At 41.7% G+C, this 60,948-nt stretch overlaps 2 protein-coding genes and 1 non-coding gene across 3 annotated transcripts; 2 read left to right on the forward strand and 1 right to left on the reverse strand.

Moving 5' to 3' along the window:
- The first annotated feature begins 34,605 nt into the window (after positions 1-34,605).
- LOC118584921 lies at positions 34,606-34,709 on the forward strand. Its single transcript, XR_004945089.1, has one exon. It is a non-coding gene; the product is annotated as a U6 spliceosomal RNA (small nuclear RNA).
- A 13,737-nt stretch (positions 34,710-48,446) lies between these two features.
- LOC118583731 (histone H2A type 1-B) lies at positions 48,447-48,839 on the reverse strand. The gene has a single exon (XM_036187330.1). It carries the CDS (start codon positions 48,837-48,839, stop codon positions 48,447-48,449), a length of 393 nt encoding a protein of 130 aa, XP_036043223.1.
- A 264-nt stretch (positions 48,840-49,103) lies between these two features.
- Positions 49,104-60,648, forward strand: LOC118583735 (histone H2B type 1-C/E/F/G/I). Its single transcript, XM_036187334.1, has 2 exons — positions 49,104-49,536; positions 60,588-60,648. The coding sequence occupies exon 1, from the start codon at positions 49,142-49,144 to the stop codon at positions 49,520-49,522; it is 381 nt and encodes a 126-aa protein (XP_036043227.1). The 5' UTR covers positions 49,104-49,141; the 3' UTR covers positions 49,523-49,536; positions 60,588-60,648.
- Positions 60,649-60,948: the final 300 nt, after the last annotated feature.

The following is a 60,948-nucleotide window of genomic DNA, read 5'->3' on the forward strand; positions in this document are numbered from 1 at the left end:
ATCTTTATTTTCTGAAGACATGCCTTGCAAGATGTTCAAAGAGTGGGTTCAGCTGTTCAACCAAGGGAAAGTCTAAGCGGAGGATGCAAGCCAACAACAATGATTATTTCCGGGAAGTGTGGTTGAAATTGTCTTCAGAGATAATAAGGCCTCGCACCGCGGAGATAAGATGCAATGCTGGTGATAGTGTAATTCCTTGTTTTGTGATAGGATAGGCTCTAACACCACATGATCAGTTTCACTGCTCCAAACCACCACACACAGACAATGCTAATAAAGAGACCACGGAAGTTCAACACACTATCACTAAGGTGTTTGTAAAATCCTGTAGTATTATCTTTAATGCTAAATTTGATATAAAAGTGATTTCGATTATCAGCATTTCTCTGATATAATGTAAAATTTCAATTTCATGTATTAACAAATGCAGTCTTTGGTATTCACTAAAGCTCTTAACTAGAGTAGGGAGACTGTACGGTGTTTCCTATTGAATGATAGGGATTTAACCCCTTTGCATACTCCTGCAAATGGTAGGATTTTACAGGACACTTTGATGTTGTTCTCCAGCATCTTGGTTTCTTTATATCTCTTTGTCTTCAAGATGGGGGGGCACTTAAACTCCCCGAATTTTGAGACAAATCAAATCCTCTGTTTCTTCCCCTTATGATACATTTTCTGAGACTAAAACTATTTGCTTAACAGAGAAGGCAATGACCTTTGCTTGACGATCAATGAAGTGATTTTGATACTTTTGGGCAATGAGATGCAACAGTATCAAAGGTTTCACTCTTTTCCTTTAATCTGCCAGCCAAGTTAACAATATCGGAATCACACATGTTTGGGTGAATCTTCATTCTTGTATTTCAACTACAACCCCCCAAATTTTCTCCAGATGATTCTGACTAATGACTCTCCTTATGTCTCAAAATATGAATGTTTTAGTTTTTTCATAGCATGCTCTTAACCAGCCAAGTCTGAGAGCCACTGCAACTCTGACTGGAATGAACTGAGGCAAAGTTGTTTCCTGTCATGTGAGTATTTCCGTGGAAATCTGGTTTGCCTGTTCTGGTTTGCTTTCTGTTATAATAAACACTATGACCAAAAGCAGCTTGGGGAGGAAAGGGTTTATTTCAGATTACAGGTTATAGTCTATCCTCCAGGGAAGCCAAGAAGGAAATCAAGGCTGGAGCCTGAGCATGAACCAACTGAAGAGAGCTGCTTCCTGGCTCATGTTCCACTACCTATCGAACAGCTTGGTCCCGATTGCCTAGGGATGGCACTACCTGAAGAGGGATGGGCCCTCCTGTATCAATTAGAAGTCAAGAAAATAGCCCACAGACATCCCCCCTGGGCCAATCTGGTGGGAGCAATTCCCTTTTCCCAGGTGTGTCAAGTTGCCAACCGAGATGATCTGTGACACCTGCCAAACCTGGGACTAGACAAACCTGCAGGATGTGAGCACGTGCTAGGGAGATGGGGCAGCTTCATGCAGCTGGACAGTTGGTAAACAACTGGTAAAGGGAAAATTTAGTTAGTCTTGACAGGAACAGTCTCTGTAGGGGATCAGTCTTCAGACTATAACATCTGGTTTGGGCATCATGGGGGAGAAAGCAATGGTAGATGTTTTATGTATACTCTGTTAATACTTGGACCAGATGAAAGCTTTGCCATCCTTCTGAGCCTCACCAGAGGAAGGCTTTGCCACAACCTTGGGGCTAATGTATCATTTTTTTCTTCTTTCTTTTTTCTTTTTTCTTCCTTCCTTCCTTCCTTCCTTCCTTCCTTCCTTCCTTCCTTCCTTCCTTCCTTCTTTTTTTTCATAACCACATCTATGTCAAACAACACACATTTACTCAGGACTGCACTCACAATCAACACTCCTGTCTCAGCCTCCTATGTATTAGAGTGACAGGCATAACCCACGATTCCTGTCTGACTTTTATAATCATCTCTAGGAATTCGGGAGTGTTTGAGATGTCGGACACTGTGATCATTTCCATTGGACCAATTAGCAAATGTGGTAAGAGGAACAATGTGATTTGTAGAAAAGGTGAAAGATATTGGAGGCATGTTCTTGGTTCCTTTTGCTCTGTAATTCTGAGTTCTTTGCCATTTTAATATGATGCTATATATGATCTATCATGGCTAATGTATTAAAGGCAGACTTTATGGATGAGATGTATTATAATAAACAGAGTACTTATTTATTATCTTAGGCATCACTTTTCATTTAAGTACAAAAGAATAAAGCTTTGGGTTGTATACTGAAAGCTATGCCTTGTAGTAGTGTTTGGAACTGTAAAAATCATAAGTAATCTTTGTGCCCATACGAATGAGGGTGTTTTGATGAACAAGGATATGTTATCTGATGGAATAATACATAGCTGCAAAACTGTCTGAGGAAGATGTCTAAGAACAAATTTGGACAGAATTACTGGAAATACATTCAAGTAATAAGATAAATCCAAAATAATATTCATGCTGTAAAACTCTCTAATAAAGAAGGCAAAGTAAGGAAGATACTTTTTGTTCATCTGTATAGAATAAATAAAGGGAAGATAAAGTAAAAATTGAGTCATTACTTACTTATATGAGGTAGAAGAGAAATACATAGAAAGGGTTATAGGAAGAGAGGACACATTGTTTCATACAACACTATATTGCAACTGTAACGATGTCTGTTATCCGGACACAACAAGTTCTTAAACAAGAGATTAAGACCAGCAGGTGTCAATAGAATACAAACACTGACAGACCAGTGAAGTCACATTAAGTGGAGCCCATGAGAGGCCACCCAACACCTCTTGGCCATGGGCAGGTGGAAGACACCCACAGGCCACCTGGTGCCATTGTGGTTGTAGTGCCCTGGAACTCCCAAGTTGGGTAACTGCCGCCCAGCTTGCCGATCCTGACCTTGATGTCCTAGCTATGCAGATTCCCTGCTGGTCTCCACCCTCTTGAATGCTCACCAGAGGTTCTTTGTCTGTGTATCCTGCATTTGGTGTAAACAGTTTAGATGCAAGAATGTAGAACATTCAGTAGCGAACTTCTGCCCTCTGGGGTTCTTTCATTGTGCTGTAAGCCTGTATTTAAGGTTTCTTCCCTTCTTCCATAAACGGCACTCGGTATCCTCTGGCAAGAATGACCCGCTGTCTTTTGTCTTTTGTCTTTCTTTTGATCCACAGCCCCTCACTCGGACATGGTAAATGGGTGGTGGTAGCCTGGGCGCTACCGCAACAAATGGAGGTTCTACCAGGATCCGAGAAAGAAGGGAAGAGCTGATGGACACCCGGGTAAGTCTGGCACCAGCAATTTAAAGAATAAAAAAGAGAAAAGAAGGGTGAATTGAAATGGGTGTAGCTAGCTCACAGTCAGTTAATTGGACTACTGAAGCAGGAAGGCACCAAAGTTTAGAAAGGGCAAGACAGCTAAAGATTTAAAATTAAAAAGGAAATCTTTCCAATAGAGAAGAGGGAGGGAAAGGAAATTTCCCATTAGAAAAGGGAGAAATTTTTAATCAAGTAAAAAGGATTTTCCAAGTAAAAAGGGGAAACATTTTTGAAACTAGGCCTAAAGATTTTGGGGCCTTGTAGAGGAAGATGAAGGAAAGAGAAAAGCCTCTTCCCAGTGGCGATGGAGGAAGAAAGGGCTCTTTCTGATGTAGAAGTTTCAGGATAGCTAGAGCTCTGAGCTCTTTCTGCCTGCCAGCACAGAGCGGCAGCACCTGAATTGCAGGTAGGCCCCATTGCTGCTGGCTGAACAAGCAAGCAATCCGAGAGCTTAAAATTTTGTTGTCAATTTATCCCTCAGAGTGGCAATAATTCAATATTTAGGATCCCTTCATGGGAAATGTTTTTCTGTTTTTCCCTTATGGTGGGAATAACTCATTATTAGATAGTCCCTTCATGGGAGTAAGAGGAAGTTTAAATGGAATGCATGTGCGTGTGGTGGACAAAGGCATGTGATGGCACTTGAGATGGCCAGCTAGGCAGGTACACACCATTGGAGGTGGAGCTGCGGTGGAGCTCGGCCCAGGCAGGCACTGGCACTAGAGCCAGAGCACCTGGCAGAGTCAAAGCCGAAGCCCGTGCCAAGCGAGCAGAGGTCCAAAGAGGGACAGGCACTAAAAGTTTAAATAGGCCCAACTTCTGGTGAAAAAGGTATAGGTAGCTTTTCCCTATCATTACTTAGGTCATGAATTGTTACACACAGGCATACATCTGCTGTGGATATCACTCTGTGTAAATAAAATTCTGATTGGCCAATGGCCAGGCAGGAAGTATAGTCAGGACAGGAGAGAAGAGAATTCTGAGAGGTGAAAGGCTGGGGCAGAGATTCTGCCAGCCGCCACCAGGACAAGGAAGATGTAAGGTAATGGTGAGCCACAAGCCACATGGCAAAGTATAGATGAAAAGAAATGGGTTAATTTAAGATAGAAGAAGTAGATAACAAGAATCCTGCCATGGCCATACAGTTTGTAAGCAATATAAGTTGCTGTGTGTTTACTTGGTTGGTTCTGAGCATCTATGGGCCTGGCAGGTGAGAGAGATTTGTCCTGACTGTGGGCCAGGCAGGAAAATTCTAACTACAAATGGTTCCCAACGTGTTGGCAAGAGTTTCCACCTAAAACCTGATGAAAAAGATTCTAAAATGGAGCTAAAAACAGCTTCCTACTTGTCTCTCTCAAGTTAGCAGCAGCCTGCCAGTTTGAGCTACTATGGCGGTTTCCTGGCATGTGTGTCTGACCTGCAGTGTGGCAGGAATGAGGAGTCTACAAGCGGCACTTTACTCTGCTGCATGGTGGATTTAGTCATTGGAAGTTAAAATATATATATATATTTCTGGGCTACATGCTGCTTTGATAGAACTGCTTCTGATAGTTGATGGTACACATGGCTCCAGACCCAGAGCTGGCAATAAACTGTACCACCTCCGTGTTGGGAAGCTGAGGTGGGCGGAGCCAGCAGCCACAGTGGTGTTTCAGTCTTATAAAGATGGATATTACAGAGACTCTGGTTTATTTTGTCTTTGGGATTTTTAACTGTAGAAAAAGATTTGATCATAAAAGCTGTTGAGTTAAATATGTAAATTTTAAAGGTAGCTTGACTTCAAAATGTGGATATAAGGATATATTGCTTTGGAAAAGAGTCTCTGCTTTTGTTTCCACAGAAAGCCAGAGGCTATGGATTTGTTCCAGATTAAGATACATCAGGTTTGATCAGCCAAGACCACCCAAAAGTTCTCTGATGACACCATGGTCCAGATGATCCAACATCCACAATGGTTTCAAGGCAACTGGCTCAGAGGTTTACCCTCATGGACTACTCCATATCCCTAAAATTTTCTTTGTGTCCCCATAAGATACAACGCCCCCCTCCAGCAGGAAGTAGTAAGAAAAACTACGCCCAAATTACCAAAATTATCAAGCTGGCTTTGGAGATGGAATTGGCTCACTCCTTCTCTAAACCCAGACATATTGCTAAAAGAAAAGGTTAAGAGATTTTTGTGTCCTAAATCAGAAGAGCCCTCTGGTGTGGGACAGAGAAAAACCAATATTTTTATTTAAATCAGGTTGATCAGGTTGATTATAAATTTGATCTCTTTCTAAAGAAGAAAAGGGGATGTGATATAGATATAATATGATGAAAGGGTAGATTAATGAACTTACTTTTAAAGAGCAACAACTTGTTTAAAATGTTTTACATTGGTATAGATTTTAGTCTATTGATACAAACTTAAAGTTAATTTTGTTATACTGAATATAAATTTCTACTGTCGTTTGAGATGTTACATTTATGCAACTCATTTAGATTGTAATTGATAATTAAGAAATACAGATCAATTAGTCTTCTAGGATAGTCAAACTTATAGTCATGTTAAGTTTTCTAGGTATACATAGATATATTTCAGATAGACAAGTAATCTTCAAATATTTCAAAGGTCTACAGAATATGGCATTTAAAATATTTTTAAAATTTAGACTTTCTGGACAGTGAGACATGTCTGCTCCTGGCAGCACCAATTTACTTCAGAGATGAGGATGGGCATTGAAGACACTTCATATCTTATCTTCACCTTGGCAAAAATAGCCATTTGGGCAAGAAACTGTTCTTGCCTGGACTACTTGATCGAGTGGACATGCAGGACCCAGAGAAAGGTGACCACTAAACTTTGTTTGACAAAATGGTCCTTCAGGTACCTGCTTCGCAGGGGAAACTGCCAGAAATTCTACAGGACACTGAGAGAAGTGACCGAGAGACTCTAGCCCTGTTGGCTGAAGACAAATGCCCCAACTTTACAAAGGAACATTAGGTGACTGTCCAGGCTGCCAGGTGTCTCTGTCTACCCTGCAAGACTCCCAAAAGTTACTTGCATCCTTCTCCCGGTTCTCAGATAATATATCCTTCTGAGGTCTTTGATGTGGCTGAAGACTAGATAGGTATAATTTTCCTTAGTTATGATAAAAGATAAGTTAGATATAAAACCTTAGACTCATAAATATAGGTTAGATCAAATATTTTGTTTAATTTTTCCAAAACAAATAGACTAGATATTGTAACTATAATTCTTGCTTGATAATTGTTTTGTTATATGTAATTTTACTATGTAAAAGTTAAATCCTTCCTTAAAAAAAAAAAAAAAAAGAAAAGAAAAGAAAAGGGGAAGTGCTGTGGATATTGCTTGTATAAATAAAATTCTGATTGGCCAGTGGCCAGGCAGGAAGTATAGTTGGGACAAGAGAGAAGAGAATTCTGGGATGTGAAAGGCTGGGACAGAGATTCTGCCAGCCGCCACCAGGACAAGGAAGATATAAAGTAATGGTGAGCCACAAGCCACGTGGCAAAGTATAGATTAATAGAAATGGGTTAATTTAAGATAGAAGAAGTAGATGATAACAAGAAGCCTGCCACGGCCATACAGTTTGTAAGCAATATAAGTTGCTGTGTGTTTACTTGGTTGGTTCTGAGCATCTATGGGCCTGGCAGGTGAGAGAGATTTGTCCTGACTGTGGGCCAGGCAGGAAAACTCTAACTATATACGTCCTCAAAAGATTACTCTGCGTACAGATCAGCTACACACACTTAATGATTTCCAAACCTTTCTAGGAGATATTCAATGGCTTCGGTCCACTTTGAAGATTCCAACAGGTCAGCATTCTATTGGGTATGATAAATTTAATTCAGTAGTTATACACATTTTGATTGGCTTTAAATGTTATATAAATTTATAAACTCAAGTTCCATTTGCTTTTGGGATACCATCTTACAAGGACTCCAATTTGCAGTAAGGCTCATTAAGTAAGGGAATGGCTCAATTGCGTTTAGCCTACTGGCTATGGGTGGGTTAGGACTTCTGTTGGTCTTTTCTGTGTTGCACAGATTGCAAGTAACAGTGGTGAGCAACTAGTTGGTCGGGAAATGGTAGAGGAAGAGAAGCAAAGAGGCTCATGTGCTGTGGAGAGAAGGGAACTGAGGAAGTGAAAGAGATGAGGAGCAGGCTGATGTGGGCAGCCTGATTGCCATCTGGGGCCATGGTGATGGCTAAGTCTGGGCTGCTGCCCAGGACCATGTCTGAGTCCGTAGTCCTACCATAGCCAGAGTCTGTGTTGATGTCTATGGCCCGTGTTGCCAACCAAGGCCAGAGGGTTGCCCAGGGTCTGGTATGCCACCTGGGGCCATGTGGGTGTCTAAGAGCCATTCTGCCTCTGTGGCCATGCAAATCTGGGTGGCCTGTGCTGCTCCCCTCCAAGGCAAACCATGTGTGTTGAAATGCGAGGGCTGCAGAGCTGGCCCCATCCTTCACTGATCCTGGAAGATCTGGTTCTGAGTCCCTCACATGGGAGAGCTGGCTCTGAATAATCCTGGCCCAGGGAGAGCTGGCTCCGCCCCTCATGGGAGAGCTGTCCTCATCCCTCACAACAGGTGTGGGTAAACTGACCACAGGTGAGATGAACCCCTTAGAGTAGGTGCAGGAGGGTAGGCTATGGCCCTTGCCTGAGCAAGTGGTCCCAGCGGAGGCCTGGACTAACTCAGGTACCAGCCAGGCCCAAATCCAATGTTTTGAGTTGGCCCACCCCAACATGTACCTGTCATCTATGACCTGCTGAAGTGTGGTGCATGAAGGTGCTGGTCCTGTGGAACCAAGGCTGCAGGATCTCCATGATGTGGGGCAACCCCAGGATACCCGAGCCTTTGGGTAAGGGTCTAGTATTGATGGTGTACCAGAAGCCAGAGAGGCCTTGGAGCAGACCCACAAGTCATTGCAATGAACATTTGCAAGTAAAGCTGTTTGGACAAGAGGGCGTACTACTTGACACAGCACCTCAGCTCCCAGTGCCACTAAGATGAATGAAGAGATGATGGAGAGGTGGGAACGATGGAGGAGCAAAGTGAGTTTTTTGTTTGATTGTTTTTTTTTCTATTTAATATTTTTATTAAAATTTTTTTTCTTGGGGGTGTTGCTGTAAGAGTGAAGGAAGGGTCTGGAGGGACTGGGAAGTGAGTAAGATTTGTGTGTATGACGTGAAATTCCTAAAGAATTAATAAAAAGCTGCCTTAAGAAAATGAAGACCTTGGTAACAGGGGGGTTAAGAAAGATAAAGGTAAACTTAAATGATGGAGAAAAACTAGTGATTGAACACAGTAAGTCCAAAGTCACGAAGATACAGCTCCCTATGCAGTGAGCTAGTGGAAGTACTTTTTCAGGAATACAGGTTCGTAGCTGGACAGCTTCTCTACAGCCACTGCCAAGCCCTGTTAGTCTGACAACCCATTTATAAAATGAACACACAGACTCTTGTATTATTTAAACTGTTTGGCCATTAGCTCAGGCCTACCATTGTCTAGCTCTTATTCTTATATTTAGCCCATTTCTATTAATCTATACTTTGCCACATGGCTCGTGGCTTACCAGTACCTTACATTTTTCTTCTCATGGCGGCGGCTGGCTGGTCTTTCCCCATCCAGCCTTCCACTTCCCACAATTCTCTTCTCTGCTTGTCCCACCTATACTTCCTGCCTGGCTACTGGCCAATCAGCATTTTATTTATACAGAATGATATCCACAGCACAGGTTATTGTTTTTAAAAAAGATGTCTCTACATTAGACTTGGACAAACATATAAAGTATTCTATGAGACTAGAGTTTATATTACAGTATTACTAGAGCTCACTTAAAAGTGTAACTACATTTATAGAAACAGAATAGAAGTCTGCCTGTGAATGTGGGCAGGTCAGTATATACACACACGTCTATATATGTGTCTTCTCTGTCAGCTGATAACACATAGAAGTAATTCACTCCTTATGGCAATCACAACACTGATGTGGCTTTTATACACTATTTACCAACAAAAGGAACTAGCATTCCTTCCTGAGGTTTGCTGGATTCCATGGCTGGGGTGTGGTGGAGTATAGAATGGACCTGGAGTATGGTGTAAGGTGAGAAAATGAGACTGGGAAAAAAAAAGAAAAGAAAAGAAAAATGGAAGCTTCTTTACAAATGAAGATCAGGGAGTCTCAGGAACTCCTAATGGCCAGAGCTAGCACTATTTGACAAGAATAAGAATATGAATAAAAATAATAAGAATTTGATTTTAACCCATAGGATTATATATATGTATATATACACACACATATATACATATTTATATATACATGTATATAATTATGTATATTTAAAAATAAATAGAGCTGTTGAAAAGTTTCATATGGTTTAAGTCTAAGAAATAGATATAGAGGGAAAGAAGGAGACTATCATACAATCACTCCTATGTTCCTATAGTTGCAATCTATGATGTATGTGGAAGAACAGGATTTCCAGAGTTTTGCATCTCTTCCCAGAAACATCTATTCACTATGAAGAAAAAGATAATGTATCCACAGTGAAGAGTTCCAATAGAAATCACACTGATCTAGTAAGGTAAATTTCACAAAGTAAAAAGATGTATCTGTGCCTTTCTCTCCTCATATCAAGAAGTGTGCTTCACCATTTGGGCAATGTTTCCTGGAAAAAATATATCTTCAAGTTTGCTTTCTGTTGCTGTGATAAACACTACTCTGTTGTTGTGAACAGACACCATGACCAAGGCAACTCTTATAAAACAAAGTATTTAATTGGGGGCTTGCTTACGGTTTCAGAGGTTCAGTAAATTATCATCACGGCAGAAGGCATGGCAGGCATGGTGCTAGAGAAGGAGAGAGAGAGAGAGACTGGCATGGGATTGAGAGAGAGAAAGGGTGGGCTTGGCATGGACTTTTAAAACCTTAAAACCCACCCCAAGAGAGACACACTTTCTCCAACAAGGTCACAGGTCCTAATCCTCCTAATCCTATCAGAGTTCCAAGCCCTGGTCACTAAGCATTCAAATATGTGAGCCTAAGGGGGTTATTCTTACTCAAATCATTATAGGGAGGAAAAGGTTCTTTAAATCCTCCTTGTTCTAGTCCATCACTGAGGAAAGTCATGTCCTGAATTCAAGGCAGGAACCTGAAGGTACCATGTAGGAAAGCTCCTCATTGGCTTGTTCCCACTAGCTCACATTCAGCCAGCATTCTTATTCAACCCAGAACCATTTCCCCAGGGATGGCATTCCCTGTAGTGGACTGGACCTCTCACATCCATCAACCATCGAGAAGATCTCTCACAGTCATGGTCACAGGCCAACATGCACTGGAGACCCTACATCTTATGACTCTGTGTTATGCCAATTCAACAATAAAAACCAGCCGGGATGATACATACAGTCACTCCAGTGGAAACATCAGACAAATGTAAATCAAAGGACAGTCTTCAAGGAGTGATCAAGATTAGGGATGTGAGTCAGTGATGACATGTTTAGTTAACACACACAGGGGACTGTGTTCAGTCCCCAACTGATATCAGAGCCAACAAAGGACGCTAGTGGGAAAATCTGTGGAACCTGGGAAAATATCTGAAGTTTAGTTAACAGTGTGTCGATGTCCATTTCCTGTTTTTCATAAATATATACAGTTATGTAAACTACCAACAACTACTGAAAGCCAGTTGAGGGAAATAAGAAAAATTTTGAATGCTTTTTGCAACTTTTCTACAAATTTAAAAATAATTCAGAATAACACTTACTTTGCCAGGTGGGGAAAATAATAAAAATACGATATAGGTTCCTGAGGGTGGTAGAATTTTCATTCTTGTGTCTAAATCCGCATGTGTTTTCTAAGTTTCTGTTGTAAGGGTGTTCATTTTATGAGCAAACATTGTGTGTACTTCAAAATGTGATTAAGGTTTTGTTTTGTTTCCATGCTAATTTCCTCAAATATTCAGATACTCTTCCTCTTTCTCATAACCTGGACTTTGGAAAACCATTTCAATAATTCACTTATTTTTATCTTTCTTAATTTATTATGTATCTGTATCCTTGAGCAATATAATTCTATTGTCTTTTTAAAAAATTACTTGAAATAATAGCACAGGTTGGTATTTTGGCCCTTGATTTTGTTTTTTTTTTCCCATTTCTTTTCCCCTCAACAAGCATTTTCCTTTAGTGTTTTGTTTATATTTGGACTGTTGCTGTTTTGTTGTTTTTGTTTTTGTTTTGTTTTGTTTTTCTGAGCTAGAAGTTTGTTCTATCAACAGGGAATTCATGATCTTCCTGATCTAGTATCTGAAGGGCTACGATTACAGGTGAGTCACACAGACCGGTTTGCCTCTTTCCTAACTTTGTAGAAACTGCTCCATATAATAAAAGTAGCCCAGCATGTCCACTCAGAGTCTCATGCATGCGCTCATGGTTCTACAATGCAGATAATTTGTTTGTAGCCTTGGATTCCTGAGCTATCATCGGCAGTGCTGCTGATACCAGTAAATCAGATATAGGCAATCGCACCAGGCAATCACACTTAGAAACTCTGCTGAGTCCTTCTCGCTTCTGAATGAATGCCCAAGTGCCAGGACCAGAAGTATGAAAGGAGTCTTGAAGGTTTTCAGCTCCCCGCGTTCTAGCTGTAGCCCTGAATATCAGGGCACGGTGATAAACTAACTCCTCTCTCCTCTATCTGAATTTCTGACATGCCAGCTCTGTAGGAGACTGTTCTCCACTGACAGAACCGGGAAAGACACAGCTCAAGGGAGGAGATCGGTCTGTGCTCACGGCTTTAGAACTTTCAGTTCTGCGTCCATGGGTGCGAGTTTCTGCTGGTACAGAATATCCCGGTGGCAGGAGTGTGTGGTGGAGTACGCTTCTTGCCAACGGTAGCTGGGAAATAGAGAAAGGGGGAGTAGGTACAAAAGCCATCTTTCTGGAGCACACTCCTACCTACCAGTTTCCTCTAGGTGAGTCCCACCTTCAAGTTTCGGCACTTTGCCGTCATTCCATCATATTACCAACACAGCAGGGTACTAACTCATTACTGAGGTCAGAGGCCTCGGGGGTCCAGTCACTTTCCAGAAGACCACCAGCATGCAAGCCCCCAGTACATGAGTGCGTGGCCTGTCCTTTCAAATTTAAACTCTGAGTGGGCAGAGTAAAGTGGTTTCTAAAGCTGATACATTTTGGACATCATTATTATACAGCATAAGTCACCTGAACAGTAATGGTTTACATCTACTGTCGTTTAGTAGCTGACTAGTTATTCTTTTTAGGAACCCATTTTGTAAATAACCTTCGAAAAGAAACACATTTTGTATCAAATATGTTCACACATACACGACCTATTTAAGACAAAGATTTGAAGTAGTAATAGATACCCTTTTAAAATTTATTATACAGTACCTTTTCCTTCTCCACTCTTCCTTCTTTTTTTTTTAAGGTTTATTGTGTGTATGACTGATTTGCCTGCACGTACATCTGTGTGCCACATGCCTGCAGTGCCTGTAGAGGCCAGAAGAGGGCATTCCTTGAACTTGATTTACAGGCAGTTGTGAGCCATGCAATGTTGGTGTTGGGAATTCATCCTGCATCCTCCACAAGAGCAGCAAGTGCTGTAAATCAAGGGGTCATCTCTACAGCCCGAGGATTACATTTTAAGTTTAAAAAAAAAGCTTGAGGGTTGGGGATTTAGCTCAGGGATAGAGTGCTTGCCTAGCAAGCTCAAGCCTCTGGGTTCGATCCTCAGCTCCGGGGAGGGAGGGGCGCACGCCTTTAATCCCAGCACTCGGGATTACTACACAGAGAAAGCCTGTCTCGAAAAACCAAAAATAAATAAATAAAATAAAAGTAAAATTAAAAAAAAAAAAAAAGCCGGGCGGTGGTGGCACACACCTGTAATCCCAGCACTCGGGAGGCAGAGGCAGAGGCAGAGGCAGAGGCAGAGGCAGAGGCAGAGGCAGAGGCAGAGGCAGGTGGATCTCTGTGAGTTCAAGGCCAGCCTGGTCTACAGAGCTTGTGCAGGACAGGCTCCAAAGCTACAGAGAAACCCTGTCTCGAAAAACAGAAACAAAAACAAAACAAACAAACAAACAAACAAAAGCTTGATAGAGGTTATTGAGTTAGTATGGGATATCAGGAAGTAATTCTTTGGAATCTGCAGGCAAGTTAGCATTTTTGAAAAAAGTATAGGTGGGCAATGTTCTGTATATGGGAATAAATATTTTAGTATGTGCTTTCTTGGGATAGGAGATCTTAAGACTAGAAGACATGTGTTCATGGACATTTTGTTCTTAAAAGCAGTACACATATTTCTTAATTCTGGAAATAAACAAGGGTGTTCTCCGTATGGAAAGATGGTCTGAATGAAACAATGCTTTCATAGCTGCTAACTGCTTTTCATTAATCTTAATATTGGTTCTACAACCATTTTTCTAATTAATGCCATTTCTCTATTCAAAGGTCTTGCTGGTGCCTTTAGTAAAGGGATTTCAATGAGAAAGAAGAGAATACTTGTGGATTTCTTGTTCTTCAGCGTCTCTATCTTCTAGTTAGCTTTCTAACACCATAACCAAATATCTGAGGAAATGATATGGAAATATAGGATACTATAGATATGATAGGATGAAAGAGTAGATTATTGAATCTGCTTTTAAAGAGCAACAACTTGTTTAAAATGTTTTACATTGGTATAGATTTTAGTTTATTGATACAAATTTAAAGTTAATTTTGTTATATTGTATGTATATTTCTACTCTTATTTAAGGTATTATGTTTATGTAACTCATTTAAATTGTAATGGATAATTAGGAAATACAGATTAATAATTAGTCTTCTATGATAGTCAAACTTATAGTCATGTTAAGTTTTCTAGGTATACAGCGATATAATTCAATTAGGTAGATAATCTTCAAACACTTTAAAGACCTACAGAATATGGCATTTAAAATGTTTTAAAAATGTAGACTTTCCTGGACAATGAGACACGTCTGTTCCTGGAAGCACCAATTTACTTCAGAGAGAAAGATGGGCATTGAAGACACTTCATATGGAGTTTATCTTCTTCTTGGCAAAAATAGCCATTTGGGCAAGAAACTGTTCTTGCCTGGACTGCTTGACAAAATGTTGTATGGACTGGACATGCAGGGCCCATAGAAAGGTGACCACTGAATTTGCAAGGCAAAATGGTCCTTCAGATTCCTGCTTCACAGAAGAAACTGCCAGACATTCTACAGGACACAGAGAGAAGTGACTAAAATACTCTAGGCCTGTAGGCTGAAGATGAATGCCCCAACACTGCAGGTGAACTTTGGGTGACTGTCCAGGTAGTTAGCTGTCTCTGTCATTCTAGATTTTGGAAGTTGCTTATAATGCTCTTCCTGTTTAGCTAGGTAATATTGTATCCTTCTGAGGTCTTTGATGTAGTTGAAGACTAGATAGTTATAATTTTCCTTGGTTATAATAAAAGATAAATTAGATGTAAAACTTCTCACTCAAAAATATAGGATAGATAGAATATTTTCCTTAATTTTGCCAAATGCAAATAGACTAGATATTATAACTATAATTCTTGCTTGATTACTGATTTGTTATATGTAATTTTACTATGTTAAAGTTAAACCCTTCCTTTTTGATTAGACAGAAAAGGGGAGGTGCTATGGGATGTTCTGTATGCTGTGAATGTATTGCTCTGATTAGTTGATAAATAAAAAGTTGCTTGGTCAGTAGCCAGGCAAGAAGTATAGGTGGAATGAGCAGACAAGGAGAGTTCTGGGAAGAGAAAGTCTGAGTCCAGGGAGCAGCATGTAATGACACACAGGTAAAGCCATAGAATACCTGGCAACATATAGATTAACAGAAATGGGCTAAGTTTAAGTGCAAGAGCTAGTTAGTAGTAAGCCTGAGCTAATGGCCAAGCAGTTTTGATCAATAAAAGCCTCTATGTGTTTACTTGCATCTGAGCGGCTGAGGACCGGGTGGGACACAGGAAAACTTCAGCTACAAGGAAATCAACATATAAGGAAGAGAGATTTGCTTTGACTGTTTTGGTGTGGACATGGTTGGCAGCAGTCATTGTTTTAGGGACTATGGTGAAGTGGTACTTAATGGTGGAAGATTGCTTATCTCATGGCTGCTGAGATGCAAAGAGAGAATGAGAGAGACAGTGTCTGGGGTCCTGGTGTATACTCCAGAAATTTAGGTCCTTTCACTAGGCTCTGCTTCCTACAGGCTCTACCTTTTCCCATTGGTGTTACAGGATGGGGGCTAAGTCTTCAACCCATTGGCTTTGGAGGACTTTCAAAATACACATTCTAGTAATATCATTCTGATTATTATTTGTTCTATTTTCTACACTCTGTATTATATGACTCTGCTGGTTTGTAAATCTAAGCATTATCTATTAAGCAAGGTCACTGATTGATAACGGCCAGTGGTTTAGCATAAGTGGTCACACAGATAAACTCTTGCATAGTATCTATTACTCATAACAAACTTCCCAACAAACATGTGAGTGTCTGTGTTGTCCTGTGGCTATGACAAAAGCCACAAAAAAGCCAAAAAAGAGGATTCATTTTGGTTCACAGACCCCAGGTGGAGTCCATCAGAGGAGGAGGAAGAATAGCTGCAGGAACTTGAGGTTGCTGGTCATGCTGTGTCCACAGTCAAGGAGTAGAAAGAGGTGAATGGTGCTGAACTCTGGTTCCTGGCAGGAACCCATCCTATGCGATGGTATCATCCACACTGAGGTTGGGTCTTCTTGTCTCAGTTAACTTCATCTGGAAAACCTCTCTCAGTCATGCTAAGATGGTGATTCTAAATTCCATCAAGCTGACAAGCAAGAGTAATCATCATAGCAGGTTAAAATTACAATAAAATTTTATCATCATATGGAGCTTTCATATGGTAGGAACTAGGGGGTGATGAATGCATGGTTTCGTGGTGTGATTTCTCATGAGGTATGAGGTGGACCTTCAGACATCCCAATGGGCTGGAGAATGGGCTCTGATGAATCGTGAAGCCGGCAAGTGTGTGGTGGCTGTTTGGCAGAAGGCTCTGTATTGTAGCTCATGTGACCGGAACAGGGCTGCATAGCAACTCCTGTCATGGTTTCCCCAGACTGAGTGATCCAGGAGAGCAAAAAGCACAGGTCCACTGCTCTGTACTTCTGACAGGTCAGGCATGTACTTACAGTTGTTCATGCTGTGGAATATTTGTTTAATGATGCAAAGATGTGTTGCGTTTTTTTCATGTTGAATTTGTTTAACTCTGTTTAGCTGTGTTACTTTGCCTGTCTAAAACACTAGATTGGCCTAATCAAGAGCTGAATGGTCAACAGTTAGGAAAGAAAGGATAGGTGGGGCTGCAAGGCAGGGAGAATAAATAGAAGGAGAAAAAGAGAAGAGGGAGGAGTGGGAAGAGGAGGAGAGAGGGTGCCAGGGGCCAGCTGCAGAGTGAGAAGGAAAGAAGGTTATATAGAGTAGAGAAAGGCAAAAGCCCAGAGGCAAAAGGTAGACAGGATAATTTAAGAAAAGCTGACTAGAAATAAGCCAAGCTAAGGCTGGGCATTCATAAGAAAGAATAGGTCTCTGTGTCTTTATTTGGGCTCTGGTGTTGGGCCCCCAAAGAACAAAGAGTAAAAAAAAACCAACCAACCAACCAACCAACCAAACAAACAAAAAAAACACATGACTATACACTAGTGAATCACAGTCTTCCTTGTTGAAAAAGTTACTGGGAACCAGTCACCACCTGTGATCTCTCCTCTTTCTAGATGAGGCCAGGAAGTAAGGCGGGAAAAGTTATGGCATCATCGGTGGGGAGAGGGACCCCTCACTCAGGAGTCTGGTTGAAGGCTATCATCAGCTGAAAGTCAAGAATTGCAACACAATTACCAGTTGAGAAGGTTGCTAATGTGGAGACAATGTTTCTTTCGCACACAGACATTTCCAAGGCCCCAAGCACATATGGCCTTTATTTCTTGTTTCTTAGCTGTATGCCTTCATTTTTCTAGGAATCTTACCAGAAACCCCATTTACAGTAAAAGACACGTTGCAACCCCTTGCGCAACCTTTATGATATATGGCTCTAGATTATCAGCCTATAATTCTATCCAAGACACTCCCACCCTGACCTACCCTGTAATCAGATTTATTGAAAAGGGGGAAAGAGGCGGAAGAGAGGGAGAACCGGAGAAACTGGCTAAACAATGAAACCCTAAAGCTTCCTGAAAACAGTTGTTGGTGGACGATGAAGTGGGACTCTCCTTGAGAAGCCCACACCTATGATCCTGGGTCTACCTCATTCTTTTCTTCAACTCTTCTAATATTTGTGTGTGTGTGTGTGTGTGTGTGTGTGTGTGTGTGTGTGTGTGTGTGTGTGTGTGTGTGTGTGTGTGTGTGTATGCATTCACATTTGTGTGCACCTGTGTGTCCAGGCCAGAGGACTTTGTCTTTCTGTCGAAGGGCACCTTGTTTTTGAGATAGGGTCTCTAGTTGGCCTCCAGCTGGCCAAGTAGGTGAGCTCCAGGTATCTGCTGCCTATCTCTACCTCCCCAGCTCTGTATTAGAAGCACCTGTTTCCATGTATCTTTTACATGGATTCTGGGGATTGAGTTCAGGCCTGCAGTTTTTCAAAGCAAGCCGTTTTCCGACTGAGCTTGCTTCCCAGTCCCCTCTCTTCTTAATAAAATGCAACTCTGCTTCAAACTTGCATGTCCTGAAATTCTTTTTTTGAGAGAGAGACAGACAGACAGACAGACAGACATACACACACACACACACACACACACACACACACACACACACACGAGAGAGAGAGAGAGAGAGACAGAGAGAGACAGAGACAGAGACAGAGACAGAGACAGACAGAGACAGCCTGCAATTCCTTTTGCATTGAAGGAGCCAGTGTGTGATAAAGGTCCCTGAAAAGGAAGTTCCCAGGTGACTGAGGTAGTTCAGGGCTGTGTCTCCTTGTAGCACTCACCAACACTTTGCATTTCCCCCTGTGGTTTCTCTTGCTTGAACTTCATGGGTTTTATTTTAGAGGGTTCTCTAGAGGAACAGAATGGAATATATAATGGGATTTATTAGAGTGGATTACAGGCTGTGGTCAGCTAGTGCAGCAACAGCTGTCTCCCAACGGGAGGTCCAAGAATCCAATAGTTGTCAGTCCCCAAGACTGGATATCTCAGCTGGTCTTCAGTATAAGTCTGAATCCCAAAGAAGTAGGCTCTAATACTAGTGAATGGAATGCATCAGTGGTAGGTTATATAGCCAGTGAGTGCAAGGGCAAGTAGACAAAGGAAAAAAAAAAAAAAAGAAAGAAAGAAAGAGAAGAAAAAAGAGCAAAAGCTCCCCACCCCCATTCCTTTATCTAGGCTGCCATGAGAAAATGTGGCCTGATTTAGGGTGGGTTTCCCAATCAAGAAAATCCCCTCATAGATATGCCTGGCTTCTTGGGCTTTTAGTTACTTCCAGATGTAGTCATGTTGACAACCAAGAACAGCCATCACAGGATTGTAACAGTCACCTCAGCCCTCTGTAATTACATCAGCAACAACATGAAGGTGAAGAGCTGCAAGTTAGACAGTGAGACGCACTTGTAGCTTACTGGAGAGTAGATGCCACGTGCCAGAAACTGTTCTAAGAACAGGACAAAAGCTCTCTATGCTTTACCGGAAGCTCATGACCTATTACTACCATATCCACAGAAGACAAGCCTGAATCTAAGATGTAATGTACCTTGTAGGTCTGCAGCTAAGAGACCTGCCTTTGCTCTCTGCCCTTTTGGAAAAATTCCTCCAGTGACTAATTCTACTGCCTTTGGAAAGGACTGTTCTCCCAAGTGTGAGAGAATGGCATTTTAATCTTTATTTTATTTTTATACACTCCTCTGTGTTTTGGGAGTAGGGTAGAAATACAGAGGCAAAATAAGAGATAGCAAGCGATTTGTAGGAGTGTAAATAGTAGTCTTGTGGTATTCTAAGGGGGTTGGTTTCAAGCCTGCCACAGATGCTACAGTCCATGGATACTCAAATCCTTGATCTAAAATACAATAAGTAGTACTGCATACATGTGACCTATGTGAATCATCCACATACTTTAAATTACCTCTAGACACTTAGACTCTATGTCAGTGTCAAACCATGTGAACAACTGTTGTACTGCATCTTCTTTTGTTTTTTTTGAGACAGGGTTTCTCTGTGTAGCTTTGCGCCTTTCCTGGAACTCACTCTGTAGCCCAGGCTGTCCTTGAACTCACAGAGATCAGCCTGGCTCTGCCTCCTGAGTGCTGGGATTAAAGGCGTGCGCCACCACTGCCTGGCTACACTGCATCTTAAAGACAATAATGACAGGATTTGTGGTTACTTTAACTCGTGGGATAAGGAAGAATGAGTGAACTGATTTCATAAAGAATCTCCACAGTCTCCATCAGGGTACTCTCTTTCTATGGCAGGGAGTTCAATGTTTGGGCTCACCCCCATTTTCCCTTTAACTCTCTTCTTGTTCTCTGTATCCTCACCTCTTTGTCCTCACGGCAGTGCTCCCTCCCTTTGTCCTCACAGGCAGTGCTCCCACCCTTTGTCCTCACGGCGGTGCTCCAACCCTTTGTCTGTCTTCATATGTGGTTCTCCCACCCCTTTGGCTTCAACTACAGGTCTCCCATCCCTTTGCCCTCATATTCAGTGCTCCCAACCAGAACATACTTCCTCCATTTCCTTTGTGGAGAAAGTTTGGAGTCTTCAACTCTCTCAGTTAGGGTTACTATTGTATGATGAAGCACCATGACCAAAAGCAAGTAGGGAGGACAGAATTTATTTGGCTTACATTTGCACATCCATCCATTGTAGTTCATCATCAAAGGAAGCCACAACAGGAACTTAAACAGGGCAGGAACCTGGAGGCAGGAGCTGATGCAGAAGCCATGGAGGAGTGCTGCTTATTGGCTTGCTCCCCATAGCTTGCTCAGCCTGCTTTCTTACAGAACCCAGGACCACCAGCCCAGGGATGGCACCACCCACAGTAGGCTGGGCTCTCCCCTATTAATTGTCAATTAAGAAAATGGCAAACCACTGTATCTTTTGGAGGCCTTTTCTCAGCTGAGGTTCCCTCCTTGAGTCAAGTTGATATAAAACTAGCCAGCAAATCAGCATGCTTGAATTTACAGGACCACAGACCATCCAAAGGTTCTCCACCAACAAAGCAGGAAACTGCTGAGGGCAGTCCTGATGAAGGAGCCACTTGCTGTGGCTCCAGCGGCACAGGAGACACTGAGGTGTGCAGGACCAGGCAAGGCCTTCAGCACCATCTTCTTCCAGTTCTGTTGGAAAGGAGTTCATCATTGTATCCAATCCCACCATTAGTGAGTATATTCAGTGGCTCAGGAAATATTTCAGAAAATTTATGTAGAGGGAACCAGGTGGAGGTAATTAGGCCATCAGATGATGAAGGAGTAGAGAGGCATCCCAAGGAGGATGGGGGCAACCAGAGTGCAGCAGAAATGTACCACCTCTCCTCTGCTAAAGAAACAAGGTAGGGAGAGATGATACCATCGTGCAGAAGAGGAACTGAACCTTGTGAGGTAGGTGACATGCCCGCTCACAGGACCAGCAGATTGGCTTTTAGTGGGGGCCAGAGGTGGAGCACCAGAGAAGACAGAGGAGCCACAAGAAAAAAGGAAGATGGGAACTATTCTGGTCATTCTGCCACCTTTTATCATTGCTTCCTGTTGGCCATACATGGTAGTGGTGGCACATACATTTAATCCCATCATCTGGGAGCTTAATGCAGGTAGAGGTCTGTGAGGTTAAGGCCAACCTGATCTACATTGTGAGTTCAGGCTAGCCAGGGCTATATAGTGAGAGTCTGTCTCAAACAAAACAACAAAAACTAAGATAATTACCAAAGGGGAGGGGGAAGAGGTGACAAGACAGTGGGAAAAGATAAAAGACAGACAGGGGGTATTCTAAAAGACAAGAAGTTCCAGATAAGACTTTTGGCTTGTTGTTTTCATTATGAACTATTTGAGAAGATGAGATCTAAGGCAATTAGAAAAATGATTAGAAATGATGTGGGAATACTGAGGTTTCTTTACTTGTGGTTGTTTGAATGTAATTGGCTCTCATAATCTCCTAGGGAGTGCCACTATTGGGAGGTGTGACTTTGTTGCAGTGGGTATGGCTGGTTGGAGAAAGTGTGTCATTGTGGGGGCAGGCTTGGAGGATTCCTATGCTCAGGATACTGCCCCGTGCCAGAGTCCACTTCCTGTTGACTGTGAGATATAGGACTTTCAGCTCCAGCATCGTATCTGCCTGCATGCTGCCATGCTCCCCATCATGATAATGGACTGAACCTCTGAAACTCTAAGCAAGCCACCCCTATTAAGTGTTGTCTTTATGAGAGTTGCCATGGTCATGGTGTCTTTCCATAGTAATAAAAACCCTAAGACACTTTATAAAGAATGAAGCCTTTCTCGGGCAGCTGGGGGAGTGATCTCAGAAACACAACAACCCTGAAGTTTTTGTCTCAAGAATTTGAAGAATAAAATTCAAGGACCCTCTGGGGTGAATTTTAGAGAGGCTTTTGTTAGAGACCCATAGCCAGAAGTTTAAAAGAGAAGGCACTGAGCTTCTGTGTAGCGGGAGGGGTCTCAGGAAGTGGGGTACCATCAAGGTATTAGTCTATGGCTTTTAGGAGACTTATTGCAGAAACTGGGGTGAAGTATAGTAAGGAAGATGAACTGGTCAGTCCTGTGGCACACCCAGGTAGGTGTCCTGGCGCCTCTTCTCTCTTTCAGTCACCCAAGGCAGTACAGCCTTCAGGCCGAGGCACTGGCTTTGGAGATGACAAGAAATAGGAACCCAATGCCCTTCTGGCATCCTGGCATCTGTTAAGTCCCTGCCCTGCTTGGCCTCTTTTTATCTCCTGATCTCATGAGAAGTGTGGTCCTAGCCTCTTCTGAAGCGTGTATCTATTCATTTCCACTGTGTACCACCTCAGGAGCAGTGTACTGCCCTCTACCAGGTCTTTCCACTCCTGGCTTCGGTCTCTCTGTCAGAAGGCACCAGAGTCGTTTATGCTAGCCGCAACTCATGGGAAATGCACACAGCCTGCTCTCTTGCATCAGGCAGAGCCGGTGTCCAGGTGGGGGCAGCCTCACACAGAGGGGCCTGGGCTCCACAGCCCATGCTTCTCCCATTTCCTAGAGAAAGAACAGAACGGATTTGAACACAGAGAACAGATATTTTCAGTGTGGGTGTCAGCTGGGAAAGCCAGCTTCCTAGCACCTGGCACTGGCTAATTCTCCCACAGGGAAAGAAGCAACCATCCCTCCTAGTTCATTGCCAGGCAACCCGGAGGGAGTCCCTGGGGCTGCAGTTAACATCTCTGCCATGTATACTATGTATCTACTCACGGCACTTCAGGCCATGCTACTCAGAAAGTTCATGATGGCAATGTCGCCATCCACATCCACCCTGCCACCCCGGGGAAGATATCGTTTCCCTTTTGGGAGTAGGATGGTCAGGAAGGGCTTTACTGAGTGGTGATAGTTAAGCGAACAACAGGGAAAGGAAGGCTTGTGATAGGTAGGAGACAACACTAAACTAGTCAGTATCTAAAGAAAAATCATGAGATGTGGCACTTAAGTCAGCACTGAAACATCCGGGTTTAGGAGTGAGGGGATTCTTCTAGGTGGGAAGGAGGCACAAGACAAGGTGTGTGTGTGTGTGTGTGTGTGTGTGTGTGTGTTTGTGTGTGTGTGTGTGTGTGTGTGGTGTGGTGTGTATGTGTTTTGTGTGTGTTTTTTGTGTGTGTTGAGTGTGTGTTTGTTTTGTGTGTGTGTGTTTGTGTGTGTTTTGTGTGTGTGTTGTGTGTGTGTGGTGTGTTGTGTGTGTTTTGTGTGTGTGTTGAGTGTGTGTTTGTTTTGTGTGTGTGTGTTTGTGTGTGTGTTTTGTGTGTGTATGTTGTGTGTGTGTTTTGTGTGTGTGTGTTGTGTGTGTTTTGTGTGTGTTGTGTGTTTGTTTTGTGTGTGTGTGTTGTGTGTGTGTTTTGTGTGTGCTGTGTGTGTGTGCTGTGTGTTGTGTGTGTGTTTTGTGTGTGTTGTGTGTGTTTTGTGTGTGTGGTGTGTGTTTTGTGTGTGTGTGTATTGTATGTATGTGTGTGTGTGTGTGTGTGTGTGTGTGTGTGTCAGAGAGGCAGCAGGGAGACTTACTACTGGGAAGAAACAAGCTGTTTAAGGCTGTGGTGTGCTGGGAGATGTCTTAGTTAACTTTCTGGTAATAAAACAAAAAGCTTGAAGTACTTGTTGGTTCTGTTGCATAGATACTACATTTATGGATAATTTCACTCTGCTGGTACATAAAGAATTTGAATATAAAATAGAAATGAAGAAAGACTGCAAAAATGCATGTTTTTCAGTGTGAGAGCTGAGAAAATGACAAAACGGGCTGAAACACAGCTGAGTGTGTGGATGTATAGAAACTGTGGATTGTACAGTGTGGTTGATATATTGTGCACCCCAATAAACTTATTTGGGGGTCAGAGAACAGAACAGCCACTATATATATATATATATATATATATATATATATATATATATATATATATATATATATATATATAAAACACAGAAGTTAGGCAGTGGTAGCACACACCTTTAATCCTAGCATTCCACAGGCAGAAATCTATCTGGATCTCTGTGAGTTCAAGGCCACACTGGGAACAGAACTGGGTATGGTGACACACACCTTTAATACCAGCACTTGAGATCTCATGTCTTGCTTGGGAAAGACACAAGCCTTTAATTCCAGGAAGTGATGGCAGGAAGCAGAAAGGTATATAAGGCATGAGGACCAGGAACTAGAGGTTTTTAAGCTTTTAGGTTTTTAGCAAGAGTTCAACTGAGATCCATTTGGATGAGGACACAGAGGCTTCCAGTTTGAGGAAACAGGATTGGCTGAGAAGTTGGCAAGGTGAGGTTAGCTGTGGCTTCTTCTGTCTCTCTGAACTTTCAGAATTTACCCCAATAGCTGGCACTGAGGTTTTTTTTTTTTTTTTTTTTTTTTTTTTATTAGTAAAACCATTTAAGATTTGTGTTACAGGGGATGGAGAAATAGCTTAGAGGTTAAGAGCACTGACTGCCCTTCCAGAGGTCCTGAGTTCAATTCCCAGCACCCACATGGTGGCTCACAACCATCTGTAATGAGATCTGGTGCCCTCTTCTGTATACATAATACATAAATAAATCTTTTAAAAAAAAGATTCATGTTACAATACACAAGTTAGCTTAGTCTAGCTGTAACTGTGACCTTGGAGATATTCTACCAGAGATACTGTGCTCATCTGCCAGACTTTCAGACTACTGAAACAATTGTTACAGTTATCTCCATTAGGTTTTGAGGAGGCCCAGCAGAGAAAGCTATTTCTCTGCTTTGGGTAGAGACCTAACATGTTAAGCTACTCAAAACATAGGAAGTAATCCAGTTAGGCCCGTTAATCACTTGGCAAAAGGACCACTCTTCCAGAAAGCAGGTTTCATATTAAACCATGCTAAAGAGATAGCTGGAGGTGAGGGCTGGCTCTGGAGAGAAGGTTCAGGGGCTAAGAGTGTGTACTGCTTTGGCAGAGGACCTGAGTCTGTGGCTCACAACTGCCTGTAATTCTAGGAGCAGGGAGATCTAATGCCCTCTTCTGGCCTCCAAGGGTACCTGCACTCATATGCAAATGCACATATACACATATACATAATTAAAAAATGAAAAATAGGTGAAAAATAATAAATGATAGGAAGAATAATTATCCCTTTAGGAAGATAATGGTACTTTTCCTGTCCAGAATTACCCTTAGTGCAGTAGTGACTACACAGCTGTCATGAGGTTCTGTCGGGTCTGCCTGCCTAACTGAGGCTTGACTCAGGCAGCAAGGGCTTTTCTCTTGCTCTTTCCCATCTTCCTCCTCCGGGAAGCTTTCCTGTCCTGGGGTTTTTCTTTTAAACTCTAATAAAATTGTTCTCAAGCTTCCTTTTGAGTTTGTTCTTGAGTTGTTTTAGTAATGAGACTGACAAGAAGAGACCCTGGTTTCCCCAGTAACATGTGACAATTCTGCTGAGACTTCTTCAAGTTTCCAATAAAATAATGGACCTCAAAGAATTATACTTCCCCAGGAATCCTGCAATGGGGGAAGGCAAGGTTGAAATTCTCGTGGGTTGAAGAGGAACTTGACCCATAGGAAGATATTTTGTACAATTCTGACACCTTACCTCATGGCTAAGGGATGCACATTTCCCATCTTTTCTATGACATTATAGCACTATTGCAGAAAATGGGAGAGAAACTTAGGATCTTTGTTTACCCGCTTTGGCTAAAATGCACATAAATCCTTTCCCCCTTACCCATTTCTGCTTCCTAATTTCCTTTAAGATACAGGAAAACTGTGCGGCAGATTTATAAACCCAGATGGGTGGAGACCCATCCAGAATCTCAAGGGACTTACTTCACTAGGAAAAGTGAGAGTTCCCCTTTGTTCTCCGCCCTTCCCTTACTCTTTCTTCTCAATGGGCTGTGGTGGTATTGTGTTCCTTGAAATATTGTGTGTTCCCCGAAATAAACATATCTGGGGTCAGAGAACAGACAGCCACTAGATACAGAGCCACAAATGGTGGCTAGAAAATGGGAAGAGTAAACCATAGCAGAAGTTGGGTGGTGGTGGTACCCGCCTTTAATCCCAACACTTGAGAAGCAGAGCTAGCCGGATCTCTGAGTTCAAGGCCACTTAGAAACAGCTAAGCATGGTGACCCATGCCTTTAATCCCAGAAACCCAACCTTTAATCCCAGGGAGTTGGGGCAGAAAGAGAAAGGTATGTAAGGCATGAGGACCAGGAACTAAGGAAAAAAGCATGTAGAGAGGAAAAGCATGTAGTTAGTTAAGCATTTGGTTGGTTAAGCGTTCAGGCGTTGGAGAAACACAGTTCAGCTGAGATTCATGTGGAGGAGGACTCAGAAGCTTGCAGTCTGAAGAAACAAGACCAGCTGAGGAACTAGCAAGGTGAGATAGCTGTGGCTTGTTCTGCTTCTCTGATCTTCCAGCAATCACCCCAATAACTGGCCTCGGGTTTGATTTCATTAATAAGACCTTTTAAGATTCTTACTACAATGGGCTAAAAATCTAAGGGTTCTTCTCCCACCTCAGTTTCCCTAGGAGCCCTGGAATGATGACCACGTCCCATCCTCACTGAAGCCTGGTGTCAAGTAAAACCAGAATGGGCCAAGGGTGGTACCACTCTGTCTTGGAAGCCTCTGCTCCTGGAAGGAGGCCCTGCTGTGTTTGACATGTTCACTATTCCACGGTGTCTGCTGTGTCTAAACTTCCATAGGTGCACACACATCCACACACAGACGTGCATCTGCACTTTCCTAGTTAGCTTCTGCTGTCAACCTGACACAGCCCTGCACTATCTGAAGGACTCTCAAGTGGGGTTGGCTGCAATGGATTGGTCTGTGAACATTGTCTTTAGGGGCATTTTCTTGATTGCTGATTGATGTCAAAGAGCCCAGCCCTCTATGGATGGCATCATTCCTAGGCATGAGGTCCTGGGTTGTACAAATAGGCCCCTCAGCACATGCCAGACAGAGTTAATCAATAAGCAGAGTTCCTTTGTGGTTTCTGCTTCAGCTCTTGCCTTGAACTCCTGCCTTGGCTTCCCTCAATGATGTGTTGTAACCTGAAAGATGAAATAAAGTTTTCCCCCAAGTTGCACTTGATCATGGTTATTTTTTTCACAGCAAGAGAAGTAACACACACAAACAAAAAACCAACAGAGAGAGGTGTCAGCATAGATTTAAGCACATGCACTAAAGGGTGAGAGAGAAAGGTGTTTATTGATAAGTATTTTGAATGCTCGATAGTGGGTTTCTCTGCTGAAGCAATAAGCCAGATCAACTGAATTAAAAGTAAAGGACCAGGTTTAATCTGAGCAAGGCATTCCAGGGTGCTCTCTAGGGAAGAGGAGAAATCATGTGGCAGGTTAAATACCATGTAGGTAGGATCTTGAGCTCTGGGGAGAGCCACCCCTTGGTGGGCTTTCTGAGGGAAGGATTTGGAGAAGCGGGGAGGTGCTGAGGTACAACTTCCAACTGAACATTTATTATAAAGTCAGTGTATAGGCAAGATGGCGCAGGCTTCTCGAGTCTCTTTTGAGAGCTTCCATAGCTGTCTGTGTGATTTGGAGCTTCTGAAGTTCATGATCCCAAGGGGTTCTAAGGTGCCTTAACTTTGTTTAAATGAGATTGTAATTGGTTTCTGAGGTGTACTGGACATGATCACAAGCTGTAAGACAAATCCATAGTTCACATAGCTTGGGGGGACCCCATCTACACTAGGGTCACAAAGGAGTCAAGTTGGATTTTGACAGTAAATAAAGCGATCCTGTTTTCAGAGAGTTACAGCCATATAGCTGTGGAAGCAGAAGGTTGAAAACTCAGAGGTCTCACACACGTGGGTCTCAAGCATGGTCTGCTGTTATTTTAACATTCTTATTTGAAATGTCTCTACAGAAAAGGAAATTGCCTCCTGTAGGTGTTTCCTGTTGGTTGTACTGGAATTCTCAGACTCTCAGCTAGAGAAAAGTGTAGCCAGGGTTCCTTTCCTTCTCACGTCTCTTGACTTTTCCCTTTCTCTCCTGCTTCGGGTTGTAGATGTACTTTTAAGAATAAGCATGGTGTCCTTCCAACTCAGGCTTGGAGACAGTGTCTCTGTCTCTTCACTTCTTGGATTTTCAGCATAGGTCTTAGGAAATCATCGATTTCTTGAGGAACTCACTACTACATGCCAGACATCATCAGGTACCGTGTGGGAACAGAGAATACAACAATGCACTGAACAGATTATAGAGCAGCAGAGACCACCTCTCCAGGCGTGGGATGCAACCCAGGGCAAGTGCTCTACCAATGAGCTACCTACCCAGGCTGGAAGTGATATTCTTCGAGGGGGATAAAGCGAGGTAGGAGGGAGCAGGCAGTTTAGGGGTGTGTGGGTCCTAACACAGGCAAGGCAGGCAATGATGATTTAGCAGTAGGTGCCCCAAACAGGTCATCTGAGACACTGCCTTCCTCCCGCTGCCACAGTTCTGTTTTCTTCTGAATTCTGGGGACTCTACTCCTATCAGAGTATGCTGTTTTTAGCTCTCACAAAAGACACGATATTGGAAATTAATACATTTTTATTTTTGTTATTTTTACTTTATCCTATTGATCATTTTTCATTTTCTTTTTTCTTTTCTTTTTTTCTTTTTCTTTTCCTTTTTTTTTTTTTTTAAGACAGGGTTTCTCTGTGTAGTTTTTGTGCCTGTCCTGGAACTCGATTTGTGGACCAGGCTGGCCTCAAACTCACAGAGATCCACCTGCCTCTGCCTCCCGAGTGCTGGGATTACAGGCATGTGCCACCACCGCCCAGCTTTCATTTTCATAGTCATTTAGAGATGAAGAAATTAAGGTTCAAAATATTGTGGTAATGCAGTTTTCAAGGGAAAGACTTGAATTTCAGACGGACTTGAATTTCAGCTCGTTCACCAATTCCAGCAGCACATGACCACAGTTGCAGTTTAGTTGTGAATTGAGGTTAAACTGTTTGGAAATTGTTTTAGTAAGTGAAACTGGGAACAACTAGCACCATGGGTTGTACTGTGGTTTGCACGTGACCTCTGAAGTTCTTGTGCTGGGAACTGAGTTATCTGAGCTGTTTTTGTTCACTGAGTGTTGAGCAGATTCAGGCCTGGAGGGAAGAACGGGGAAAAGAGTCTGGTCTCTCCCCTGGACGGAGGACACGTTCCTCTTTTTTGTTTTTAATAAGATCTTTATTGACAGATAATTCACATAGTATACAATTTTCCTGTTTGCACAATTTGATAGACTTTAGTCCAGCATCCTCATAGGCCCATGACACCATCACCACTTCTGATGTTTTGTTTGTTTGTTTGTTTGTTTTTTTGAGCTCGAACCCTGGGCCTTGTGCTTGCTAGGCAAGTGCTCTAACACTGAGCTAAGTCCCCAACCCTGCTTCTGATGTTTTACAATCTTGCATCTAAGCTGTTAACGCCCCAAAATACTGGATACTCAGACAAGGAGCTTCCCTTAAGCATTCAGGAGGGTGGAATCTCACAGGGAATTAGCATAGGGAGGATATCAACGTCAAGGTCAGCAAGCAATGCAACAGTTACCCAAAATGGGGGGCCAGGGACCTATAGGTTCCCCCCCTTTTACTAAAAAATGAGCTTCTGACTTAGGTTGCATAGGACGTCAGCAGGGAACCTTACCCGTCATGGAGACACCTGTCCAGGCCACACAGGCGTTCTGTCTTAGGTTAGTGAGCCCCCCACCAGGCATCATCCATCTCTGAATACTCATTATCATACAGGCTCAATCATATGAGAGCTGCAGAGTTAACTGTTGCCAAAGATCTCTAAGTGGCGCTGGGCTTGCAATCTGTGTGTTCGACACAGAAAAGACCAACAGAAGTCTTAACCCACCCACAGCTGGTAGGCTAAAAACAACTGAGCCATTCCCTTCCTTAACAAGCCTTACTGCAAATTGGAGTCCTTGTAAGATGGTATCCCAAAAGCAAATGGAACTTGAGTTTGTAAATTTATAACTTTCAAAGCCAATTGAAATGTATATAACTATTGATTTAAATTTGTCATGCCCAATAGAATGAAAGATTAATTAACTGTGGTAGCTACTTTTGCTGCCAGGGTCTCCACTGTGCTAGCTGTAGTAACCAGTTATGAAATGGCAATCCCAGAAACAGTAGTAGCTGTGGTCATCACTGTTATAACAGCAACAATGGCAGCAGTGGTGTCAAATTCTCTTCTGGAGCAGACACTCCTCTTTTTTCCTAGGACATTTGTACTCCCATTCTTCAGTAAGCCCAGGGTCTAAACAAGATCCCCCTGTAGTCAGGCTGTGGACTGAAGGTTACATCATCAGTTTCCCTTGTTCTGAGACCTTTGGCCTTGGGGGTCAGCCTTGTTATCTGTGTCCTAGGGTTCCAGTTAGCAAACAGCCAGTCTTGGAGCCTCTCAGCATCTGTGAGCTGTGTATCTATCTAAACAGGTGTCTGCTCTGAGATAAATCTATTATTTGTCTACCTAGTTCTGTATTACACTGTTTTTGTCTCTTTGGAGAACCTTGCTAATATAGGAATAATTATATAAATTAAGATGCTCATTCATATTATAACAGCATGTGTTCTCTTCTGGAAGGATTTCTAAGATAGATTGTGACTAAAAGAACACAAGTACAAGCTACTTTCCTCTAAGAATGGAAAGGAAAGAGTGAGATAAAATACATTCACTTGGACTGTCTTCAATGTAAATTAACACTGGGAAACCACACAAGGGATAAAAAAAAGAGCTAGGGAGATGCAGAAAAGTGGATTGGTTTTGCTTTTTGAGTCAGGATTTCTCAACCTGTGTAGCCCTGTGTGTCCTGGAACTGGTTCTGTAGACCAGGCTGGTCTTGAACTCAGAGATCTGCCTGCCTCTGCCTCCCAAGTGCCGGGATTAAAGGTGTGTATTACCATACCCAGCTGAAAGGTAGTTTCTTAATATATAACTTATAAAAAATTATGCGGGGGTGGTTGGGGATTTAGCTCAGTGGTAGAGTGCTTGCCTAACAAGTGCAAGGCCCTAGGTTCGATCCTCAGCTCCACAAAAAAAAAAAAAAAAAAAAAAAAAAAAAAAAAAAAAAAAAATGTGTATGCGTGTATGTCTGCTTGTCTGCACATGAACCACATATGTGTGATACCTATGGAGGGCAGATCTCCTAGAACTGGACCCTGCTGGATATAAGTGCTGAGATGAAAACCAGTGTCCTCATCCAGAGCTGCAAGTGCTTTTAACTGCAGACCTCTCTGGCCTCAATATATATTCTGTTATTTCAGGTCATTCAAACATTCTGGAAGTATTACTTATTTAAGAAATAGACATATTTCTCTCTAAAAGCGTGCCTCTGGATCGCTTCTTCTCCTCTCCTGGCCTTCCTAGGAGAATAAACCTAGACTGTCTCTGATTTTTGACAATTTTGAGCATGTATACAATGTATCTTGGTCGTGTTTACTATTACCCTCTCTCCTTTCTCTCCCATTTCTGCTGGACCCCTTCCTTCCTTTCTTCTCCCTAATAAGAACCCCTCCCCACCCCCAGCATTTTCAAGTCTTTTCATGACCTACTGAGTATAGACTCATTTGCATGAACGCGAATGGTAGGTTATTTCTGGAGCATGGAAGGCTACATGTGTGTGTGTGTGTGTGTGTGTGTGTGTGTGTGTGTGTGTGTGTGTGTTAAAGCATATTTCTTTGGCAATAATGATATATTTTAGAATCATAACACAGGGACTAAAAAGCAAGTTTTTCAGTGTTTCAAATTCTGGCATAAATGTTGCTAACAGCCTTGTTTAAAATAGAAACACATTTTGAGTGTTTCTGAGTATAAGCATCTTCTGACCCTCGGCTCATTAAGGACAGAAGGAAATAGTCTGTACAAGAGACGTTCCAGTTCAGGAAACTGGAATGTGCTGTTTCTTAAAATGTACAGGTTTGTCATGTGCACATAGATTTGCCTATCTACACTACCTTGTCTCTTTTCCCCTGTGGTCTGTTAAGCAGAACCTTCATTCTTGTCAACTCAGTTATTGACTGTACAGTATCTTTGTGTGTACTTTCTCCTAATAAAAGTCCAGCACAAGAAGTTCTTACATCCTTAGAGCTTCTTGCATGCATTTTGGGTCCTCATCTTTTCTGATTGAAAACCCATACCTCAGACTCTAGTTTCATGGACCAAGCTCTGCTATCCAATGCAGCATTAGTTTCTGAGATCAGAGATTGCTAATCAGAAATCTCAAAATTCTGACTGTTTTCAATATACTTTTAACAATCTTCACATACTATGATTTGGATAGCTAAAATCCATGTTGAAAGAATAAAATTCTAAGTTTAGTAATACTTACAAAATGTCTGTAGCTACAGTAATATACTATACCCACATACACATTTGTTCTCTGAGTTTAATTAGAGTCTTATGTTTAAGCTTGGGTAATTAGCTTATTTACTAAAGCATGGAAGACTAGGTTTTTGTAGGAGTAATAATTTTTAGGTCTGTGATGTAGGATCAAAGGCACCACTTATCTGTTTCTGAGAATTGATGGGTTTGGCAAGCACTTGATATCCTAGCATTTCTTCATTATGGAGACCTAAAGAAGAGAAGGACTTACAGTAATGAGTTTGGAACCTCCCCAGCCTTCACCCATGCACAGACCTTGCTCTGAGTTAAGCTCTCTCTGGCCCGTGGCCCTTCTCAACGCCCCACCTATGAACTCTCCTAGTGGAAGGACACTCTTAACCTTGTCCTTCAGATAGAGTTGATAGTTGGCAAGCAAAAACACAAATTGTATAGTTGTAACTGGAAGAACAGAGACAGGAGTCGAATCTTTAAAAACTCAACTGTATTCAGGGAGCATGAAGTTTGAGAGGACAGTGTGTTAAAATCCTGAAAATCAACCAACCAGTCTCTTATTGCCTCTCCAGATAGAGAAGATGGGCTGGGGACAAAGGCTGCCAGTCATTCCAGAGCTCAGTCCTGCCCCTCTAGTCAGGTGATCAACCACGTTTCTGAGACTGTACACATGCGCGGCCCACCCTGTATAAAGCCGGCACCATTTTTGCACCGGTCTCTCTCACCCCTTTCTCTTGACCACGTGTGTTTCCCACAGGCCTGTTCACACTCTTCTGTGGATTTGTCATGTTTTGGGACGTTTCCTTGCAGAGTAAGAGCACCGCCAAATAACTAACAGTGTGTCTCATGAAAGAGTGGGTCAAGAAATACCAAAACAATTACTTAATGCTTATCTGGAACTCAGATTAGTCTGGTAGCCACATTGTATCACGTGACCGATTCTCACATACTACCTGACAGGAGACTGTTGAATGTATTAGCTTGTTAGCCCAGAGGTACAAGAAGCCCCTAGCCCACTGCTCCCCTACAGAACTTTTGTGAAAGACACGTGTATAACCAGTCTGTCCAATCCATCCAGGCAGCCCTTGGAAATTTGAAATGTGGTGAGTAAGACTGTGAGCCTGACGTTTTCATCACCAAATATAAGTTTAAAAGGTCACAGGTAGCTCTGCAGCATTGGAAAGCACAGACCTATATTGTGTCCTATGTTCTCTCCCCAAACCCAGCTAATGCAATTTAAGACCAAGAGGTGACTAATCCTGGGCGGTGGTGACACATGCCTGTAATCCCAGCACTCCGGGGGGGGGGGGGCACAGGCAGGTGGATCTCTGTGAGTTCGAGGCCAGCCTGGTCTACAAAGCTAGTACAGGACAGGCTCCAAAGCTACAGAGAAACCCTGTCTCGAAAAACAAAACAAAAGAAAACAAAAAAGAAAAAGGAAAAAAAAAAGAAAAAGAAAAAGGAAAAGGAAAAGAAAAAGAAAAAATAAAAAGAGGTGACTAACGTGGCCCATACCTGGAAACATGATCATGGCTCTCTAAAACTTGGGTTGTGAATATCCATCTGTGCACATGCAGTGTGTCATCAATTACATATGGCTTCCTGTGTGGGGATGATGCTAGGTGCCAGTATTCAGACCCAGCTGAGATGTTATTCTTCAATAAACTCATCCAGTAGATGGGATAGCTGACTCTAGAATTACAGCATTTAGGATGGAAACATTTACCACAGAGTGGACATCTAAAATAGATGAAACAGCCTTTTTTTGTTTCTGCTTTTGAGCTGTGTGACCCTTCTTCCCCATGATTTTTAGCAAACATCTATTAGATACAGATCCACAACATTTAAAGGAGATTCCTGCAGTGCAATTCAGACAGCAGAGAATAAGCCTTAAAAGAATTCATTGTTACTGTGAGACAGAAATCTAGTGGACGAACTGGGAAACCAGAGAAAACAAAGGAAGCAAAGGCTTCCAGTGTCCGGTCGGTGGGTAGGAGGAACAGAATTCCCTACACTGACAGCAGACATTTTTACATAAAAGTCAGACAAACAAGCTTTGGACAATAAAGGACTGTCTGGGCCAAGACATCCTTCTTGGATTCACTGGCCAGACATGTGAATGCTCCCTCAATGCTGGACTCCCTAGTGGTTGCTGGGGCATGACACTTGGTAGACCAGTTCTCACTTAATGGAGCAGTGTCTCACAGAGAGGGAATGGCAGGATCTGATAATCTCAGACTCTTTTAAAGAATCAAAACAGGTGCTAACTTGGGCAACATGTACACTACAGTTGGCACAGTACAGAGAAGCTTAGCATGGCCCCTGCACAGGGACACACAAATTTGTTCAGCAAGATGCATTTCTGCTCTCTTCTGAATGTGGCATGTCTAATGCAATCATGAACTCACAGAAGGAATGGCTATCTATCCGTGACCTGACAAGATGAGGACAAGCCAGACTCTGACACAGAAGTGATATATATGGCATTCATGTGTGTATACATATACAAACATATATATGAAATGTGTGTTTCTTTTTTATGTAATGACATCTCTGCTCAAAATATATACATACACACAAAACTCAAGAAGGTAACATTGCCACAGCAGTTGGCCTGAAAGCTGGGCAGAGTTCATGAGTGTATGCTCAAGACTTAAGATCTAATGGACTTGGCCTTCTTAGGTTATAGACCTGCTTAGGATACCTTCTCCTTTCTTCTTTCATAGATCTCCCTTTGGGCACGCAGATGTCTGTCTAATGCCTGTCACAGCTGTATTTTAGTATCATTTATTTATTTGTTATTTTTTATATGTATGGGTTTTTGTTTGGTTTTGTTTTTGTCTCTGCACCATGCGCCTGCAGTGCTTACAGACGCCAGAAGAGGGCATCATGAAACTGGAGTCCCAGGCGGTTGCGAACAACCAGGGGGATGATGGGCATCAAAGCCAGGTCCTCAGCAGGAGAGCCAGACACAGCTGTATTTTAGAAGCCGATGACTTGTCTGGTTTCACAGGTTTACAGCTGGAGAGAAATTTTGACTCATCCTGGTTCATTTAAGCCTTTGAGGGCTTTAGAGATGTGATAAGAGTATTTTGCTTGGGAATAGAACATTGATTTTGTCAGGCCAAGAGTAAAATTTGTAGAAGAGATTGTGACTCAATATTCACACATTGAAACTCTAAACCCAAGCATGACTATTATGGGCGATAGGGACATAGGGCTTTGGCCTTGGAGGACACCAAGGCTCTTTCGACTCACTTGCTGAGAAAAGGGCAACAAACATACAGTGAGATGAAAGTCAAGAGAAGCAGAGTCTGGAGCCAGACAGAGGAGTGCCTTCGTCTTACATTCCAGGCTCCAGAAGAGGGAGAAATCACAGTACTATCCAGTCAGCAGCCAGAGGAGACCTGGATAGTGGAGCGTGTGCTAAGGGGTTAAGCCTTGACAGTCAAATAGTGTTGTAGAATATTATTGTAAGGTGTGTTACTTTTGTTTATGTTGCATTTGTTTAACTCTGTGAAGCTGTGTTACTGTGCCTGTCTAAAACACCTGATGGTCTAATTAAAATCTAAAAGGCCAATAGCAAGGCAGGAGAAAGGATATATGGGGCTGGCAGACAGAGAGAATAAACAGAAGGAGAAACCTGGGGAGAGAAAAAGATCAAGGAACGAGAGAGACTCCAGGGGCCTGCCACCCAGCTACACAACCAGCAATGGAGTAATACAGAAAGGTATACCGGAATGGAAAAGAAAAAGTCCAGAGGCAAAAGAAAGATGGGATAATTAAAGATAAGAAAAGCTGGCAAGAAACTAAGCCAAGCTAAGGGTGGGCACTGATAAGTAAGAATAAGTCTCCATGTGTGATTTATTTGGGAACTGGGTGGTGGGTCCCCCAAAAGAGCCAAAATGCCACCACCAACAAAATAGCATATACGGGAGAATTTGGAATTCAGCACTCTTCTTGAAGAAAAAGCTCAACTTATAGCAATGTGCATAAGTTCTAAAGCCCACAAGACATGCATTCCCTCATCATGGCCAGACCAGTAGTACCAACGAGAATTCTTGGGAAGAAGCTGCGTCTGCAAAGACTAATTAGAACTGCAGTGGTGTGGAGAGGTCCAGATGTTTTCACTCCAGAGGCTAATAACCTCATCTTGGGCTAGCCTTAGCCTCCTGCATAGCCAGCCCTTGCCCACTTCTGAGTCTGAACTGACATCTTGTGACCAGTAGACAAAAAAACATTTTGAAATCTGTTAACTTAGCAGACCACTAGCTTTCATCATCCCAAATGTTAAGAATGTCATCAAATAGCATCTGAGACCTAGAGAAAAGCTTCTCCCATCTTGCTTTATCCATGCCTCTGATGTACCCACCAGTCTATTTTAAGCTTGACTTGATTTATGACTTTCTTTATCTGTAAAACTATAGAACACCAAGGAAATGCTTACATGTTGGAAGATGGAATTTAGAATTTAGGGTAACCTTATTCTGAGTTCTCAGGCCATAGTCACTAAAATTTAAAAATAAACTAGTTTTTTGTTATTGTTTGAGTGTGTGTGTGTGTGTGTGTGTGTGTGTGTGTGTGTGTGTGTGTGTGTGAGAGAGAGAGAGAGAGAGAGAGAGAGAGAGAGAGAGAGAGAGAGCATAGATAGTTATTATGACCAGGAGGGAACTCTCAGAATGATCCTCTAGTTCAGCAGATGTTGGGTGTTGGGTTTCAGCCCCAACCTATCAAAGGGCTCCTTGAAGAGGGGAGTGAGGAATTGAGAAATGCTAGATAGAAATAGATAGAGACACAGGATAGCTTCAGGAGGGCCCTGGGTCAATATCCAGCAGCCTCGAGTTTATTTCTAATGGATTTTTATACACTAGTAAGGGAAGAGTCAAAAGACCTCCCCCTTCCAAGATCAAAGCACAACATACAACCAAGTGTAGACCCTTTAAAACATCTGGTAACCATGCCCCATTAAAGTGAGAAATCCATGGAGTCTGCTTTAAGAGCAAAGGAATTTATTAGGGGAGAAAAACTCACTGTACAGAACAGAACTGTCACAGGTTCTGGAATGCTGGGGCAAAGTCTCATGGTGTTCGGGCTGTCTGAGTTAGTCCTGCATCTAAGTCCCATGAGGGAGTGAAGAGGAGACTGCCTACATTCCTGTCAGGTCTTAAGGGTCACCTAGAGGCCATGCCCCAGGGGCAGGGACTTCAAGATCATAGGCGGGTAGAGCAGTTACCTGCTGCATCTCTAGGGGTGGTGCTTCAAGGTCATAGCTAGAACTGCTACCCATTACATCTCCCTCTTTTGTCTAAGTAAGAAAGTTTTAACCTAATATGAAACTATATACAATAGGAACCATTATCAAGTATGGTCCAGGAGAGGGGAAAGGTAATAACCTAAACAAAAATAGAAATACAACCAGCAAGAACAACATCAAACAAGAGGACATACACTAAAATCTAAAGATGTCCAGAACACAGGTAAATGGCATGTTACAGAGATTACTCCAATAGCTGTCTTATTCTAAAAATATCTAACTTTAGTATCTGAAATGTCCTTAGCTAAGATATGAGCGGTTAATAACTATAACTGTCTAGTCTTCAACCCCATGAAAGACCTGAGAAAACCGAAAATGCAAGCAAGCAATTTCCAAAAATTTTGTGAGCATAGACAGAGACAGCTGGCAGCCTGGACAATAACCTAAAGCTTCTCAGCACCGTTGGGCATCCAATTTGGCTATAGGCCTAGAATATTTGATAGGTCATTTTCAGAAGCAGGAAGTTTGAAAGACCATCTTACCCTGTCTTGGCCAGATTCAGTAGTTGCTTTTCCTTGTGTCCCCCTCATCCTGCTCATCTGCAAAGGACAGTATTCATATTGTCAGCAGTCTAGGCAAGGGCAGTTCTTTGCCCAGCAGTCCATTATGTGTCTGTAAAAAGAAAAACTTCTAAATGGAAATGTCTTAGAAGCCCAATATTCTCTTGGGATCAGATCAGTATTGTATTGCCAGGAGCAATTGTGTATCATGTCAACAGAATTCTAAGTTATCAAAATGTATAAATGCCATATTCTCTAGGTCTATGAAGTGTTTGAAGATTACCTATCCATCTGACATGTGTCTGTAAATTTGGATAACCTAACTAACATAACTTTAGAAATGACAAGCATGGGTGACTATAAGTCTGTAAGTCTTATTTACTTAAATAACCTAAGGACTAAGGCTTCACATTAACAAAGTAAACAGTCTGTAAGCAGATGTACCATATAAGGACAATGACCTCAAAATTGTTACAATACACAAAATATCTTAAATGGAGGTAGAAATGTATAGTGCAATATGATAACATTCTTTTTTTTTTTTTCCTTCAGAGCTGAGGACTGAACTCAGGGTCTTGCACTTGCTAGGCAAGGGCTCTATCACTGAGCTAAATCCCCAACCCCAACAATATTCTTAATATGTATCAATATGCAAAATATCCTAAACAGAGGTAGAATATACAGACATTATGACAAATATAATTTCACATTTATATCAATATTTAAAATATTTCACATACAAGTAGGAACATGTGTTCAGTATGATGATCGTAGTTTTGAATTATGTCAATATACAAATTATCTTAAATATGAATATAAAAATGGTTTACATTTGTATCAATATACAAGAATCCATATCAGTGCAAATTAACTAAGGCTGATAGTTTGCTAAATTAGTTTACTAGTAGATACAATAATCTACCTCAATATACTATACTTATCCATTCCCCTTTTTTCTTTTCCAAAAAGGAATCCTGAGTCTAATTTTTATTGTTCCATCCCCAACTATAACAACTTATCCATACCCTGAGAGAATGAAAACTTTTGGGAAAAGGGGCTTTGTTTTCTTAAAATTGCTTTCTGCTCTTAGGGGATGACAGTATCTTTGTGGGATCCTGTAAGAAAGCTGTAATGTTTATAGCTAGTCTCAGAGTAATGTGTCAAGTTATCTGAGGTTCTGGCTACAAGTGTAATATAATGGATCATCTCATCTTAGAACTGTCCTGAAGAGCTTGCAGTCCAAAGCTGATCATTGAGTAATGTTCTTAGGTACAATGGGGTCATTCCAGACTGACTAGAGTTGTTGTGGGGCCCCATCTTCCTTCTGGGAACTTCAGAGATTGCAATTGAAAAGACTTATTTTTTCATTGTGGAAAATTTGAACATTATTAATATCAAAATGAAAAGTTTGGATTTGAGATGACTCGAGGAAGGAGTTCCAGAAATCAAGGATAAGCATGGAAAGAAATAGAATCTTGACAACAATGGTCCCTAGATTATTGATTTTCTTCTGTTCCACACCAGTTGGCTCTTCTGATATGAGACAGAATCTCCTACATTTTTCTTTTAGCAACATGCTTCGATTTAGAGGAGAGAGCCAGATTCCAAGTCCAAAGCCAGCTTGATTTATGATTGAATGGGGATCACAACTATTCTAGAGTTAGATATTGATGTTAGGTAGTGAGATGTTACCCTGTAGAGGGTATTGGTACCAATAGGTCCTTTCCATCTGCTTAGATGTCCAGGTGTCCAAGGCCTTGTGATTTCTTGAAGATGGGTATTTCTATTATCCTGTAAAGACAAAAAAACAGAACCCTGCCCTGACTCTTGTTTGTTGAAATAGCTATCCACTGCACTCCATGGCAAAGCATCTCGTATTTTTGTTTTTGTTTTTTCTCCTTTCTTTTTGGGTGTGGCTTTATTTTGTCTTCTTGGTTTGGGGGGTGGTTGTCTTTGTACTGTTTTTTTGGAAAAGGACTTAAAGTTGGATGGATAGGGAGGAGAAAGGCCTTGGAGGAGGGAGAATATAATATAATTAATTATATTTAAATTAAAAATTGTTTTAAATATAATAAAAAGTCACTGTTTAGTATGCATAAATATGATAATAAATATATAAATAAAAGTAATATGCATTTGACAGAAGTAATTTATTTAAAATTTTTGAGTTTATATCAAGCTATTTCAATACTAAAATCAACTCCCTACTCTCATCTCTTTATCTGATCTTGCCTCATCATACTCTATCTCTTACTAATTATATTATTTCCTTGAGTGGTTTCTTCTCTTTTAAACTCTCATTACATTAAGATATCCTTATTAAACAAACTAATCCTAAAATTATTTTCAGCCTTAAAGCCAAAAATCCAAGTTTAGAGCTGAGCTTCTAAAAACTTAGGGATACTCCCCTGGCTGTTAAAGATACCTGAATGAAGCTGTGTATCTGTCTTCCCCTGATCGTCTTCTCTGGTGGGTACCCCATAACACATGTGTTTCATGTATGTTTATGATAACTGTGTGACATGTGAGCATATGATCACTGCTTTTGTATATTTTTGGTTGTTCTCACATGTTTGTGTCACTTTTTAAAAAAAATGTGGCCACTTCAGTTCTCTCTTTTAAAGAATTTTTTTTTTAAATGTACAAAAATTATTTTGGGACATGCTCAGTTAAAATGTATATGTATATTCACATTTTAAAATTGTGATCATATATGACAAGTTATATTAAATACATAGTATTGTTTAAATTAAGTATTCTAAACATCTAAAACCATCAAGATAGTATCTTTTAGCCTATTAAATGTCTTAAAAAATCTTAAAATACTAATTGTTTATATAAAACATGTCATAAGATAAATGTCTCATAAGATAAATAATTGAAATAATTATTCATCTTCTTGGCTTAAAAATAAATAAAGTCATAAATAAAGCCTCATCCTGTTCCAGATGTCTCATAAACCACCTCCCCTCCAAAAGATGTCTTTTTCTATCAAAACCAATTTCAAGATGCCTTTTCTAATAACTTAAATCTTTAACAAATAATTAATTTAAATTTGGTTAAGGACACCACACAAAAATTAATGTAATTTACCTGCATTTGAATATATGGTAGTTTTTTAAGATACCATATTTATGTTTTCTGATCTTTAAAGACAGCTTCCAAGCTTCCATTTAAAATTACCTCATCAAAGTTGTTTTCCAATAATTGATAATAATGTTAAGATTAACGCATGCCGTCAAAAGATTATAAAGATGGACATGGTTGTAACTAAGATGGATGTAATATAAGTGTTATAAAACTTTTTATGATCAAAATTCAATTTCCTTAAGCATTGATCCATTCTTAGTATTGTTCACCAAAAAAACCCTCTTAAAACAATAAAAACTGCTGGGCGGTGGTGGCACATGCCTGTAATCCCAGCACTCGGGAGGCAGAGGCAGGTGGATCTCTGTGAGTTCGAGGCCAGCCTGGTCCACAGAGCTTGTCCAGGACAGGCTCCAAAGCTGTCTTGAAACCCTGTCTTGAAAAACAAAAAACAAACAAACAAAAAACAATAAAAACTTTGTTTCATCATTTCACCTAAAGGAAATTTAAAATCTGTGATTAAATTTTAATTTTATATGCTTTCTCATTAGACCTTTTGCTTTTTTGGATAGTTATTACTTTAATAGTAGGATAAATTCTGTTTGGTGAGTTATCCCTATTTGGGACATCCCCACTAAACTATATAGTGATTGTTGAACTCACTTTAGTAGACAAATATTTAAATATTTTATAAAATTTGCTCTTTTGAATAAACAGCAAATAGTATTGTAAAATACTTTTAAATATAATAGCTAAAATTCTGATTGTTACAGAGTCTTTGTCAAAGGATACATACAACATTGTTTGATCAGCTAAAAGAAAGAAGACATAATGTAAAAGACTCCTTTCTGATTAAGTGACCAGAACTGTATTCAGGTACTTCTCATTCACTCTGGACTGTTACAATTTGAGGATTTGAACTTTCTCACACAGACTGAGAACTCTTTAATGAAGAGTTGAGGAAATGCTGAATAATAGATACTCATCTTCAATGCCATTGACAGCTGAGCACCCCAAGTAACTAAACATTTCTCTCACTTTTTAATGTTTCTTAAATGCCATACAACTAAAAAATTTTAAATTGTTTATATTTAATATTATACATGGTATATTTCTTAAGTGATAAAATAATACAATTTTGTTTTTAACTAAGTTACAAATGAAGATATTATTTCTTTTCATTATTTCTTATTATGCTTATCCCAAACATATGCATTATTCAAAACTAATTTTCATGTTTAAAAGATTCAAATGTTTTCACTGCCTTATATATGTGTGTATGTGTGTGTGCGTGTGTGTGTGTGTGTGTGTGTGTGTGTGTGTATGTATATAAGTACACATTTAGATTCACTTGTTATTCAGTATAATTTGATAAAACAAGAAAATCTAGGTTTTAATCAAACTTTAAATCCTTTTACTCTAGCTAGAGTTAGGCTAACTCTTCTTGTTCATATTATACAAAAGCCATAAATCTCTAATCACAACATTCATAATTTTTCATACCTTAAGTGTTGATGTTTCTTGATTAAATTAATATCTAAGTTATACTATGCCATAATTAATCAGGAGTAAAAACAATGAAACAATATTTGTATTTTACTAATTTAAAAAAAAAAAAAAGGACATCATTATAGTGACTCCTTCCAGATTTCCATTTCTACACATTTAAATGTAAGTAGGGTAGCTCCTTGAGTACAGATAACTGAATACATGGGAAAACTTAGAGTTAATTTAGTTTAAATCCTATGCACATTTTTGTTGATTTAAATACATGTTTCCTTCATCACTCAATTAGGTCAAACCAAGTTCTTGATTATTTTAACTTTAGGTAACATAATACTATTATATGTCACATGTAACTGCTGTGACTTACCTATAGGAAAAGAAAACAAAATGAAGATCAAGATCATGATGGCTAATAGTTTCCTTATGATCTAGGAATTTCTTTCTTATGACTTGCAAGCTATTCTTCTCTCCTGAAGACTGTTGTCCTGCCCACTACTTAGCTTTATCTACATCAGATCCTAGGAATAAAGTTCTTGCTACGAGGGATATTATAATATTTAGTAAATAATACACAGCCCCCAGCATGCACAAAATGTGATGCTTGGACAAACTGTCAATGAGAATTTCTGGGAAGATGCTGCATCTGCAAAGACTAATTAGAACTGCAGTGGTGTGGAGAGGTCCAGATGTTTTCACTCCAGAGGCTAATCACCTCATCTTGGGTTAGCCTTAGCCTCCTGCACAGCTACTCCTTGCCCACTTCTGAGTCTGAATTAACATCTTGTGACCAATAGATTAAAAACATTTTGAATCTATTAACTTAGCAGACCACTAGCTTTCATCAGCCCAAAAGTTAAGAATGTTATCAAATATCATCTGAGACCGAGAGAGAAGCTCCCCCAATCTTGTAACCACCCCTCAGATGTACCAAACAATTTATGAATTATGAATTTCTTTGTTCTGTAAAACTATAAAACATGGGCTGGAGAGATGGCTCAGAGATTAAGAACACTGGTTGTTCTTCTAGAGGTCCTGAGTTCAATTCCCAGCACCCACATGGTGGCTCACTACCATCTATAATGAGATCTGGCTCCCTCTTCTGGCCTGCAGAAATACATGCAAACAGAACAGTGTACACATAATAAATAAATAAATCTTAAAAACAAAACAAAACTATAAAACATCAAGAAAGTGCTTACATGTTGGAATGTGGAATTTGGGGTAACCTAAATTTGTGTTCTCAGGCCATGGTCACTCACATTTGGCTGTAGAATAAACTATTGTTCCATTTATAGTAAGAACTGTTACATTGTGTCGTCCCTACCCACCTCCAACAACAAAAATAACAACCACCTAGCGGATCAGTGTTTTTAAGGTAGCCAGAAGATAAAGGATAATGATGGGTGTGGTAAGGGTTGAGTCTTGACAAGCCCGATATTATACACCGAAGAGTCTGGAACCCAGTGCTCTTGTTTCTCACAGAAAAAGCCTCAACTATCAGCAATGAGGATAAGTTCTAAATCCTACAAAATATATATTCCCTCACCATTGCCATGCTACTATTAAAGTCCTCACAGGTTACAGGTGTAAGGATTCTGTCCTTAATTACATCATCAGCCTGGGACGGCCTGGCCTAAAAAGCGGGCGGGCGGGCCCTCTGTGTGTCTCCCTTTTCTCTTTCTGCTCTCTTCCCTCTGTGAGGTCTCTTTGTTTCTCTGGTCCTTTCTCTCTCTCTCTCTCTCTGTTTCTCTCTTTCTCTCCCTACCTCTCTCTCACTCTCTCCCCCTCTCTCTCCCAATAAAGCTCTAGAAAGGTAACCATGGCTGGTGACTTTCCTCCAGCACTCTCCTCTGTTGGCATGGCTGCTGTGGCAGCCAGCCATGAGCAGCACCAATTTAACCTACAACAGGGAACAAGGAAAATCTGATTTTACTGTTTGACAACTCAGCTTATTCTGAAGCATTCATGACATATTCTAATTCCTCTGAGTGGCACAATAGTTCTTGTTATTTAAAACAAAATAGACTTGTTATTTAAAAACAGAGATTGATTTGTTAATAATGTTAATAATACAGGTGATCAATGTCTGTAGCAGATGCCATCCTGATAGGAACTTTTCCTGCTTTGGTGCAAAGCAGGCACAAAAAGAAAGGCAAGAGTCTTTTGCTGCACATGAACTTTCATTAGCTGCAGTGTGAGTGGACAGTATACAACTAACTTTCTGATAATCCTTTCATACACATGTATTATATTTAATATTTTAAAGGAATAAATATAAAGATGAATGACTACAATTTAGGGTCATCAGATGATAAGCTTCTAGGGAAACAACCTATGCATACCTAAAATACATATATTTATATTTTTAATCTACAGTACTTCAAATGGGTACAAGGAAAAAACACCCACAAGAATGAGTGGCAATGGCAGGGAGCAAGGGAAAGAATATTATTTATTGTCCACCAGTTATTTGGAAATGTAAAGGGATAGAGCAAATGTAAAGGTGATATTGTATTAAAGTTTGTTTTTATTTTTGCTTTACCTTTGTTCTGGATATGTAAAAAACCAAATGATGACTCCCACTCAGTCTTATGTCTCAGTAAAACCCCAAGATAAATGTTGTCTCTGGTACCTGAGTATCTTCCCCAACCAGGAAGCCAGGGAGCCTTTATTAGTGTGCCCCAGTATAAAGACTTCCCCAGGACCCACGAGACAAAATTGGTGGAGATCGGCTCAAGACCTGAAAGCCAGCTGAAGCTGCCGGGTATTTAGTGCCCTGTCCAGCAGGATTCTGTAAGCAGGATTCTGAGATGTAAATAGTGACAGTGCAAAGTAGAAGTCAAAATACCATGGTAGGGATGAGCTGGGACAGAGCTGTATGGGATGCTCTGTGCTTGGTAGCCTGATGTTAGCTGCCCCATCCACAGTCAGTGATGTACAACTGGTACTCTTGTATTTCTCCATTAGAAAGCATGATCTACTGGAAAAGATGGTGTGCTCTTAGAAGTTTTAGTTTGGTGTGCTCTTATTGTCTTCCCTGGTAGTAAACTGACCTAGCTCCAAAAGCTTTCTGGCTGGCTTAGTCTCTGATGCATTCAATTCAACAGTGACTCAGTGCCCTTTTTATCAAGGGTCTATTTGTATTCCCAAGCCGAATATTTACAATTTAACAAATTGAGGCCTTCCTTGACCTCATGGTCTTGCTGAAGACAGAAACAAAAAGGTTAACAATGTTCACGATGTATCCATTCACTAGCAAAGGTTCCAATACAAACATTGTTTTGGGAACCTGGAACAAAGAATTCAAATCTCAGATCTTCTCTATCTTCTCTCCTAACTCATCATGTGGAAACAGTTCCCTCAGCTCCTGAAAACCATCCTCCCATGATATAAATCAAGTCTTTGTTTTGCTTTTTCTACCCTGAATAAAAGCTGTGCTGGCCCCACTGAAGGTTCAGCATGCTAACACACTGTCAATTTTTAACTCATGTCTCCTTTATGCAGATTGGGGGAAACTTTTTTCTTAAGGTTCTTCACAGTTTAGAATGCCACTAAGTAACTATTTTTGTTATAGAATCCTCTGTATAACAAATTCCATTCATTATTTTGTACTGTTTCTGTTTTTCGCATAATAATCTCTTAGGCAAGGATGGTTATAGAACAACTAAGCATTTAGAGTGCTGGCTTTCTAAGCCTGGGGACTTAGTTTACTTCTTTCGACTCTTCCTCTGTTCTTCATCAAGGCAACAGAACTTCTTTTTGATTGTTGGCTTACAGGGATTATTGGTGGAGCGCACAAGTGACTGGCGTCCAGCGGTGCTTAACCAGCCATCCGGATCAACCTCTCTGTTTTAATCTCAGGGCACACACAACAGAGTTTGTTTTTTTCCTAGCAAAGTGAGCAAAGATACAGAAATATTGAGGCAGGGAGAGCTTAAACACACCCTGGGACATTTGGGTTCAAAGGTAATTTGGAAAGAAAATGAAAATGATTCTAAGGCTCGTGAAGTGAGAACCAAGGATCTAGGTTCTTAAACTTGGAGGAATGCTGAACTGGATGTTTCACCTCAGAGGATGCTACGCACAGTGAGACCAGACTTTCCCAAGCACGGTTGCTGTAAGAACTCTCCTAACGCCTTGGCAGTAGGCATGTGATTAATGCACAACTGCACTTCCAGCACTGAGGAGCTTGAGGCACGAGGATCAGAAGTTCAAGGTCATTCTCAGCCACCTAGCAAGTTTGAGGCTAGCCTTGGGCACACAAGACCCTGCATAAACAAACAAAAACATCAATATTCCTAACATTTGAGAAATGATAGCAGTAAACTCGGGAGTTCAAGACCAGCGTTGGTTATGTAGCAAGCACTCAGCTTGGGCTGCATGAGATTGGTTTCACTTTAGACCAAACATCTCAGAAAATAATTTCTCTTAATTTTTTTTTTTTTTAAATAAAGCCTAGAGCTCTGGTATCTCCAGGTGGTCTCCCATCCCAGTACTGACAGGCACGACTTTTTAGCTTCCACAATTAGGGGCATTTAGGGTAGTATGGCCTCAGACAGAATAATCTTACAGCAGTCAAGGTGGTTGTTTTTCTTCTGTCTTAATTAGTTTCCTTTTCGAATGCATGCTAGGGAACCAGTGAGAGGCTCCCTGGGTCCTCAGACTTCAGTCAGGGTTACAAGACCACAAGGACCAACTTCTGTTTGGATTAAGAAACACAACACTATGCTGGGTGTGGTGGCCCACACCTTTAAACCCAGCACTGGAAGGTAGATAGAGGCCGGCAGATCTCAGCCTGGTCTACAAAGTGAATTACAGTCAGGGCCACACAGAGAAACCGACTCGAAAAAAGGAAAAAACCCAAACCAAAACAACAAAGCCACAACACTTCTAGTAGTACCTATGGATTTGAATTGTAGGCGCTTCCTGGTCTCATCCTCAATGCTTCAGTGGAGTGTCACAGGCTTTAGACTAAGTGGCTCCTGTGCTTGGTCAGTCTGTACAATGAAGGCACAGTCCACCCTGTCCACTGGGCTTCCCTGACCCTCGTTTCCCATTCAAGTCATGCTACCCTAAGGAAAAAGTTGGTGATGTCAAGAGCCCAGAATGGAGTTGGGAGTTTCCCTAAGGTTCCAGACAACCTCTATTTCCTTTGTTTCTGGGGAGGCCGGAGGCCCAAACTCTCATTTGCTTTTCGTAAACTGAGAGATATGTTTAAATTCATTATTTTTTATTGCAGTTCCTTGATTACCTTGGGAGGTATTAATAGTTAAAATAGACACCCTTCAATTTATACTGAGACAGGCTACCATTCTGCTTAGACCGGCCAGAAGTCGAAGTTATGCTCTCAGATTTCCTTATGTGTCCAGTTATACTCTAGGAAACCCTACTGACCGTGGCCCATACAACACTGCACACTACAAAATGTCAAGCCTTATTTTGAGTAACTTATTTTGAGCCTTATTTGCTCGCCAGGTTAGGGTAAACTTTCATCACTGCATTTTGTTTTTTGAGACATGGTTTGTGTAGCTTTGTGCTTTTCCTGGAATTTTGCCTGACTCCCGATTAAAGGCGTGCTCCACCACCGCCCGGCTCATCGCTGCATTTTGTTCAACTCTTTCTTTGAAAGAGTGGGGGCTCTGAAAAGAGCCTTTGGGTTTGAAGTTTCCAAAGTTTTGATGGTTGGTTGTCAAATTACTTTCCCTTGGCCTTGTGGTGGCTCTCGGTCTTCTTGGGCAGCAGCACCGCCTGGATGTTGGGCAGGACGCCGCCCTGCGCGATGGTGACGCGGCCCAGCAGCTTGTTGAGCTCCTCGTCGTTGCGGATGGCCAGCTGCAGGTGGCGCGGGATGATGCGCGTCTTCTTGTTGTCGCGGGCCGCGTTGCCGGCCAGCTCCAGGATCTCGGCCGTCAGGTACTCCAGCACGGCCGCCAGGTAGACCGGGGCGCCGGCGCCCACCCGCTCCGAGTAGTTGCCCTTGCGGAGCAGCCGGTGCACGCGGCCCACGGGGAACTGCAGGCCGGCCCGGGAGGAGCGGGTCTTGGCCTTGGCGCGAGCCTTGCCGCCCTGCTTGCCGCGTCCAGACATTACTATGAAAACAACAAGACAACCCAAAGTACTAAGTCCGTTAAAGCATGTCTGCTTTTATAATCGGTTGCTGGATAGTAAAAGCAACTACATGATTGGTTACAGTAAGGCTCAGCGATATAGCCAATAGAAAATCTGAGTCTCAAACCCTCATTTGCATAATCCCACCCAGGAAGCCACCGACTTTTCTTCTTCCAATTAGCTAGGACTCATTTGAAATCCTTCATTAGCATAAACGCCCTATAAGTAGGAGAAGTCCCCTTCCAACCCACATTGAGCTTCCGGTGTTCTGAGATCCGAAGATGCCTGAGCCCGCGAAGTCCGCGCCCGCCCCGAAGAAGGGCTCCAAGAAGGCGGTGACCAAGGCGCAGAAGAAGGACGGCAAGAAGCGCAAGCGCAGCCGCAAGGAGAGCTACTCGGTGTACGTGTACAAGGTGCTGAAGCAGGTGCACCCCGACACGGGCATCTCCTCCAAGGCCATGGGCATCATGAACTCGTTCGTCAACGACATCTTCGAGCGCATCGCGGGCGAGGCGTCGCGCCTGGCGCACTACAACAAGCGCTCGACCATCACGTCGCGGGAGATCCAGACGGCCGTGCGCCTGCTGCTGCCCGGGGAGCTGGCCAAGCACGCCGTGTCCGAGGGCACCAAGGCCGTCACCAAGTACACCAGCTCCAAGTGAAGTGGACATGCCAAGTAAGCCTCTATCGCGATTCCAAAGGCTCTTTTCAGAGCCACCCACCTTTCAAAGAGAGAGTTGTGGCCAAACACTGCATTTAGCTTAATTTTTAATAACGTTTAGCCAGAAGCTATTGAGGGTACCTTCTGGGAGTTTACTTTTCGTTTAATTCACCAATCCTAGTTTATGTTACTTTCAAGCTACAATTGCTTTGTTCGCTGTGTTTTGAAAGAAATATTTCATAGGGAAATTTTCGCTTTCAGAGCCTTGTGCTAAGCGTCACTTCCGGTGAAGCTGAGTCACTCCACCAGAAGGAACGAAGTTACAAAGCAAGGGTGACAGATTAGGGAGACAATAAATAGACCTGGTATTGTCCTGTGACCACTGGAGGAGGTTTGTCTTTAAAACACTTGTTCCAGAGGGTTTATTTAGTGGAAGAAGCGCTTTCAGATTTGCTTTCATTTTGAAAGATCTAAACAGGAGGAGCCTGTTACAAAGTATACAGCCTTTTCATAATTGTAGATTTAACAAATATACTAGAGTTACTTAGCCTAAGACCCCTGAGGTCGTAGATCAGTTTTTGAAAGCCTCATAAGGGTATAATAAAATGTGGTCTGGCATTATCAAACGTCTCCGACTCTGACAATCGCCAGCCCGAGATTCTGTGAGTTGTTCCAATGTAGATGTAGACATTTGTCACGTTAGAGCACTTTGTCCAAGTTATATTTTCAGTCTCAGCGACATAAAAGCGTAGAGAGGGGTGAAGGGAAGAACCGAAGCGGCCAGTGAGGTGGGGGTGAACGGAAGGAAGCACAGGACTTGAGCAAGAACCGCTGAAAAGAAAGCCATTGCGGTGAATGCTGACTTAATAGAGTCCTTAGAGGATTTTTCTATCCCTCTGCTTATCCGGAAGAAGGTCTAGTGTCATTTCGTCCACCCTAACTGCTCTCTGAAGAATTCTGGCCCTAAACACTGGCTTTTAGCTCAGTACACTTCCTCGAGACCCATTTCTTTTATGAGCTGTCTCGCCTTTTCGAAGAAAACAGTTCCATAGCTTACTCTTCCCCGATACAAGTCAGCACCATGCTAATCACCTCCTACACCATTTATTTCTAGAAGCTGTGCTAGATACTGGTTATGTCTACATTATAAGCCAGCGGTGTGGGGAACCTGGCAGCCCTCTGGCGCTTCCGTCTCCTCCATGCTACAACAGCTCTGTTCTTGTTCAACTCTCCTGCTTTTTCTGGTTCTCATTTGGATGAATTGGTGCCAAAGGACCACAAATCAGGCTCAAAAGTGTATAAACAGGCTCCAGGGTTGGAGGAGTTTGATACTCTGCATTTGACAACAGTTCAGAGTGATGGTTTTTTCTCATCCAGTGAGATTCATTCTGTTTCTTTTGTTTCATTTGCCTTTTTTATCTCCTTAAAAACTTTGTGAGCCCATGTGTGTGCATGTGGTGTGATGTGTAGTGTTTGTATGAGTTCAGGGGGTTGTTAGTTTGCTCAAAAGTAGCACGCCTGTGTGAAAGAGAATGTAAATATAAAATAGCTGCCCCCAGTAACTTGATTTTAATGAAGCATAGACCCAAACAATACAGGTTCAGACCAGAAGAAATCAGTGAAACAGCCTGTTGTCTCAAAATCTCTGCAATCCATGCTTTGGTAATGCCTGCCAGTTGTCACAGGCAGGCAGGGTTATTGGCTGAAAGTTTTTATTGTTGGTTCCGGAGGGGAGTGAGAAACAACATACACACATGCGTGCTGAGACAGAAGGTTGCTTCTACTATGTATAAACTATTACTTAAACCTTAGTGATTTATTGTAAGGGATATGGCATAACAGTAGAATGTCTACCAAATTTGGAAGAGGACCAGAGGAGTACTCCTACCCCGAATTACTCCTGTTCCTGCTCCCACAGGACCTCTGACCTTTGTTTCTTTACTCAGAATCCTTCAATAGATACCTACATCTGTTCACCGAGGGTCAGCCTTTTATTCCACTTACCTCCTCTAAATTGCACAGCAGCTGTGAATCTTTCCTGTTTTAGGAATATGAGTAACTTTGAGCACATTGTCTATCTCAGTAGGAAATGAGTAAATTATAATGTAATTTAAATATAAACAGTACATCAACTTTAATTAAAAACTCTTAATTATTGTGAATTAGTCTACCTTCTTAGGCTTTGAATTAAGGTGTGGCCTCACATTCGTAACAGCATTTGCACATTTTTTTTTTTGTTGTTGTTGTTTATTTAATAGTTTGACATTTAGGTTGTGTTTAGATGGATCTTTTATCATAATGTAGATGTTTTACCATAATAATCTAGTTTACAGAAGTCTAGGGTTTATTTTATAAGAAAAAAAGACTACCTTAAATTTACCAACTTTTTCCACTAGGTTTATCTAGTTAAATAAAATCACTTTTTAATATAAAAATTTTAACTTGGGTATTGAACTAAATAAAATCATAAAATAATTTTTTAAATGGAGTGAAATTTTGCATAACAAGTGATAAGTATTCAATATGTCAGCTTAAAGACTGAATTCACACACAGATAATTACTTTAAGAACCTAGATGAATATTAAGTGGGAGGAATTAGTGCTGCATCATTGGATACTATATAATTTCTAACTTAGAGATTCCAAAATATAAGACATTGAAATGTCTGTTGCTGCCCAGGGCCCTATCCCCCGCAGGCTCTGGGCGGTCACAGAAATTGGAGAGGAGATGCGGACTAGGGAGCTTCTGGGACAGGCACACAGAAGCACACAGGAGACTTTTTTTCTGAGGGCCAAAGCTTAATTCTCCATTTTATTTTCCTCTCTGCTGGATTTTTCCCTTTCTTTCTCTGTTTTGTTCTTCTCCCGATGTCTCCCGTCTCCTTCCCAGCTCTCCTGTCTGTTTCCTAATCTTGTCCTTTTTATTTCTTCCCTCATATTTTTCCCTCTGTATCTTTCCTTCTCCTATTTTTTTCTTATCCTTTTCATATCAACTAACACAAAGATTTCTTTGTAAGAAGAGATTACCTCACAACCATAAGTTACATATTTTTCAAAAACAAATTAAAATCTTTACATATGAAGAACTCATATTAAGATTACAAGTTACATGTTTTCCTTAGAAGCCCACAAGTAGTTAAACATTTTTCTTTGTACTTATTTTCCCACCATAACATCTTCACCCAAAGCAATAATTCCTTTATTATTGATTAACAAAGTTTGAGCAAGCCGAGGTCATTTCAGCCAGTTCCTTTTGCACTGGCTGGCAGCTGCACAACTATGTTTTTCAGGGTGCATACCAGGGCCTGTGATTAATTCTGTACATTACATGATCAGGGAGGGAACTCAGGCCTGGGTGCAGGGACATGCTCATTGTCTTCCACGGTCATCCCGTGTTTCCACAGGCAGAATTTGTAGGTCTATGATGTATGAAACTTCCTTATTCTTACTGTCCATCTTCTGCAAATCTCACATCTAACAAGGGGGAAAGTTACTCCTAGCCTGTTTTTGTCTTTTTTTTTTTTTTTTTTTTAAATCTTAGTGGAACAATTGGCAGAGTAACCCAAACCATTTTCCTCATCGCCTTGATTGTTTTAGCCACCTGTATCTTTTAGGCTAACTCAGAAAGTTCAATTAATTCCTGGATCTAACTAATCATCATTGCTCTCATAAAAATCATCTTCATTATGATCTACAAGTAAGTTGCCCTGTGAGGAGTGGGATTTTCCCCGGAACAATCACCCCAAATTAGATACGGTGGGAGCCTTTCATATAGTAACCACATCACGATTGATACAGCGGGAACACGGCAGCAGCAAACACAAGGAAACACCGCAGAAGCAAGGGGCATTCTGGGAACAGTCCAGCCGGCCTTTGCCTCTCCAGGATGCACCCAGAGTAGCTCTGCTACCCCTGGGCTGTGTTCCATGAGCGCCAGGGCTGACTGCCACTCCTGTGACATGGCCACCCGCAGTTCCCTCTGGGTGACTCTCCTGTTGTTAACGCAGGTTATAATGAGTGTTGCTTACCAAACTAGAAAACACTGTTCTTTCAGTTTAGGGTGGCACTAGCCCTCCTTGCCTTTGCCACCTTAAATCTGTAGAAGGGAAAGATAATAGAGACGAACCACGGGCCTGGAGGGCCAGGCGGGTTTATTACTGGGACTTGTTAGTGTATATAGAAGGAAACACAATTGCTTGCTTCCTCTAAGGGCGGCCTTTAATGTCTACCAGGTTCCCTTGTTACAGAGGAAAACAAATAAGGATACAAGACAGTGATTATGTTTACTCTATGTTGGAAGGAAGTTGGTAGTCTTTAAGTAATACAGTAATTCAGTTTAGTATATCAGACTCTGAAGTGAGACTGTCTCTTCTTTTTGTGGGGCTGGGATTTATCCTCATATCCTAATGCAAAGATCAGTTCTTTACCAATCTCAAATTCAAGTTCTAGGTTCGTAATATTTTGGCAGAATGAGTTTTAGACCAAAAACTTATTTGGGGGGTTTTCTCAATTGTTTCTTGGTAACAACCAAATTTCCCTCCACACTGCAAAGAAAGTTAGGATACTAAAATAATTACTTGTGTTTGAGTTTCCAGGGACTGTCTACTTTAAAAATTCTTTAAAAATTATTTTGAGGAGAGTACTGAGGAAATAATCAGTCAATAATGTGCTTGCTCTGCTATATGAAGACCAAAGTTCAGTTTTCAGGGCTCATATAAAAAATGCTGGGGTATCGGTAGCGGTTTGTGCCTGTAGACAACACACAAGGAAATGGGTGCTAATAATTAACTGAATGTCCTTGACATATTGACAAACGCCACCACACCGACCTTGCGCAGTACAGTCATTACCCACTCAGAAAGACAGGATGAGGACCGAATGAAGCGCCAAATGAAGAGCACTGAGAAGCGGTTCACTCCAGTCAAATGCTGCAAAGCATTTTTCTGTGTTGAAAAGGAGAAGCCTCTGGGGTTGAAGTTTAATTCCAGGCAGCTTGTCACATGCTCATAGGGAGACTTTAAGGCAGTGCACTATTTCTGTGCCTGTTTGTTTGTTTGTTTTGTTTTGTATTTTTTTGTTTTGATGTAAAAAGCATCTTGCCAGTTCTAATATTATGAACTTAGAACTTAAATTTGAGATGGGTAAAAATGGAAAGCTATCAGAGAAAGATAAAAAATGTTTTTCCTTTAGAAATTATATCTGATCTATTTTGTGTGCTTGTGGTGGGTGGGGATGCACACACTTGACTCTGCACAAGGACAGTCAGGACAGTGTGAGAGAGTCCACTTTCCCATTCCACCGTGTGGACCCCCAGGGACTGAACTCAGGTCACCAGACTTGGCAGCAAGCACCTTTACTCTCTGAGCCGTATTGCCAGGTCAAGGTTAAAGATCTTTAATCCATACTGTCTGCTCTTGTCTGACAAAGTTTATATGTTTTCACTCTTATATTAAAAGGACTTGAAACGGCTTTATGTGGAAATCTTGGGAAAAGTCCATCTATCATAAAAAGAGATGGAATTTTACAAATTATAGAATTCAGATAAAAATGTCAGGTTGAGAGAAAATACAGCTGTTCCCCTCTCCCCTGCCCCCCATGTCCCATATATAATCTCTTTAGGAATACTCCTAAGGAGATTTAAAACAGTTATCTCCCAAGGTGTTTAGATTTAGCACTATTTTAGACCCTACTGGTAATCACAAGTTTATGGCATTAGAAATTCCTTTATCTGAATCTGATTCCAGAGGATACAATGCTCTCTTCTGGTTTCCATGGGAACCAGGCATGTAAGTAATATGCAGATAAACATGCAGGCAAAAGACTCATAAAATTAAATTAAAAATAAAATGAGCGAAGTGCAGTTTTTGGCTCTCCTAAAGATTTATGTAGAGCTACGTTGTGTGTGTGCTTTGTAGAATATTGTTGGTCATGCCCCAGTGACAAAGCTGGTCTTATTCTGACAATCCTTTTGAGAGGAGGCAACTCAGGGAATTCTTGACCTGCAGTCCTGGGCTTCCTCAGCGCTATCACATTCTCCAGCAGTAAAATAATTAGACTCAAGCCTCCCCAACTCACCCTCCCCCCCAAAAAAAAGAAAAAGAAAGAAGACTTTTGTCATGCTTAACCATGATTAACAACTTGCTGTAGTTTAGAATCTCCATGGAAACCACACTGAGTGTGTCTGCAAGGCCATGTCTGGAAAGATGTAACCCTGGATGAAGGTAGTACCATCCCGTGAGCTGGGGTTACAGACTGAATAAAAGGAGAAAGTGATCTCTTTGCTTCCAGACACTGGATGCAGGGTGACCAGCTACATTCCCGCCATCCTGCCTTTCCTGCCATGGTGGACTGGCCCTCGAGGCACACCAAACCTTCCTTCCTTCAGCTGCCTTGTCTGGCGTTTTGTTACAGTGACAGGGAAGTCATTCATGGACCTTCGTTCTCACTTTCCTCCTTCCTTCTCCTCTCTCTGTTTTATAGTGCAAAACTTCCCTCACCTTTTCTCTGCTGTTGTTAGCCAAGCTTAGCAAAATCGGTCCTTTTAACTTTCAACAAATGTCCAATTCTATTGTTAGACTTGCTCAAAGAATTGTGGTGATGCACACTGAACTCTAGCTTTACCCACAAATTTGGACTTTAATACACTGAAATAAATATAAAATTCTGAACATATGTAATATATATTATAAAATTGCTTAGGAATTCTACATAGATGACTCAGGTTCCAAAATATCGAATAGAAAAACAAACAAAATCCCCCAAACACTGCTAGCTCCTAGTGTGGATGAGCTATAATGTACTTCTTATAGATTTTAAAGATAGTGCTGAGGGTTCTGGATTCTAAGAATAAGAGGTTGCTCCTTCAGCCCAGTCAATTCTAAACATAAAGAGGAATCTTAATCAGGTCACTATGAGGGGAAGAGGCAATGGGCTCTGATGTGTGAGCTGGCTTTGTGGGTGATCTGGAGTGCATGAAAAGAACTCCTCGTTTTCCTTTAGGACCCTCCAGAGCTACTCTTAGCTTGGAGCTTGAAGGGCTGGGTCTTCAGACCTCTCGTGTATCTCTCTGCCATGCTGTGTGCTACAGGCACAATCCCAGGCCTTGCTGGTTTCCCCAACTGCTGGATCTCTTGAATTTTCCCCAGTTCTTGCTGTGCGGCAAACGCTTCACCACTCTGCAGGCATCTGTGTGGCCGCTTCCTGCCTGGGAGGCATCTAAATGGCCTCTTTCCAACTGTTCTGGACAACATTGTGCAATTGGGATTTGTCATTTGTAGACTCTGTCCTCTGCTTTAGTGACCACAACATTCCTAGGGCAGACCACCCAGCCTGCTACCCAGTCAGCACTCACACATGACAACTAATCCAGTTTTTTCAATACATTTTAAAGATGTGTTCTACACTTTGAATGCTGCTCTACATGTGTGCAGATGTAAATGAACAAAACCAGAAAGTCCTTCCTTTAGAGATCTAGGACTCTGAAGAGTGAGACAGGGAACATAATAAGGATGAAGAAAGAGCTTCTCTGTGGGACCCTGAACATCCTGGAGAAGCAAACAGCCGCAGGTTGGGAGATGAGATCTGTGGGCGGAGGAGCTTGACGTAAGCCAGTGAGAATGTCGACCATGAGGGTAACTCCAGGACTCTTAGGAAGCCAGCTAAGGGGTAGAACGTTGCTTGAGTTTGGTGGGGACAGGATTTGTAATCACTGACTAGAACATGGCGTTAAGGTCTAGCTGTGAGGAATAATGGGAAATCTGTGTTGCTTTGGGTGAAAATGTTGACTTTGTTTCCATAGATAAATATCAGATCAAACTGAGGTAATGAGTGTTTGCTGCCACATCTACAAGCTCTTGATGCTCAGTGGGAAACACCGGATGCTTATTGCTCCATGATAAGGTGTCTCATCAGGAGAAAGAGATAGAGTTTGTGCAATAGACCTTCAAGAAGAATGTCTCTTTCCAGTTTGTAGCTTGAATGTCCTTGGGTCCCAGATATCACAGGCTGGAAGACACCTGGTGGTGTTTGGGATCTCTGTGAAGGAGAATCAGGCCTGGCAGTGATCCACATCATTCTACCCACCTTTGTTTGGCCTTCAGTCGTCCCCAGCTCCAATAGGGAAACAGAGATACAAACTAGTCACCCACCCATCTGAAAAATAAACAAGGTTCCATGGGGACCCTGCAAGCGTCATGACTGCCAGGAACACAATCCTCTAGAGGTGAAGAATGAAACTCAAGTGAACTTTAGCAGGTGCTGGGACAAAATCTTCCAGAGTCTGACCTCAGGGTTTATTTTTCTTACACATTTAAGCACAATAAAACTTTGGGAAATGGTTTCCACATGGCAATTATCACATCAAAGCTCTAGGCATAGCGACATAGAAACCCCCTAACAAAGTAGCAAAGCACCAGAGACCTTTACAATAGGAAGGAGTTTTGTTAACTGACGAAAAATGCTCTGGGCAAGGGCCTAAGGAGGATTTGTAATAAGCATACGGATAGATTCTGTTGATGGAGGAGCAGAGTACATGGGACCACCTTCAGACGGATAGGTTCTATTTACTGAGTCACAAAGCTCAGGGAAAGGGCCTAAACAATGCTCAGGATATCAGAAGATTCAGGAAGGCTTGCTCCATAGAATAGCAAAAAGATCTCTAGGTTGTCAGACAACATCCACTCCAGCCTTCCCGGTGACCAAGCATCAGCCATTTGCTTCCTTTGGAGAAAACAGGCCCGAGTGCTTTACAAGTCTGGTTCCTCCAAAGCTTTCTGTGCCTCCTACATCTACCTGTCTGTTATTAAAAAGGACCCCACAACAGCTTCTCAGTTAACAGCGTCTGCTATGGCTTAGGTGTGGCCACAGTCTTCCAGTGACTCAAGGAAGGAGGCTTTCCCCCTTCTAACCCTTGCCCCGATGGATCACTGCTAAGGAGCTATCTCCAGAGACTGTCTTCTGTGCAAAGGACAAAGTCCCTCATGGGACTTCTACCTCAATCAGAAGACAAACACAAACGATGGTTAATCTAATTCTAATTGGATAGAATGTCAGGATGGCCTAAATTCTGGGGAACAAGAAGGGGTAGAGCAGAGAAAGGAGGATTATTCATGGCCAAAAATATAAAAACCAGGAACAATGATGCAAATGTTTGCTGTAATTAGTAGTTAAATGTAGCATAGTGCTTACTGTGTGCCAGGCTCTGTTCTAAGAGTTTTACTAAATTAATCCTCAGACAATACAATGTTAGCTGGAGGAATGCTTGAGGGATTAAGCCAGTAAAGAAGAGAAGTACAGACTGACTAATTCTGTCTTTGTACTATTGTGAATGCACGTCTTCACATCCCTGCTATTGTTTGGACTGCCCTGATTGTGGGTGTGATTTAAAGAAGTAGGTATAAAGATGAGTGTGAACACTTGAATGGAGAGCTGGGCTTCTTTGCAGCACAGTCTTTATTGGTACCTTTCTTGTTGTTTATATTTGTTTATTTTGTATGTGTACACTTGTCAGTCATGTTGTATATGCCCATGTGTGTGCACAGATGTACATGCCTGTGCATGCAGGCTGAGAGAAGAAAGGCTTGGGTGTCCTCTTCTAGAACTCTCTGCTTATTCCTTTGAGGCAGAGTCTGTCCCTATGTATGACCCATAGTCTGAACCTGCGTCTTGGGTCTTCTTGGCCAGGCTAGAAGCTCACAAATCCTTCCCATCCTTCTGTCCCTGCCCCTGCTTAGAGCTGCGGTTGCTCTGTAGGTTCTGCGGTCCAAACTCTTCATCCTCATTACAAAGCAAGCACTCTTTACCACGGAGCCAGTTCTCCAGCCCCAAGTTCAATGCCTCTTCAACCGTGTTTACAAAAGATCGTGTACACTTATATGTATTTAAACAAGCGTGCTGGAAGAAACACAGTGAGCTCTTGGGCTTTCAGAGGTCACACCCTGAGTTAGGAGAGACAGTTGAAAGGCATACCTCTCACCGGCTAAAGAGAGAGAATCCCTGCTTTGCTCCCCTCTATTGACACCAGGCTCTTCCTGACAGGGGCTTGTTAGACACCACCAAAGAACAGCGTTGACCACTTTGTTGTTGTTATTTCGTTAATGCCTGTAAAACACATCAGGAAACGAAGTCTTTCTAAAATCAAGTGATGGCCTGGGTGTTACATGGTCAAGCGAGAGGCACAATTGCAAGTCCTTCGATGAGTTTAACTTTGGCACACTCCCCGCCAGACTCGTATGTCAGCCCACAGCTATTAGAGGGAATTATCTACTGGGCGAACCCTGTATATATCCCCTTCACTGGACTTGGACATAGACAAAGCATCATTTAATTTATACCTTTGTTGACTTGTCAAGAGGAAGAGGAAAATACATTTTCTAACACCCCTCAAATGGACTTAGCATTTTGGGGCACTTTTTCATTAGACAGTACCATTTGTTGTAAAGTAAGTGACTTCTGCAGCTTCCAGAATGGATGAGCATTTGAGAGAATGAAGGTTCCTGCGTCGTAGGAATAGCAAACATTACTTTCTCCTGCTCCTCTCATGCAAGGACCCTTGCAGTCCTGCACAGGCAGCTGCTCAGGCCCCCCGCTCAAGCCAATTCTCCCACTTTATACCATCCCTGTGCCTGGACAGTGCCGCCACTCCCCTTAGGGACAACCCTTGCTCCCTTTTCCACCTGAGTGATTCCTGCTCTTTAAGGCCTCGGTCAGGTGGAACTCCCAGAACACTAACTCCATAATCCCATTAATCCTTTACTGAAGCCAGGCTCAAGTAGCACAATGGGGAGGTTTACTGCATAGGCCCAGCATCTAAGAGCACCTGGGGAAATCTTTGTCTGTGGCTGAATTCCATCTTCTACAGCCAGGAGGAGAGCAGCAGTAGCTACGGCATAATGTGGTTGTGATGAATAAATGCATTGAACTGTGTTTATGGGCTTCTCAGAACACTGCCTGTCTCAGAAAAACCAGTCTACGGTAATCCCCATTGTCATTTTCACATCAGTAGAAGAGCAGCAGGCTTCTGCAGAATAGCCAGAGTGAGTCAACCTTTCTCTTTTCTCTCTCTACAGGAGGAGGAGACCTGATGTCTTTTGTACCACTCATCAGTGCTGGATGTTGTTTCCTTTGGCAAATGAGACAATGGAAATGGGTGATGCTAGCAGATTAATGACTATATTTTTAAAACTTGAGGAACAACTGATAAGCATCTGGCTAAAACTTCTATGAAAAATGTTCACTGTAGAAATTTGTAATAAGAAGGACACACATAAGTAGAAAATTAAAATACTCTTAGCAAAATTAAAATACTAGCGGGCTGGAGAGATGGCTCAGCCATTAAAGGCTAGGCTCACAACCAAAAATATAAAATACTCCTAGCAAAAGAAAGCTTTCAAATGTTTGTGATATGTGAATATATAATGTACATATAAT

This window comes from Onychomys torridus, chromosome 5 (assembly GCF_903995425.1).
Source record: "Onychomys torridus chromosome 5, mOncTor1.1, whole genome shotgun sequence".
Taxonomy (NCBI): Eukaryota; Metazoa; Chordata; class Mammalia; order Rodentia; family Cricetidae; genus Onychomys; species Onychomys torridus.

Excerpts from the sequence above, each read along its gene's own strand:
- LOC118583731 (XM_036187330.1), bottom strand. The coding sequence starts at position 48,839 with ATGTCTGGACGCGGCAAGCAGGGCGGCAAGGCTCGCGCCAAGGCCAAG.
- LOC118583735 (XM_036187334.1), top strand. The coding sequence starts at position 49,142 with ATGCCTGAGCCCGCGAAGTCCGCGCCCGCCCCGAAGAAGGGCTCCAAG.